The following is a 72,089-nucleotide window of genomic DNA, read 5'->3' on the forward strand; positions in this document are numbered from 1 at the left end:
ACAAGAAGTTTGAATACAAGAACCGTCTCGACAAGAAAGACTTGGTCAGTGTTGTGCCTAGATGATCCATCTCTTCGTTGGCACTCATAGCATGTTCAGTTGCACATGACACATCTATTAGTTAGCAAATACTTTATGGCAACCTGTTTTAACTTCACCATTTTTTACTATTTTCTTACCTACAACATGTATCTGTGTCTGAATCGGTCACGTGTGCAGGTCATGCTGTCAGTGCTTGAGTGCGCTGATATAAACGACCACAAAGGAGGCAGGCATTATTGGGCCTTCAATGTCAACTTGAGGGACGGACGCTTTGAAGTTCTGGATTCAAGCAGGAAGCTAGACAACATTACCCAAAGTCCAGCATCGAGCACTTCCAAATTATTAACATTGACGTACCAAACCAACACAACAAGTAAGACAAGAAGCATGACATTCTTCTCAATTTTTACCATCAATATATATTTTTTAAAATTTTCTAGATGTATGTTACGTCTTGAGCTTGCGCTGGTTTTCCCCGAAGAGGAAGGGATGATGCAGCAGAGTAGCGTAAGTATTTCCCTCAGTTTTTGAGAACCAAGGTATCAATCCAGTAGGAGCCCATGCTCAAGTCCCTCGTACCTGCACAAAGCAATTAGGGGTTGTCAAGCCCTTCACGGTCACTTACGAGAGTGAGATCTGATAGATATAATATTTTTGGTATTTTTGGTATAAAGATGCAAAGTAAAAAGTAAAGGCAAAGTAAAAAAGCAAAGCAAGATTAAAGTAATGGAGATTGATATGATGAGAATAGACCCGAGGGCCATAGGTTTCACTAGTGGCTTCTCTCAAGAGCATAAGTATTCTACGGTGGGTGAACAAATTACTATTGAGCATTGACAGAATTGAGCATAGTTATGAGAATATCTAGGCATGATCATATATATAGGCATCACGTCCGTGACAAGTACATCAAAACGATTCTGCATCTACTACTATTACTCCACTCATCGACCGCTATCCAGCATGCATCTAGAGTATTAAGTTAAAAACAGAGTAACGCCTTCAGCAAGATGACATGATGTAGAGAGATAAATTCATGCAATATGAAATAAACCCCATCTTGTTATCCTCGATGGCAATGATACAATACGTGCCTTGCTGCCCCTTCTGCCACTGGGTAAGGACACCGCAAGATCGAACACAAAGCTAAGCACTTCTCCCATGGCAAGAACTACCAATCTAGTTGGCCAAACCAAACGAATAATTCGAAGAGACTTGCAAAGATAACCAATCATACATAAAAGAATTCAGAGAATATTCAAATATTATTCATAGATAGACTTGATCATAAACCCACAATTCATCGGTCTCAACAAACACACCGCAAAAAGAAGATTACATCGAATAGATCTCCACAAGAGAGGGGGAGAACTTTGTATTGAGATTCAAAGAGAGAGAAGAAGCCATCTAGCTACTAACTATGGACCCGAAGGTATGAGGTAAACTACTCACACTTCATCGGAGAGGCTATGATGATGTAGAAGCCCTCCGTGGTTACGGCCCTCTTCCGGCGGAGCTCCGAAATAGGCCCTGAGATGGGATCTCATGGATACAGAAAGTTGCGGCGGTGGAATTAGGTTTTTGGCTCCTGTTATGATAGTTTGGGGGTACGTGGGTATATATAGGAGGAAGAAGTACGGCGGAGGAGCAACGAGGGGCCCACGAGGCAGGGGGCGCGCCCTGGGGGGGCGCCCCCCACCCTCGTGACCACCTCTTTTCTTCCTTGGATTGGGGTCCAAGTCTCCTGGATCACGTTCGGCGATAAAATCACGTTCCCGAAGATTTTATTCCCTTTGGACTCCGTTTGATATTCCGTTTATCTGAAACACTGAAATAGGCAAAAAACAGCAATTCTGGGCTGGGCCTCCGGTTAATAGGTTAGTCCCAAAAATAATATTAAAGTGGAAAATAAAGCCTAATATAGTCCAAAACAGTAGATAATATAGCATGGAGCAATCTAAAATTATAGATACGTTGGAGACGTATCAGGCATCCCCAAGCTTAATTCCTGCTCGTCCTCGAGTAGGTAAATGATAAAAAGAGAATTTTTGATGCGGAGTGCTACTTGGCATAATTTCAATGCAAATCTTCTTAATTGTGGTATGAATATTCAGATTAGAAAGATTCAAGACAAAAGTTTATATTGACATAAAAAATAATAATACTTCAAGCATACTAATAAAGCAATTATGTCTTCTCAAAATAACATGGCCAAAGAAAGTTATCCCTACAAAATCATATAGTCTGGCTATGATCCATCTTCACCACACAAAGCATTCAAATCATGCACAACCCCGATGACAAGCCAAGCAATTGTTTCATAATCTAACCTTTTCAAAACTTTTTCAATCTTCACACAATACATGAGCGTGAGCCATGGATATAGCACTATAGGTGGAATAGAATGGTGGTTGTGGAGAATACAAAAAGGAGAAGATGGTCTCACATCAACTAGGCATATCAACGGGCTATGGAGATGCCCGTCAATAGATATCAATGTGAGTGAGTAGGGATTGCCATGCAACGGATGCACTAGAGCTATAAATGTATGAAAGCTCAACAAAAGAAACTAGTGGGTGTGCATCCAACTTGCTTGCTCACGAAGACCTAGGGCAATTTTGAGGAAGCCCATCATTGGAATATACAAGCCAAGTTCTATAATGAAAAATTCCCACTAGTATATGAAAGTGACAACAAATGAGACTCTCTATATGAAGAACATGGTGCTACTTTGAAGCACAATATATGAGACTCGCTATATCATGGTGCTACTTTGAAGCACAAGTGTGGAAAAAGGATAGTAGCATTGCCCCTTTTTTTGGGCCTTCTTTTTTCTTTGGCCTTTCTCCCTTTTTTTATTGGGACAATGCTCTATTGAATGATGATCATCACACTTTTATTTATTTACAACTCAACGATTACAACTCGATTCTAAAACAAAGTATGACTCTATATGGATGCCTCCGGCGGTGTACCAGGATATGCAATGAATCAAGAGTGACAAGTATGAAGAAATTATGAATGGTGGCTTTACCACAAATACTATGTCAACTACATGATCATGCTAAGCAATATGACAATGATGAATGTGTCATGATGAACTAGATGGTGGAAAGTTGCATGGCAATATATCTCGGAATGGCTATGGAAATGCCATAATAGGTAGGTATGGTGGCTGTTTTGAGGAAGGTATATGGTAGGTGTATGATACCGGCGAAAGGTGCATGGTATTAGAGAGGCTAGCAAAGGTGGGAGGGTGAGAGTGCGTATAATCCATGGACTCAGCATTAGTCATAAAGAACTCATATACTTATTGCAAAAATCTAGAAGTTATCAAAGCAAAGTATTACGCGCATGCTCCTAGGGGGATAGATTGGTAGGAAAAGACCATCGCTCGTCCCCGACCGCCACTCATAAGGAAGACAATCAATAAATAAATCATGCTCCGACTTCGTTACATAACGGTTCACCATACGTGCACGCTACGGGAATCACAAACCTTAACACAAGTATTCTTTAAATTCACAACTACTCAACTAGCATGACTTTAATATTATCACCTCCATATCTCAAAACAATTATCATGCTTCAATATTTTATTAGTATTCAACACACTCAAAAGAAAGTTTCACAAATCTTGAATACCAAGCATATTATTATTAAGCAAATTACCATGCTACTAAGAGACTCTCAAAATAATTTAAGTGAAGCATGAGAGATAAATAGTTTCTTTAAAACGAATCCACCACCGTGATCTAAAAGATCTAAGTGAAGCACACAGAGCAAAATTATAACACTCAAAAGATATAAGTGAAGCACATAGAGCAAAATTATCTAGCTCAAAAGATATAAGTGAAGCACATAGAGCAAAACTACTACGCTCAAAAGATATAAGTGAAGCACATAGAGTATTCTATCAAATTTTAATTCATGTATGGCTCTCTAAAAAGGTGTGTACAGAAAGGATGATTGTGGCATACTAAGACACAAAGACACAAATAATACAAGACGCTCCAAGCAAAACACATATCATGTTGGTGAATAAAAATATAGCTCCAAGTAAATTACCGATGGAAGTGGATGAAAGAGGGGATGCCTTCCGGGGGCATCCCCAAGCTTTGACTTTTTGGTGTCCTTGGATTATCTTGGGGGTGCCATGGGAATCCCCAAGCTTAGGCTCTTGCCACTCCTTGTTCCATGATCCATCAAAATAATTCACCCAAAACTTGAAAACTTCACAACACAAAACTCAAAATAGAAAACTCGTGAGCTCCGTTAGCGAAAGAAAACAAAAGACCACTTCAAGGCACTGTAATGAACTCATTATTTATTTATATTGGTGTTAAACCTACTGTATTCCAACTTATGTATGGATTATAAACTATTTTACTAGCCATAGATTCATCAAAATAAGCAAACAACACACGAAAAACAGAATCTGTAAAAAACAGAACAGTCTGTAGTAATCTGTAGCTAGCGCAAGATCTGGAACCCCAAAAATTCTAAAATAAATTGACGGACGTGAGGAATTTATATATTAATCATATGAAAAAAGAATTAACTAAATATCACTCTTTAAATAAAAATAACAGCAGGTCTCGTGAGCGCTAAAGTTTCTGTTTTTTACAGCAAGTTCAACAAGACTTTCCCCAAGTCTTCCCAACGGTTCTACTTGGCACAAACACTAATTAAACACAAAAAAACACAACCAAAACAGAGGCTAAATAATTTATTAATTACCAAACAGGAGCAAAAGGCAAGGAATAAAAATAAAATTGGGTTGCCTCCCAACAAGCGCTACCGTTTAACGCCCCTAGCTACGCATAAAAGCGAAGATAGATCTAGGTATTGCCATCTTGATTCTTAATTATTTTAGTGATGTTATGCTCGAATCCGGGAGGTTCCTTACGTTTCCCTTCATATTCGGAGATCTTGAGATCTAAAGAATCCAACCGCTTATTGCAAAGAGTAATTAACATATTCATGCGGTGAAGATTTCCGCTAACGCTCTTAAGAGGTTCAAGAGATTATTGTAAAATCTTAGTTACTTCGCAAATTTTCTCAAAAACTTGCGTTTCCTATTGAGTATGATGGGGCCCCTTTTGTTGAGGTAAAGTTCCTACTATACCTTCCATAATTTCATGAGCGATACTGGGATCAATTTCAATAAAATTGCCTTTGGCAACACAATCCAAAAGTTGTCTATGAGATATATTAAGCCCAACAAAAAAATTGCGAAGCAAAATTCTGAAATTTACTTCTAGGGTGCATTTACGATAAGATTCCAACATTCTAAACCAAGCATCCTTTAAGTTTTCTCCTTGCTTTTGTTTGAAGTGAAGGACTTCAAACTCGGGAGACATAGGAGCAGAAAGAGGACTAGCCATGACGACAAGCAAACAAACTAGCACGCGAGCAAACAAGAGGAAAACAGAGAGGGAGGATAGGGAGAGAGAGGGCGAATAAAACGGCAAGGGTGAATTGGGGGGAGAGGAAAACGAGAGGCAAATGGCAAATAATGTAATGCGAGAGATAGGGATTGTGATGGGTACTTGGTATGTTGACTTTTTGCGTAGACTCCCCGGCGACGGCGCCAGAAATCCTTCTTGCTACGTCTTTAGCTTGCGTTGGTTTTCCCCGAAGAGGAAGGGATGATGCAGCAGAGTGGCGTAAGTATTTCCCTCGGTTTTTGAGAACCAAGGTATCAATCCAGTAGGAGCCCACACTCAAGTCCCTCGTACCTGCACAAAGCGATAGCTACTCGCAACCAATGCGATTAGGGGTTGTCAAGCCCTTCACGGTCACTTACGAGAGTGAGATCTGATAGATATAATATTTTTGGTATAAAGATGCAAAGTAAAAAGTAAAGGCAAAGTAAAAAGAAAAGCAAGATTAAAGTAATGGAGATTGATATGATGAGAATAGACCCGGGGGCCATAGGTTTCACTAGTAGCTTCTCTCAAGAGCATAAGTATTCTACGGTGGGTGAACAAATTACTGTTGAGCAATTGACAGAATTGAGCATAGTTATGAGAATATCTAGGCATGATCATGTATATAGGCATCACGTCCGTGACAAGTAGATCGAAACGATTCTGCATCTACTACTATTACTCCACTCATCGATCGCTATCCAGCATGCATCTAGAGTATTAAGTTAAAAACAGAGTAACGCCTTAAGCAAGATGACATGATGTAGAGAGATAAATTCATGCAATATGAAATAAACCCCATCTTGTTATCCTCGATGGCAATGATACAATACGTGCCTTGCTGCCCCTTCTGTCACTAGGGAAGGACAACGCAAGATCGAACCCAAAGCTAAGCACTTCTCCCATGGCAAGAACTACCAATCTAGTTGGCTAAACCAAACGGATAATTCGAAGAGACTTGCAAATATAACCAATCATACATAAAAGAATTCAGAGAATATTCAAATATTATTCATAGATAGACTTGATCATAAACCCACAATTCATCAGTCTCAACAAACAAACCGCAAAAAGAAGATTACATCGAATAGATCTCCACAAGAGAGGGGGAGAACTTTGTATTGAGATTCAAAGAGAGAGAAGAAGCCATCTAGCTACTAACTATGGAACCAAAGGTCTGAGGTAAACTACTCACACTTCATTGGAGAGGCTATGATGATTTAGAAGCCCTCCGTGATGACGGCCCTCTTCCAGCGGAGCTCCGGAACAGGCCCCGAGATGGGATCTCATGGATACAGAAAGTTGCGGCGGTGGAATTAGGTGTTTGGCTCCTGTTCTGATAGTTTGGGGGTACGTGGGTATATATAGGAGGAAGAAGTACGTCGGAGGAGCAACGAGGGGCCCACGAGGCAGGGGGGCGCACCCCCACCCTCGTGACCGCCTCTTTTGTTCCTTGGAGCAGGGTCCAAGTCTCCTGGATCACGTTCCGTGAGATAATCATGTTCCCTAAGATTTTATTCCGTTTGGACTCCGTTTGATATTCCGTTTATCTGAAACACTGAAATAGGCAAAAAAACAGCAATTCTGGGCTGGGCCTCCGGTTAATAGGTTAGTCCCAAAAATAATATAAAAGTGGAAAATAAGGCCCAATATAGTCCAAAATAGTAGATAATATAGCATGGAGCAATCAAAAATTATAGATATGTTGGAGACGTATCAATGTACTGTTTTTTCTCTGGTTTAAATGATTATTTGTTTTATAGATGTACAATCTATAGTTTTATAAGACACACAACTAGTTTGCAATCTCTGTTCATTTTTATGTTTTTCTCATGGATTATCTAGCCAGTTGCACAGTGGAACATCAGTAGTTGCATAGTGGCACATAATTAGTTGCACAGTGCCACAAAGTACATAATCTTATTGGTTTTAAATTTCTATGACAAATTTTCCTTTCCCCACCGCAGCAATGAGTGTGGGCTATTTGCAGTGCTTAACGCCACTGAGTGGAACGGTAGCCAACTGCCCTACTATGAGCCCAAGGAAGTACTTAACATCAGGAAGAAGCTGGCATATGATTGGGTCACCAGCGTGCACAACTCCGCCCCATGGAGGAAGTTGCTGAGATATGACAAGGACTAGGTCAGTACTCTTTTTATGCTCTACCCTTTTTAATGCCTTGCTGGTTTGCACAATTTTTTGATAGATTTTGTAGTTGCACACTAGTAGTAATTCCATTGCAACTCAATGTCATCACTTTTGTTGACACATTAGGAGCACTGGGCATACAACTGTTCAACAACAAAATATTATACCATTTGCCAACAAAGGCACAAATAGCAACCATTTACACAGTGCATGAACTAATTCAAGGAAAACAACTTAGAGAAGAGAAAGCATAGATGTTGAATGTGTCCAGTTGGTCCCAACATTAATAAAAAACAATCATTCTTTTACTTTCCCCCTTTTTCCATACAAATGATGCAAGAGAATCATAGCGGCCTGAGTGGACACACAACGATAGTGTGCTCTGTAGACTAGCAGTGGCTCCATTTGTTTTTCTTCTTTGGGTGTAGCTCTAGCGCCGATTTGTACCATCGACTCTTCGGCCTACCCTTTGTAGTAGACCTTGGCGGATCCCTGGGCACAAAATCATCAGAGGCTTGTGCAAGGGATGCAACCTCCGACAGGGCAGTAGGACCAGTGTGCGTGGGCGCTGGACCATCACCAGGTTGTGTTCGATCACCTGTGGAATAATCATATAAAAAGTTTAGTATTTTTTGCGCAACCAAGATTGATGTTCTCTGCAACCACACAACTCATGATGTGCAACTAACCGGTTGTTGTGCGCAAGTTAAGTTGAAAAGAAAACTTGTCGTAGTACGGCCCGTCATGGAACTTGGATGGTAATCACCTATAGATAGAATGGGAAAACCAAGTTAGTTCTTTATCTTCATGCTCAAACTAAAATAGCGCGCTCAACAGGGTTTCGGGGTGGTGCACGTAGGCCGAATGAGTTTGTGTGCATGCGCAACTAGGTAGGTTGTTCTATGCAACTGGGCACCATGATGTTTGCAACTGAAGTTACACACCTAGTTAGATGTGGAGTTGGGGCAGGTAATTAGTTGGATGATGAGCCCCTTGAGTACTTCCTATAGGGCCATTGGAGGAGCACGCGGGACACTACTTGTTGGGCCAGGTGGGGGAGGCGGTGGTGGAGCATGCCGTGTAGGGCCATGAGGTGGAGGAGGTCCTCGAGGGTTGCCATCACCTGATGGCCCCATAGCAGCTGCCGGTTTTTTCTATTTCTTGGACTTGTTCAGGTGGCCGATCTTGGTATGTGCTCCGCGCATATGCTTGTATACAATGGCCTGTGCTGCATCAGAGCCACTCGCAAACTTGGGTAGTTTCCTAAAATCGTATATGATGTTTCTTTCCCTTATCTGCTTCTTTGATTGAGGAGGCATTTCATCCGGTTGCTCATACCCGGTCCCTGGCGCACTAGGAACAACAGTAGGTGTCCACCGTAGCATGTACCTTTCCGGTATGACATCAACTCCAAGATGGGTGAACACCTTGAGGATGTGGCAACAAAGCATGTCGTCCTTGTTCATTTTGCAGCACTCACACAAATAGTAACCTGCCCCAACCCTTCCTGCACCAAGTAGTTTCAAGAACCATATTTGAAAACAAATTCCTGGTTTGGTCTGAGCTCAAAAATATCAGCACCAACTTGGAACGCATTGTAACGTCTAATCAGCTCAAACTCTTCTCAGAACTTGCGGTAAAGGTCCCTAGTGTAGGTTTCGTAAGCTTGCCTCTCTATTGGGAAGTTGGACCATAGCTCATTCTCAAGGTGTTATGTCCTGTAATCATAGAAGCCTTCCTTGGCAAGGATGTGGTTCTAATTTTTTTCATATTGCTTGACGAAGTTCAACATTGAGTTGTGTGGGTTCACATATCTTTTTAGGACGGTGTTGAACCCCTCACTACATTGTGTAGACTGCAGGAAGGGGAAGAACCTGTGTTTGAAGTAGCACGGCACCCAAGTTGACCTGTATTCGTACAACTTCTCAAAGTGTGTGTGTGTGGGTGTGTCATAGCCTCGTACTTCATCATTAACCCAGCCCAATCCTGCTCAAACTCGTCTGGAGTGAAGCTAAAGTCAACACAGTATTTGAAATCATCAGAGAGCCCTGGATTTCGGCACAAAAGCCAACCAACTTTTTCCTGAGCCTTTTTCATGATGTGCCATCGACAACAGCGATGCACGGTGGTGGGAAAGATGTTGTCTATTGACTGCTTCATCACACCATCCTAATTGGGTATGAAGTTATCAGGAGGTTTGCCATCCATAGCCACTAGGAATGCTCGGAAAACCCAATCAAAGCTCGATGCCAACTCCTGCCTCACAAACGCGCAACCCAGCATGAAAGATTGGCCATGTCGGTTTATTCCGATGAAGGGCGCGAACAACATATTGTACATGTTGGTCATGTAGTTGGTGTCAAATGATATGTAATCGTGGTACGCCTCCGCATAAGCTTTTCAAGCTAAGCCATACACCCAAAATATGTTGACAACTTTGTCCTCTTCATCATATTTTACCTTATAGAAGAAGTTTGGATCGGCTTTCTGTATATCGTTGAAGTGCGCAATTGTCTCAATCATGTCACCCTCCTTTGTGTCATCTCTACGGAAACTTGTACATAGATTTGTTATCGCCTTTGGTCCGAACGGCACCATCATCTCAGATCCATAAAGCTCTACTATTATATGCATCATACGTCCTGCATAATACAAAAAGAAACAATATATCTTTTTTTAGTCGCACAAATGCACACATCCAGCTACACAATAATATGACATGTGGTGGCACAGAGGATAGTTGCAAGAAATGGACAAGTAGCTGTGCCTTTAAAAACACTTGCATTTTGCACACAGGACATTGTGTAGTTGCACAATGAAGGTAATCTAGTTGCACAACAAGCACTAAAGTGATATAGAAACAGCATGGGAAGTTGGACACTAGTTGCACACTTAAGACATTTTAGTTGCACACTAGTACCATAACAGTTGCACACTGGACTGCCTAGAGGGAAACTTAATTACGTAAGGTATATAGAAACACACCTGTAGTCAAGTTGCAGTTATACAAGATGCATAAAAACACCTTTTTATTAGGAGAGATGCCTTGGTGTGATCTCAAGTATTTGGACAACAAAGGTTTGTTCACCAGCGGATGATCGTGGTCACGAACAAAGTGTGTCACCTCCCATCGCCCATCTAGCAACTTCACCAACATTGTTGCCTTGCATTGAGTCTACTTTATTGTCTCGTGTTTCCAATTCTTATTTTTCTTACTAGGACCAGCCTCCTCTTCAGCAAAGATTGGAGGTTCATCTTCCATTTCCTCATCACTATCAACAGGTTTTGGATCTGGTATGGGGTCCAGGATAGGAGGATCCTCAACTCCTCCATCATTAGCTTTGGTCTTCTTGTACTTGTTGCAACAAAATTGTTGTTTTACCAATACATTGGTGAGAGTTGTCCGCCTAGAGGTGTTCATCTTGACAGAGAAACCCATCCATAGGGCGTAGCTGTTGTAGTGATCCTTAGCTATTTGAAGGTTGTCAAACCTCATGCCAACATAGGGTTCCATGGGTTGAGAACCAGCCTCATCCTCTCCTTCTTCTCCTTGCACATCACCGTCAACAGCACCTGCTCCTAGCTTAGTCCTAGTTGGACCAGGAACATTTGCCGCACTGCCCGTGTCATCAAGAGTATGGCTCTCTGACTGCAAAGACACCACTACAGGGGCACCACAGGTTGATGACTGCCCTGCCACATTGTCATGGCCCATAGGGTTAGGCCCACGACTTGTCTGTGTGTAGTAAACAGAGTGCTCATTTTCTCTCCCATAATCAGCACTAGCTCCTAGTGGTACGCCGGGTTGCTGCTGATCCATATCATGAGGAATCTCATTGAGATCGGGAGGCAACTCAATGAGATCAATCATTTTCCTTTTTTTGCTACTGCCACACATCCCCTGCACATAAAAAAGATGGAAGTGATGTCATCAGTTTAATCATGTAAGAGTGTTTCAAACAACCTAAAAACATTTTTGTTTCTGTGTGCTACAACACAATCATAAGCACTTGCATACCATTATGACAATCTTAATTGCAAAAGCTACATGTCTATAGCAGAATCTTTTTTATAATAGGTATGCATGTTTTTGAGTGCATAGAATGGTTATGTTAGTTGCATAGTTTACAGTAAATAGGTGGCATAGATAAAGAACATGACTTTTTTACTTCAGTATTTTTCTGACTTTTTCCTCTGTTTGCTACAATGATCTGCAGGCTTTCTGTTGGCAAGGAGCTGATTTAGATTTTTCTGCACATAATTTGATGCTACAATTGAGATGGAAAATCCAGGTGAAAGAAGAAAGAATATTTGTATGACAGATTATAGATATATGTTTCATCGCAGTTTATGTTTTTAATTCTAGTATATTGAACATATTTCTACACTATAGCTTTCCAATATGTGTGGGACAAGAATATATGCATGACTATTTTACTATGGTTTGTGGTTTCATTAGCCTACTTTATTTTTCTGTTGCACAAATTGCTGGAGAAGTTGGTATGCATCATTGTCTGGTTTTCACAAAAGTTCTTTGTGTTTTTCTGCCATACTATAGTTTTTTGGTTTTGGCGAGGATGCATGTTTCAGTTGGCCAAGATACATGTTCAGTTGGCCAGGATACATGTTTTTCAGCTGGCCAACATGCATGTTCAGTTTGGTCAGGATACATGTTTCAGCTGGCTAGGATACATGTTTTTCCTTTGCACATTTATGGATTTTTGGTTGCACAGATTCTACAGTTTTTACTGTGTTCATTCGCAAACAACAAGTTCAAGTCAGTAGAATGCATGTTTAGTTTTGTCTACAATGCACGTTGAGTTTAGCTAGTATACAAGTTTCATTCTGGCTATGATGCTTGATATCTGCAACTCATCCCCTATGCTTGATATCCCAATCAAATAGTCATTGTTATTTATTTTTATTGCACATATACTTCAGGTTTTTTAAAGTATTCACTCACAAAACATCTAGTTCATGTGGGGTACAATGCATATTTTAGTTTGCCTAGCATGCATGTTGAGTTGCCAGAATACAGGTTCAGTTGTCTGGGATGTATGTTCAGTTGCACATATATGAATTTTAGTTGCACATATTCTTTGGACAGTCAATGTGTTCATTTGCAAACAATAACTATAACTTGGTAGAATGCATGTTTAGTTTTGGTAGAATGCATGAGTTGGCTAGACTCATGTTTTAGTTGGCCAGAAAATATGTCTTAGTCGACTTGCTGAACACATCTAGGGGGAAACTTGGCTGGCATGCATGTTACAAAACATGTTCAGTTTTGTTAAAGTTGATCTCAAACCATGTTTATTGTGCAACTAGAAAGCTGTTCAACTAAACCTAATGACTTGTGTTTAGTTGCACGTTAAACCAGGAAATTAACCAGGATGTAGTGCTTGTGCAACTAAACCTAATGACTTGTGTTTAGTTGCATGAACCAGAAAATGGTAGGCTTGTGTCCATGGTTGGTTTTCAGTTTGCAGACATGACACTCATGGGAGGGGGGAGGGGGGGTGTGATGTTGACAATGGGGTGATGTGCCAGATCCACACCTTTCTTGAAGCAGCTTCTCCATGGATTTGTGCTAGATCCATGGAGAAGGGGGTTTACATATGCAGTACAAGAGGGGGAACTGAAGAGGGGCAGAGGGGAATTACGTGCCTGATGTTGTTGCCTAGTATGATTTTGATCACCTTGCTCTTAGATCTCTTTTTTGAAGCAGTTTCTTCTACTTTGGGGTTGCCATGGCGGCTGTACAGAAGGAGGAAGAAGGGCCTAGGATCCCCTTCTTCTGGGAGAAGAAGAAGGTAGCATGCGAGTGTGGGGGTGAGTGGGCGTGGGAGGGGCTGGGACGCTGGGTAGGTACAGCTGGCCACGTGGGAGTGGACTTTTCTGTTCGAGATTGGCCGCTCGATCGATTCGGTTTGGTGGCCGCCTGTCCTTCCTTTTCTATACCATTGGGGTGGGGGAGGCATGGCCTTACCTTTTTAGGCCGGTCGCTCGATCGCACTAGTGGGCAGTCGGCCACCCATTAGACGCGTCCAAATTTGTAACCCTATCGAAAAACAGATACTTACTTTCCTTTGTTTCAAGTTCTAAAAAAATCCTTAAGCTAAATTCTTTATCTTTGTATTAAAGAGTCAAATTATGTAGCTCATGAGCTGGTTAGATGGTACGTGCTAATAATTCATCTCGTTGGATTGATGCCCGGATTTCATTATGAGTCTGCTGGCAGACGATATATCCGTCCTTTGATTAATAAAGCAAGCTTTTCCTTAAAAAATTCTTTGTTTTAGATTCTCGGAAAAAAACTTTCCTTTGTTTCAATAGAAAAAGATGCATACTTTCCTTCACTAGATTCCTCTAAAAAAGACTTTCCTTTACTAGAGGCGATAAATAAATAGGAAGTTCCAGAAGAGAGACATGCGCAAAAGAAAAGTTCCAGAAGAGAGAACAACCCTAGAAACCTCTTCGACGGCGTGGCGAGGCGAGGCGGGGGTTCGGCAGCGGCGTCTCGTGGACTCCTAGCCAGCCCCTTCATCTCTTCGGGCTTCGGCGGCGAGGCGAGTTTTCCGGCAGAGGCGAGGTAGGCATCCTGCTCCATCTAAACTTGCCTCTACATTGTTCCAACTTCCCCACATTGGAATTTGGAACACTGAACAATTGTGTTGGGTTCGATTTCTCGCAGCCATGGCCGCAGCGGAGGAAACAGCCGTGGGAACCGCTGCGGAGGGGAGCGACCTGCACTCCTTCTTCTCCAAAAGCAGCGTCGCCGCTGATCTTGCTATGGTGGACGACCAGACCCTCAAGGCGCTGGACGAGAAGTACATCATCGCCAGGGACCTCGACGCCGCCATGGTGCTCTCCAAGATCCGCCACTTGGTGGGGCACAGCGAAGCCAGCATCGTCCCCTACGAAGGGCTGTCCTACCAGATTCACTACTAGATTTTTCATTATAACCGAGGGTCAAATTACCGTCGGATATTTCAGTTCACCGTCGGATTTCCATATAACTGACGGTACACCGTCGGCAATCTCCCGTCGGCTGTGCTTCGTCGTCCATTACACTCATAGCTGACGGTACTGCTGGGTAATACCTTCTCCGAGGGTAATTAGCTGACGGTGAGCCGTCGGGCATGTTTTGGTTGCCAGCCGGCTCACATAAACTTGACGACGCTTATAGCTAACGGTTCCCCGTCGAATATCTATTTTTCTGACTGTTATTAGTTCCCATCGGCTTTCGCAATAGATGACGGTATATTTCACCCTTCGGGGTTTGTTATAACCAAGAGGAGAACAAAATCCTTCACGGATTGTTATAACCGAGAGGAGAATGAAACCGAAAAAGCCATTACGATAGCCGACTGTGTATACACCCCTTCGGGGGTTCCTATGGTTGAGAGTCCAACAAAGACCATCAATATAGAGATTCACCGACAGTGAAGTCTCCGTACTTGAGATGTTTGTTATATGGTAGGCCATTAGTCACCCCTCAAGGATTGCTTTCCACTTCAAATATACTCCCTCCGTCCCAAAATGTAAGACGTTTTTTTACACTATGATAGTGTCAAAAAACATCTTATATTTTGGGACGAAGAGGGAGTATATCTCATAATTGCACAATGATACATGACCAAGTAACATATATTATATTTAGTGCAACTTCCAAAATACCATAAGCCTAATGACGTGCATCCAAATTACACTGTTCATCATGATCTATCTAGGAAGTTTGAAATGCAAAACAAAATAGTAACTAATATATAATGGTCCAAGCATTATGCCTAAGCTAAAATTGACCAAAACTTCAGAAGTTCACTTTGTTGCATGTCCTGAAGAAAGATCATTAGACTCATCACCCTTCATGGATCATAATGCTCATCGCCATGTAGATCATGACAATCATCGCCATAGACATCATCACCCTTGCCATAGATCACGATTCCTCCAGTATTGTTTCACTAGACTAGTTGTAAGGGAGATGAAAATGATGTAATGTAGTTGAAATTTAATTGAGCATATAGTGACAAACTTTAGATCTTTTAACTGACTAGTTAGCTGCTATCTAGCAGTATGACTACACATTTACCTTTTGATCCTTCACATGCAATTTTCAGGGTAACATGAATCAGCAGGAACACATACTCAAAATAATAAAGAATGAGGACTACACGTTGCTCTGTATACTACAGAAATAATATACCAATAAACCACAGTGATTTCAATTTTATAATAAGTTTGCAACAGTTCAGAACACATCATGCTTTTTGAATTACTTGTAACATTCATATAATTCCAAGCACATGACAATTTTCTAATTAACTATATTCATCATATCTCCAGAAGCCCCATGTGCTATAGTTAGACCAAGATGGCCATGTGATATAGGAAAAAAAATTCCTATATGAGTTCAACAAAATTTTACCCCTCGCACCGTAATTAAGATAGATTTAGTGTAAAGAAAACAGCTAGTCCATAGATAGATATCTCAGTTATGAGCCACATCTAGGAAAATAGGGCACAAGCAGGTGCATACATTATATATATAGTACAGTAGTATCACCTAGGCAATGTGGTAAGCTAAGAAATCAGCTAAAAAAAGAAGGTCCCAAAGCAAGTTATCTGTATAGCATGGTCTTCAAAGGCATTGTACGCTGGCCAAGTGGTCAGTGTGCCTCAGACACAAGATCTCAAATAAAAAAAGGAAGGTCTCAAAACAAGGAAGTCGATTGACAGGGCAATGTTCTTATTAGAAGTTCAGAACTCAATGGTAGTGATGAAGATACATGTATTTTCGCATATATGTTTCTCCATGCGCATGTTGTCTAGAACTAAATTGGCGCATAACTAGATGGGATGTATGGCTAAGAGATGATGGACCAACCTTTTCAGTTTCGTGTTGACAAACATCATCTCGTCCGCTTTCAAATACGACTTCATGTACCTCAGCTCAAAAGCATTACATTATTGCTCTTCAGATAGTCCCAACTGCCACCTGCATGATAACATAGCGTGTATAAGAACAATAAGTAAGAACCCCTGCTCTACCCTGCTCTACATCATTGAGAAAGAACACACAAGACATGATGTTAACATGCCAGTGGATGCACATCTTTAGGAACAGGAGCTAAATATTACAGAAATAATCCCTCCGTCCTAAAATAAGTGTCTCAAGGTTAGTATAACTTTGTACTAATGTTAGTACAAAGTTGAGACATTATTTTGAGACAGAGAGAGTACAAAATACTGAAAAGAAAAGCAAAATCGAGATGAAAAAACTTACAAGTACATCTACAGACCAAAACTGAAGGAAAAAAGAACAAGGAATGTACGTACTACATGAATGGAGGACCTCTTCAATGTAAATTAGTTGTCTGGCAGGGAGAACTAGTTAAGTTATACAATAGTATGAAGTATACATCCCAATCCTAATTGCACATGCTGACACAGTGTCTCTTCTGTTATGTACTACTCCCTCCATTCCTAAATATTTGTCTTTTAGAGATTTCAAATGGACTACCACATACGTATTTATATAGACATATTTTAGAGTGTAGATTCACTCATTTTGCTTGGTATGTAGTCACTTGTTGAAATCTCTAGAAAGAAAAATATTTAGGAATGGAGGGAGTAGTACTAGTTCCAACTGCTGCAACTAGGTAGCCTTGATCAAACGTACATGCATCAACACAAGCTAGCTATCTCACCTCATTGGCGCCAAATGGCTACTTACTAGTTACTAGTCAACCAAACTATCTTTCAACACATAGACTTGACTTTATTTTCCAAACTAATAGGGTTGTCTTTGTTTTTCAGCAATCATACAAACAAAAACTATACCTAAACAGACATGCAAACAACGATGGCCATGGCCTCACTGTAGAACGTGAACCTCACCACCATAGTAGCCCGCCATGGAACCATCTCCTCAATCTCCCCGGTATTCAACTTGAAAGACACGAGAAAATCCTGCACCTCAACCACCAAAAAACAAGCCATCCATTACAATAGCACACATACGCCACACAGATGACCTTCTCGATGAATTGTGCAAAGGAAGTGGCGACCAAACCTGGTACTGGTGGGCGAAGGCGCGAGTGAGCGTGGTCCACTCGGCAACATCAGGTGGCCACTTGGATGAGGAGGAGCTTCAAGAAAGGGCAGATGGCCGATACATGGCGTAGGAAGTGGAGAGATATAGAGCTGATGAAGAAGACCGCTGCGTTCCTGAATCGTGAGGAGTGGCGTCGAGCACCTATTGGTTGGGGCGATGAGGCCAAGCCGACCAGATCCGGCAGCATCGTGGCCGAGGGCTGCTAGATCTGAGGGCCATGAAGATCGAGATGGGAGTTGAAGGGAGCAGGTGATGTTGCTGGACTAGAGAGGGCAACGAGGGTGGAAGTGCGCAGCGCCGCAGCCGGATCGACGGGTGACGGCGGGGTTGGCGCATGGCAGCGGGGAAGCGAGAAGAGAAGATGCAGCGTGGGAGGTTTCAGAGGGAAAAGGGGCGAGGGATGGGAGGACGTGGGCACGTGGCCGATAGAAGATGGGCCATAAAATTTGGTAAGTGGCAAGAGGGAAATAGTGGTAGGGGGTGAAATGGTTCCTTTTTTTCTTAGAAGTGAAATGGTTATTGATACTACTCCCTCGTTCCAAATTCCTCGTCGCTGAAATGGATGTATCTAGAACTAAAATACATCTAGATACATTCACACGTGTGACAAGTAATTCGGAACGGAGGGAGTACCTGATAAAAGAATTTATATAAAAAATATTGTACATGCAACACATATTCAGTCGGAAAAAAATCGAAAGTAATTATTTTCAGGTTTGTCATAAAATGTAATTGTGGCAACCACACAATGCAACTCCAAACTTGACAAAGAACTACGAAGGACAAACCAGGCACACCACATGGACCCGCCGTCGTAACTTCGACTTCACGGCGACGAACAAATCGAGGCAATCCCACATGCACGTTGGAGAAGTGCCGACTACCACAAACATTGTTGCGTCATTGACATTGCTCCCGCCATCATCGTTGCCACGGAAGCCTGGAAGCCACAACCTCGTCATACACGGTCCTGCTTGCTGATGTCGAACTTCTAAGATGAAGCGCCCGGGAGGAATACGACACCAAAGTGTTGCCATAGTCACACAAGATCAGGGGTTTCTCCCAGAGTGGTCGTGATGGCCCGATCCGCATGGGAGGGGTGTGAGAGGAAAAAATAGTTATGCATACATGAAGGTCAATGATGGTCACAGCCGTCGCCATCACTCGGCACAACACAAAGCTGAGACGGGGTCTTCACCCAAGCTCCCACACCACCTCAGCCGCACATCATGCCGCATAGGCTCCGGCAAGCCAACCAACCACCACCACCATCGAAGCTGCCACCAACAAAGAAGTCCCGAGATCTGCAGCAGCCATCAGCACCTCGCGGAGACCATCGGCGGCCAACCTCCATCACGAGGCCCGAGATCCACCAACGGTCATCTAGACGCAGAGCCGCCGAACGCAGCACGAGCCGCTATGCCCTATCGAGCACCATGACGTTAAGGAACAAAGGAGCACCGCCCCGAGGCCAAGAACCAACATGGTTCCGAGCCGCAAACATACATCAGACGCGCCGACCGTGCTCTATGGAGACCAGAACTGCTGCACCGTAGACATGGGTCTACGCACGTCAGCGTACCACATGGTCCATCGCGCCACCACATCTGCACTCTGCGGCCACTGCTCTAGCTTTTGGGAAGCACGCAAGAGCACATCTGAGTGACAGCTACTTAAGCACATGGCACCGGCCGACACCGTGTATGCAACATCCGCCATCGCAACCGTCAGATCTTGGTGCTAGGACCCAAATCCTCATTGAACTAGACCGCCCCATGGCCCGCTTCGCCGGAGTAGCAGTCCCTCACTGTGCCATCGCATGACCCCACGGCGGCAGATCCATGCTATTGAGCCCCTTGTGCACCTGCACCGCCACACGACACTCCATCGTAGCACCACAAGCCACGAAGAAACACCACGCCAGCCAGGACTAGAACCACGCGCGTTGCATCAGATCTGCACCCCATGCATAGCACTAGTACCAGCCATGACTACCGACCACCCGATAGGGACCATGCATCATCTCGGCTTCCTCGTACCCACGACGAGCCTCCTAGCTCTCCCCACTACACCTCCGTGCCTCCTACATAGCCCCACCCAAGCTGCAGGACCACCTCGCACCGTGATGCGACCCATGTGCGATGGGTTTGCACCGGCCGGGCCACCCTGGATGCCCGCAACTTAGCTCCTTGCGTCGGCCCTTGCGGCGCCACCTCACCACGTAAGTGCGAGCATATCACGCCTGGGCGCCCACTATAGTGGCCGCCCCGCGCCACCCAACCGCGAGCAGGATGAGGAAATGGCCACGCCGCCACCGTCGTGCGACCTTTGCTCGATCGCCTGCCGGTAGAGGCGACTGCAGCATGGGTGATGGGTGTGACCTAACTGATTCCAGACATGTTTCGACGCGGGGACCTAATTTTTGGAAATTTTCTTATACAGGAATTATCTGGAATATAACATCGGTCATTCCACATGTTTAACGACGTCGTCCGTTGAAACATATCACCGAGAGTAAAGGTTAACTGTCGGTTATTGCTATCCCCTGTCGGGTATTTTCTCAAATAACCGAGAGTCACATAAGTACCGTCGGCCATTTCAACTCATAGGTGAGAGTTTTGTTTTCAACTTCGGCAATTAAATTCCACCGTCGGGCATTACATGTATTCCCCGAGGGTGTAGCAAGAACCGCCGGGCATTACACTGAACCGTCGGACTTTAAATTGGATACTCGAGCATGGGATTTTCACTGTCGGGCAATCTAGTATACCGTCGGCTATTAGTACTAATACTTGTGAGTTGGCAATAACCGTCGGCGATTGAAACTACCGTCGGCTATTAGATTTCATCGTCGGAAATATGGGGATTTCTAGTAGTGATTCCGTGTCACGACCCGGGGCAGCACGAGTATGACCCCACACTCCGGCAGCTTTGCCTGCGCCGCGGCAAGGTCGAAACTTGCACGGTCGGCGACCCCAGGACCTCGCGCAAGGCCAAGATCGTCACGGCCAGTGGTGAATCTACGGAGTAAATGTAGGGTAGGCTCAACTGTAATTATGCCATTGACATGGGCTGGGAAACAATAGTTTTGCTACGCTGGGGTCTAATCTTTGGTACTAAAAAAGAAATTACTCTTGTTGGAGGGCAGGCTTAAGCCTGTTAAAGCATGCCTAGTAGATTCGCCCCTGATCACGGCCACGCTATCCTTGGTCAAGAAGACCGTCCTGAGTGGCCATCGCTTGTTTAGCGACGGTCTACGCTAGGGCGATGAAGTCTTCAAGTAGGACAAGAAGACCGTGGATGATGCCCTGCTGGACATCTGCTGCCTACTCGAGTGCCCAAGGGCATCTCTCAAAATGCTTGAACTTGGTCCGGGGACGGTCGTTGGGCCGCTGATATTCACAATGGAAGATGGCGCAGAGAACCATTGCAGGTCATTCGGTCCGAGTGGAGCCCGGGTAGATGACGGGATCTCTAATATTACTGTCGAACAAGGTGCAATGGTCAATTTCATCCTACTAGTCCAGAGGGATGATGTTTTTTGGGATTTTGCTCGGTCGCAACTCCGCCACGAATTGAATTGTGTGGTCATGACAGGCGGTGATGAGGAACCAAATGTCATGACACGGGCTTTCTTGCACAGACTCAAGGATTGTCTGTCTGTCCCTGTGTATGCGCTCACCGATTCAGATCCAGAGGGAATTTCGATCTTTTGTACCTACAAGTTTGGATCAACGGAGATGCCATTTGACAATGTGGGTCTTACCATTCCTGATATCAAGTTGATTGCGTATATAGGTGATGATGCCCTTCATTTGAGTCACCTTCAATCGCTGGCCAAGCACGACAGATCGATTCTTGAGGGATTGTGTGCCCAAAAGCATGTAATAGGTGATGAACAATTGAGGGAGAACATACATTTAATGATGAATAGGGGCTTGAAATGCAAAATCGAAGCTTTATATTATCTTCAATAGCCTCCTAATGACTACATCCGCAAAGCAGTAGGCAAGCTGGAGGACATCTAAGTAGCTCGTTGTGTTTAACTTTGGTAGAGAGACATCTATGTAGTTTGCTATATTGACTTTAGAGGATAATCTTCTAAGTTAGTTCATGTTGGGTGTGCAAACTATGGTTACTACTAGATTGTGCATGCACTTATGTTGTCACAATCTAGGTTATTAATGCTCCAGATTCTATATGACATTAAGCAGCTTGTTCCTGTTTTCGCTGTTTTGTTACAAGGAAGGCTTTATATTTTGGCTCAACTGAAATCAGATTTTGGTAGCTTTTTTCAAAGGTGAGTTATTCTCTCCAGGTTGCAAAATCTTCGATTAGAACCATCATTCCTGGAACCAACGGTGCTACGGATGTCCCCATACCATATTACTTTTTGTGTGGCAATAGCGCTGGTAGTAGTATTGATCAATTGTGAATACAAAAAAGTGTGCCTATGCGCTAGGCGGCAACAAAACGCCTACCGCTTAATCATGCCAGGTCTGCGCTTAAGTGTGCCTAGGCATGCACTTAGGTGAGGCAAGTGTTAGGCGGTGTCAAAATGTACAATTAACGCCTAGTGCTTTCTTTATCCTTTCAATTCAGACAATATTTCCTTCTAACCTCCATGTTTCTTCAGACCATATTTCTGTAAGGAAACTTTGAATTTGTGTAGCAAATCTAGTTGCAGTAAGAAATAAAGATAGTTGAGATTCTTCTGGGCAATGAAAGGCCTCAGTTTGAGTTTGGGCAACAATAGTCTTGGTAATCAGAATACCAGATATAGCTGCACCTGCAAGTAGCATGTATTGTTATTTATCTCCCACTGTTAAGGCATGATCTAGGGACCTTTAACAGTTGATCACTGAAGTAGTCAAGCATCTTTTTACTTTATATGATGTAGCAAGGTTGATGACTGCCCAACCTTTTTATCTTGCAATGGTTTTGGAAAATTATTTAATGTGTATAAAGTAAAAAGATGTACATTTTGCACTGCTCTACCTTGAGAACATTGAAGAGCACATCATTTTGCACTGCTTGTGGAATGGGAATCACATTTGGATGACATCATACTTAATTTGTAGTGTGGCAACTAGCAAGTAGCATATCTAGTTGGAAATCACAAGTAGATGCCGTTTTCAGGAAGAACTGTGGTAATACTTGGATCCTGGAAGTGCATCTTCCTTACTTATAACGAATAAGAGCAATATACATAAGGGATTGAATGATCAAAGATCTGGTCACCGAGTAGCCCCCAACCCAATGTCGGCTCGGGATATCTAAAGCAATGTCGGGACCCCGATCCTAAGTCACACCGATCTAGCATGTAACACATCATATCACTTTGCGGCCTCATGCACGGTATCCCCACGGGTGCCACCTTACCTGGCCCGGGACCGTTTGCGCCTATTGGCTTACATATATGATGGTGACGTTAGCATCCATATGACAGAGAACCCGGACCGACATGACTAGTCGTAAACCCAAGGTGGTACTAAGTTATGGAAACATGCATACATGACCCAGCAATGCCCATGTCGGTCAACATACGAGTGAATCCGGGCTGTAGCAATGCTAACAGGACTCCGGTAGTCATCACGAGACATTCCCTGAAGGGCAGACACATGAGCAAAGAAGGACACATGCCGGTCAATCCATGTGTTCCGGAGCAGTAGCAAGCTACCAAGGCTCAGTGGAAGCACTAGGAGGCATTTTCCCATAAAGTAGGCTACCAAGAATAAACAACTAGGTGTCGGATCCCACACATACCAAGCATTTCAATATCATACACACAATATGCTCGATATGTATAGATACAACATGGCATCACAACATAACTCTACAACTCATATAGAAAAAGCCCCAGAAGAGCCACATAGCATTCCATACAAACAGGGGTCTCATGACCTATCATTCAGAGCATACAAACAACGGAAGCATTACATGTCTGAGTACAGACAACTACAAAAGAAAGGGCTGAGAAGCCTGACTATCTACAAGACCCTCCCAAGGGTACAAGATCGTAGCGGGGATACAAGCTACTCGTCGAAGTCACTAGTGTAACCAACTGCAAAACATAAATAAGAAAACGTGAGTACGAAGGTACTCAGCAAGTCTTACATCGGAACTATCTACATATGCAACATTATCAACAAAGGGGGTGGTGGAGTTTTAACAACAGCAAGCCAGCTTTGACTCAGTGGCTAATCTATACTACGAGTATCAGAAACTTCTTTGAGGTGAGAAGACGCACACGAGTCCACATATTCACCCTATCAAAACTCCACTATGGATCTGTTCCCATCTCCCTACGAGAAGGCCATCCATAGCACTCGCGCTTATTTTGCGTATTTTAGTGTATCCACTTCAAGTTTTCTATGTACTACATAAGTCCTCCAAGTTTCCATATCCGAGGAAAACGGCTATTCGAATAGATAATGTTAACCCTGCAGGGGTGTACTTCTTCACACACGCTCTCGCCACTTATCGCCCTGTACATGTCATGTACCTCGGCAACCTTCAAGAGGAAGCCGGGCGAGGGTGTCAGCCACGACCTGACTAACCACACAAGTCTCTCGTCCAGGTTTATCGCCTATTCGAGTTCCATCTGCAAGGAGTTCCGGCCGAAGTCTCCAGTACGGCCCGAAACGATGTGTGCAGGGTTCCCAAGCCCACCATCCGGGTGCCACTAGGTACACTGTGCCACGGTGCCTAGTCTGTCCCAAGCCCGTCCCGTCGGGCACCACCTGGTAGACAGCTAGCACTACCTACAAATGCCAGAAACTAGTTGCAACTCCTGGACAAAGATCAAGTAGATTAATAAGCCGAGAGGGGCCAGATAACCGGAACCCAATGTGTGGTAGTAACTGGACTTGGATAACATACACAGAACTCAGTGCTTAGGGACGGTTCTAATGAGACAACCCACCATGTACTCCTACATGGCCTCTCATCGCTACCTTTACCAAAACGTGTTCACACACTTAGCCTTTATCGATAGGACATGTTCACCATTCCGATTCATTCCCGATGAATGAGACCTGACACAACTCTAAGCATAGCTGGCATAAAGAAAACAAGCATGGATGAGTAGGCATATCAAGGCTCAAGCAACTCCTACTCATTCTAGTGGGTTTCAACTATTTACTGTGGCAATGACAGGTCATGCAGAGCAATGGGTTCAACTACCGCAGCAGAAAAGTAGCAGTTGAATTGCTGTTGTCCAAATGCAGTATAAGGAGCAGAAGCGAGAGAGTGGGATTTTATCGAAATGCTCAAGGGGGATTGCTTGCCTGATAGATCAACGAAGGGGCACTACTCCTCTGATAGGTACTCGGGAACACCTTCCGGAGTGGAACCTATCGAGAAGAAATGGTGCCGGCAATCAATACACAAACAAATGCAACAATATGATGCATGAACATGACATGTTCAAATGCTAGTGTTTGGGCTAATGCAAGATGCTACCAAGTTGGTTGAAGCCCATTTGAATCAAAGATTCAAATGCAAATTCAAAATGAAGCATTTAAAATGCCCATATTATGTTTTCACTTATACAGCATGTATAAGTTGGTTTTTCATGCATGGAAATGGCATAAATGGATTCCTTGCATTTTTCTGATAATTTTTCATATATAAATTATTTCATTCTGAGCTATGGTTGAAATTCTATGAATTTTAGAAGTTTATATCATTTTCTGGATTTTCCTGATTTATTTTTAAACCAGAAAATGATTAATTGCATCAGCATGACAGAGGTATGACGTCAGTGAGTCAACCGCGGCTGACCAGATCAAACCTGACCAGTGGGTCCCACTGGTTAGCGACCCGGTCAACTAACTAAGTTAGTTAGCCCATACTAACTGGGTAGGACCCACTAGTCAGTGACTGTAGTAACTAACCTAACTAGTTAATTAGTGCTAACTAGAGTAATTAGTCGAGAGGGGCCCGCAAGTCAGTGAGAGAGAGGGGGAGGTCAAACCGGGTAGTGGGGTCAACCCACACCGGTCAACGGGTCAGCGGTCGCCGGCGTTTAGCTGCCGGCGAGTCCAGACACGGCGGTGCGCTGCGGGATTCTCCTACAGAGCGCCGTTTAGCGCGCGGAGCACATCTACGGGATGCGGACGCTCATCCACATCCAACCGTGGTGGTGGCACGACCGGAGTTGCGCCGGCGATGACGAGTGCGGCGGCCGGAGTTCGGCCATGGGGGGTTTTGATGTTGCGGGGCACGGGGGAGGCTGGGAGCGGGTCCGCTCGACTCGCTGGAGTGCACTGAGTGCAACGGCTAGCTCGGTTGTGAGCTGCGGCGGCTGTGGCCACGACGGCGAGGAGCTGCGGCGGCGATGGCTTCGGCCGTGGTGGAAACGATGGCTACGACGCGGGAACGAGGGGGAGAAGAGAGGGGAAACGGGGAGATGCTCACAGAGATCACGCGAAGCAGCACAGCGGGCTCGGGGGAGACCTGGTGACGGCAAATCTATGGTGGTGGACAACGGAGCCCGAGGTGGAAGACGATGGCGATGGCGGCGTTCCAGGGCGTCCGACGCTGTGCGTCTCGACGAGGAGGCGTAGCCCACAGCAGCGGAGTGCGTGGACACAACAGAGGGGCGGGGGGACGGCGGGGAGTGCGTCGGCGGTGAGCTGCTGCGATGGTAGCACTTCGGCTATCGCGGGAGAGGGTGACAGAGGAGAGGATGAGGGCGAGGGAGAGTGAGAGGTGCCTTGAGGTGCGTGGCGACGCTTCAGGGGTTCGCGGAGCAAGCAGGAAGGCAGGAGGTGGCCGGGCGCGTGGCCGCGTGCTCGGCGTCCTCCTAGCGCGGTGGAGACGACGACTGGCAGTGCCAGTCGGCTGGGCCGGCCTGTTGGACCGCTGGGCTGCACAGTGCCCGGCTGCACAGGTAAGTGGCCAAGGTAAGTTTTCCCATTTTTAGTTTTTTTTCTATTTCTCACATTTGTTTTTGACTTAAAATAAATACTAGCACAATTCTAAAAATGTTGAGATTCCTTGTGACCACTAGTTATAATATACGAGAGGCCCTCACCAATTTCCAACATTTTTGTAGCCTTTAAAATATTTATATTATTTAAACAGCTCCAATTCAAATACATATGGGTTCATTCAAAAATCCAAAATGTTTAGCAAAAATGTGCAGCACCTCTGGTTGTTGTTTCCAACATTTTCAAAAGACCATGAACATTTTTGAAGAGCATTTTGGGTTCATTGAAATTCCATTTTTAATTTGAATCTTTTTGAATTTGCTTTGGTGCTAGGGTTTGAAACATTCCCCATTTCAATTTCATTTGAAACTTAAACATGATGCACAAAGCAAGCCTAGATCATACCAGAACTAGGGATGTGACAACTTGTTGGAAATATGCCCTAGAGGCAATAATAAATTGGTTATTATTATATTTCCTTGTTCATGATAATCGTTTATTATCCATGCTAGAATTGTATTGATAGGAAACTCAGATACATGTGTGGATACATAGACAACACCATCTCCCTAGTAAGCCTCTAGTTGACTAGCTCGTTGATCAATAGATGGTTACGGTTTCCTGACCATGGACATTGGATGTCATTGATAACGGGATCACATCATTAGGAGAATGATGTGATGGAAAAGACCCAATCCTAAGCCTATCACAAAGATCGTGTAGTTCGTATGCTAAAGCTTTTCTAATGTCAAGTATCATTTCCTTAGACCATGAGATTGTGCAACTCCCAGATACCGTAGGAATGCTTTGGGTGTACCAAACGTCACAACGTAACTGGGTGGCTATAAAAGTTCACTACAAGTATCTCCAAAAGTGTCTGTTGGGTTGGCACGAATCGAGACTGGGATTTGTCACTCTGTGTAAACAGAGAGGTATATCTGGGCCCACTCGGTAGGACATCATCATAATGTGCACAATGTGACCAAGGAGTTGATCACGGGATGATGTGTTACGGAACGAGTAAAGAGACTTGCCAGTAACGAGATTGAACAAGGTATCGGGATATCGACGATCGAATCTCGGGCAAGTATCGTACTGATAGACAAAGGGAATTGTATACGGGATTAATTGAATCCTTGACATCGTGGTTCATCCAATGAGATCATCATGGAGCATGTGGTAGCCACCTTGGGTATCGAAATCCCGCTATTGGTTATTGACCGGAGAGTTGTCTCGGCCATGTCTGCATGACTCCCGAACCCGTAGGTCTACACACTTAAGGTTCGATGACGCTAGGGTTATAGGGAAAGTATGTACGCGGTTACTGAATGTTGCTCGGAGTCCCGGATGAGATCCCGGACGTCACAAGGAGTTCCGGAATGGTCCGGAGGTAAAGATTGATATATAGGAAGTATGGTTTTGGCCATCGGAAGTGTTCCGGGCATGACCGATAGTGTACCGGGACCACTAGAGGGGTCCGGGGGTCCACCAGGTGGGGCCAGCGGCCCCGGAGGCATACATGGGCCAAGTGTGAGAAGGGACCAGCTCCTAGGTGGGCTGGGGCGCCTCCCCACCAATTCCCATGCGCCTAGAGAGAAGAGGGGGCAAACCCTAAGGGCAGATGGGCCCTAAGGCCCATGCCTGGTGTGCCTCCCTCTCCCCCCACTTGGCCGCCACCCCAGATGGGGATTGGGGCTGCCGCCACCCCAGATGGGGATTGGGGCTGCCGCCACCCCTAGGGTGGAAACCCTGGGTGGGGGCGCAGCCCTCCCTCTCCCCCTATATATAGTGGAGGCAAAGGGGCAGCCCAACACACGAAGTTCTTCCCCTGTTGGCGCAGCCCTACCCCTCTCCCTCCTCGTCTCTCGTAGTGCTTGGCGAAGCCCTGCTGGAGTTCCGCGCTCCTCCACCACCACCACGCCGTCGTGCTGCTGCTGGACGGAGTCTTCCCCAACCTCTCCTTCTCCCATTGCCGGATCAAGGCGTAGGAGACGTCACCGGGCTGCACGTGTGTTGAACGCGGAGGCATCGTGATTCGGCGCTTAGATCGGAATCAACCATGATCTGAATCGCTTCGAGTACGACTCCTTCATCCGCGTTCTTGCAACGGTTCCGCTTAGCGATCTACAAGGGTATGTAGATGCACTCTCCTTCCCCTCGTTACTAGATTAGTCCATATATTGATCGTGGTGATGCGTAGAAAATTTTAAATTTCTGCTACGATCCCCAACAGTGGCATCATGAGCTAGGTCTATGCGTAATTTCTATGAACGAGTAGAACACAAAGCATTTGTGGGCGTGGATATTGTCAATTTGCTTGCCATTACTAGTCTTACCTTGATTCGGTGGCATCGTGGGATGAAGCGGCCCGACCGACCTTACACGTACGCTTACGTGAGACTGGTTCCACCGATTGACATGCACTAGTTGCGTAAGGTGGCTGGCGGGTGTCTGTCTCTCCCACTTTAGTCGGATCAGATTCGATGAAAAGGGTCCTTATGAAGGGTAAATAGAAATTGGCATATCACGTTGTGGTTTTGGCGTAGGTAAGAAATGTTCTTGCTAGAAACCTATAGCAGCCACGTAAAAACTTGCAACAACAATTAGAGGACGTCTAACTTGTTTTTGCAGCATGTGGCATGTGATGTGATATGGCCAAAAGGATGTGATAAATGATATATGTGATGTATGAGATTGATCATATTCTTGTAATAGGAATCACGACCTGCATGTCGATGAGTATGACAACCGACAGGAGCCATAGGAGTTGTCTTAATTTATTTATGACCTGCGTGTCAACATAAACATCATGTAATTACTTTACTTTATTGCTAAAGCGTTAGCCATAATAGTAGAAGTAATAGATGACGAGACAACTTCAAGAAGACACGATGATGGAGATCATGATGATGGAGATCATGGTGTCATGCCGGTGACAATGATGATCATGGAGCCCCGAAGATGGAGATCAAAAGGAGCAAAATGATATTGGCCATATCATGTCACTATTTGATTGCATGTAATGTTTATCATGTTTTACATCTTATTTCCTTAGAACGACGGTAGCTTCAATAAGATGATCCCTCACTAAAATTTCAAGAAAAGTGTTTCCCCTAACTGCGCACCGTTGCGAAGGCTCGTTGTTTCGAAGCACCACGTGATGATCGGGTGTGATAGATTCTAACGTTCGAATACAACGAGTGTTCACGAGCCTAGCATGTACAGACATGGCCTTGGGACACATGCGAAACACTTAGGTTGACTTGACGGGCCTAACATGTACAGACATGGCCTCGGAACACGGAAGACCGAAAGGTCGAACATGAGTCGTATAGAAGATACGATCAACATGAGATGTTCACCGTTGATGACTAGTCTGTCTCACGTGATGATCGGACACGGCCTAGTCGATTCAGATCATATTTCACTTAGATGACTAGAGGAATGTCTATCTGAGTGGGAGTTCATTAAATAATTTGATTAGATGAACTCAATTATCATGAACATAGTCTAAATTGTCTTTGCAAATATGTTGTAGATAAATAGCTCACGTTGTAGCTCCCTGTTTCAATACGTTCCTAGAGAAAGATTAAGTTGAAAGATATTGTAAGCAATGATGCAGACTAGGTCCGTAGTCCGAGGAGTGTCCTCACTGCTACACAGAAGGCTTACGTCTTTGATGCACCGCTTGATGTGCAAACCCCTACAACGTCGTCTGTGGATGTTGTGAACACCTGACAGACACATCCTGATGACTACTTGATAGTTTAGTGCACCATACTTTATGACTTAGAATCGGGATTCCAATGACGTTTTGAACACCATAGAACATATGAGATGTTCCAAGAGCTGAAATTGAGATTTCAGGCTCATGCCTGTGTTGAGAGGTGTGAGACCTCTGACAAGTTCTTTTGCCAACAAGATGGAGGAGAATAGCTCAGCTAGTGAGCATGTGCTCAGAATGTCTGGGTGCTACAATCACTTAAATCAAGTGGGAGTTAAACTTCCAGATAAGATAGTGATTGATAGAGTTCTCTAGCCACTATCACTAAGCTACTAGATCTTCATGATGAACTATGACATGCAAGGGATGGAGTTGATCCCGAAGCTATTCACGGTGCTTAAGACCGCAAAAGGTAGAAATCGAGAAGGAGCATCAAGTGTTGATGGTTTAACAAGACCACTGGTTTCAAGAAGGGCAAGGGCTAGAAGGGAAACTTCATGGATGGCAAACCAGTTGCCGCTCCAGTGAAGGAACCCAAGGTTGAACCCAAACCCGAGACTGAGTGCTTCTATTGTAAGGGGAACGGTCACTGGTAGCGGAATTACCCCAAATGCATGGTAGATAAGAAGGCTGGCAACTTCAAAGTATATACGTGTTATTAATGTGTACCTCACTAGTACTCCTGGTAGTACCTGGGTATTGGATACCGGTTCAGTTGCTATTATTGGTGACTTGAAGCAAAAGCTACGAACTAAACGGAGACTGTCTAAGGGCGAGGTGAGGATGTGTGTTGGAAGTGTTTCCAAAGTTGATGAGATCACCATCGCACGCTACGTCTGCCTTCGGGATTAGTATTGAACCTAGATAAATGTTACCAGGTGTCTACGTTGAGCATGAATATGATTAGATCATGTTCATTGCAATACGGTTATTCATTTAAGTTAGATAATAATGGTTATTCTGTTTACATGAATAATACCTTTCATGGTCATGCACCCTATGTGAATGGTTCATTGAATCTCGGTCGTGGTAATACACATGTTCACGCCAAACGATGTAGAGTTAATAATGATAGTACCACTTTGTTGTGGCACTGCCGCTTAGGTCATATTGGCGTAAGATGCATGAAGAAACTCCATATCGATGGATGTTTGGAGTCACTTGATTTTGAATTGCCTGACACATGCGAGCCATGCCTCATGGGCAGGATGACTAAGACCCCATTTTCAGGTACAATGAAACGGGCAAGTGACTTGTTGGAAATCATACATGCTGATGCGTGTGATCCAATGAGAATTGAAGCATGCGGTGGATATCGCTATTTTCTCATCTTCACTGATGATTTGAGTAGATATAGGTATATTTACTTAATGAAGCACAAGTCTCGTTTGAAAAATTCAAGCGATTTCAGAGTGAAGTTAAGAACCATCATAACAAGAAGATCAAATTCCTACGATCTGATCGATGAGAATTTCTGAGTTATGAGTTTGGCAATCACTTAAGACATTGTGGAATTGTTTCATAGTTGAAGCCACCTGGAACACAACTGGGTTATGGTGTGTCCGGACTTCGTAATCGAACCTTATGAGATATGGTGCGATCTATGATGTCTCTTACCGATCTACCGTTTTCATTTTGAGGTTATGCGTTAGAGACAGCTGCATTCACTTTAGATAGGACACCATTTAAGTCCGTTGAAACGACGTCGTGTGAACATTGGTTTGGCAAGAAACCAAAGTAGTCATTTCTTAATGTTTGGGGCTGCGATGCTCAAGGCTTCAGCCGGAGAAGCTCGAACCCAAAAGCGGAAAAAAACATCTTCATAGGATACCCAAAGGTGACAGTTGGGTATACCTTCTATCTTAGATCCGAGGGCAAATTGTTTGTCGCTCAGAATGGGTCCTTTCTCGAGAAGGAGTTTCTCTCGAAAGAATTGAGTGGGAGGAAGATAGAACTTGATGAGGTTGTCGAACCTTTGTTTCAACCAGAGAGTGATGCAACATAGAAAGATGTTTTCTCTGGAGCCTATGTCTGTTGAATAGGAAGTTAATGATAGTGATCATGAAGCTTCGGATCAAGTTGCTATCGAACCTCATAGGTCGACAAGGATATGTACTACTCCTAAGTGGTACGGTAATCCTGTCTCAGATATCATGTTGTTGGACAACAATGAACCTACGAGCTATGGAAAAGCGATGGTTGGCCCGTATTCCGACAAATGGTTAGAAGCCATGAAATCCGAGATAGGATCCATATATCAGAACAAAGTATGGACTTTGGTGGACTTGCCCGATGATCGGCAAGCCATTGAGATAATGGATCTTTAAGAAGAAGACGGACGTGGGCGGTAATGTTACCATCTATGAAGCTCGACTTGTGGGAAAGAGTCTTTTCACAAGTTCAAGGAGTTGACTACGATGAGAATTTCTCACCCATAGCGATGCTTAAGTCCGTCGGAATCATGTTAGCATTAGCTGTATTTTTCGATTATGAAATCTTACAGATGGATGTCAAAACAAGTTTTCTTACCAGTTTTCTTAAGAAAAGTTGTATGTGATACAATAAAAGGTTTTGTCGATCCTAAGGATGCTAAAAGGTATGCTAGCTCCAGCAATCCTTCTATGGACTAGAGCAAGCATCTCGGAATTGGAATATATGTTTTGATGGAGTGATCAAAGCTTTTAGGTTTATACAATGTTTGCTAGAAACTTGTATTTACAAGAAAGTGAGTGGGAGCACTACAACAGTTCTGATAAGTATATGTGGATGACATATTGTTGATTCGAAATGATGTAGAATTTCTGGAAAGCATAAACGGTTGTTTGAAGAGTGTTTTTCAAAGGAAGACCTGGATAAAGCTGCTTACATATTGGGCATCAAGATCTATAGAGATAGATCAAAACACCTGATGATACTTTCAAAGAACGCACACCTTAACATGTTTTTTGAAGGAGTTCAAAATAGATCAGTCAAAGAAGGGGTTCTTACCTGAGTTGTAAGGTGTGAAGTCGAGTAAGACTCAAAGCTTGACCACGGCAGAAGAAAGAAGAAGGATGAAGGTCGTCCCATATGCTCTTGTCATAGGCTCTATATGGTATGCCATGCTGAAGTACCGCACCTAATGTGTGCCTTGCCACATGTCTGGCAAGAGGGTACCAAGGTGATCTAGGACTGGATCACCAGATAGCGGTCAAAATTGTCCTTAGAGGAATAAGGAAATGTTTCTCGGCTATGGAGGTGATAAAGAGTTCGACGTAAAGAGTTACGTTGATGCAATCTTAACACCTATCCGGATAGCTCTGAGTAGAGATACCGGATACGTATAATGGAGCAACAATTTGGAATAGCTCCAAGTGGAACGTGGTAGCAGCATCTACAATATGACATAAAGTTTTGTGAAATACATAGGGATCTGAATATGGCAAGACCCGTTGACTACAACCTCTCTCACAAGCATAACATGATCAAACCCAGAATTCATTGAGTATTAATCACATAGTGATGTGAACTACATTAGTGAATCTAGTAAACTCTTTGGATGTTGGTCACATGGTGATCTGACCTGTGAGTGTTAATCACATGGCGATGTGAACTAGATTATTGAATCTAGTGCAAGTGGGAGACTGTTGGACTATATGCCCTAGAGGCAATAATAAATAGGTTATTATTATATTTCCATGTTCATGATAATCGTTTATTATCCATGCTAGAATTGTATTGATAGGAAACTCAGATACATGTGTGGATACATAGACAACACCATGTCCCTAGTAAGCCTCTAGTTGACTAGCTCGTTGATCAATAGATGGTTACGGTTTCCTGACCATGGACATTGGATGTCGTTGATAATGGGATCACAACATTAGGAGAATGATGTGATGGACAAGACCCAATCCTAAGCCTAGCACAAAGATCGTGTACTTCGTATGCTAAAGCTTTTCTAATGTCAAGTATCATTTCCTTAGACCATGAGATTGTGCAACTCCTGGATACCGTAGGAATGATTTGGGTGTACCAAACATCACAACGTAACTGGGTGGCTATAAAGGTTCACTACAGGTATCTCCGAAAGTGTCTGTTGGGTTGGCACGAATCGAGACTGGGATTTGTCACTCCGTGTAAACGGAGAGGTATCTCTGGGCCCACTCGGTAGGACATCATCATAATGTGCACAATGTGACCAAGGAGTTGATCACGGGATGATGCGTTACGGAACGAGTAAAGAGACTTGCCGGTAACGAGATTGAACAAGGTATCGGGATACCGACGATCGAATCTCGGGCAAGTATCGTACCGATAGACAAAGGGAATTGTATACGGGATTGATTGAATCCTTGACATCGTGGTTCATCCGATGAGATCATCGTGGAGCATGTGGGAGCCAACATGGGTATCCAGATCCCGCTGTTGGTTATTGACCGAAGAGTTGTCTCGGCCATGTCTGCATGACTCCCGAACCCATAGGGTCTACACACTTAAGGTTCGATGACGCTAGGGTTATAGGGAAAGTATGTACGCGGTTACCCAATGTTGTTCAGAGTCCTGGATGAGATCCCGGACGTCATGAGGAGTTCCGGAATGGTCCGGAGGTAAAGATTGATATATAGGAAGTATGGTTTTGGCCACCGGAAGTGTTCCGGGCATCATCGGTAGTGTACCGGGACCACCAGAGGGGTCTGGGGGTCCACCAGGTGGGGCCAGCGGCCCCGGAGGCATACATGGGCCAAGTGTGAGAAGGGACCAGCCCCTAGGTGGGCTGGGGCGCCTCCCCACCAAGGCCCATGCGCCTAGAGAGAAAGAGGGGGCAAACCCTAAGGGCAGATGGGACCTAAGGCCCATGCCTGGTGCGCCTCCCTCTCCCCCCACTTGGCCGCCACCCCAGCTGGGGATTGGGGCTGCCACCACCCCTAGGGTGGAAACCCTAGGTGGGGGCGCAGCCCTCCCTCTCTCCCTATATATAGTGGAGGCAAAGGGGCAGCCCAACACACGATGTTCTTCCCCTGTTGGCGCAGCCCTACCCCTCTCCCTCCTCGTCTCTCGTAGTGCTTGGCAAAGCCCTGCTGGAGTTCTGCGCTCCTCCACCACCACCACGCCGTCGTGCTGCTGCTGGACGGAGTCTTCCCCAACCTCTCCTTCTCCCCTTGCTAGATCAAGGCGTAGGAGACATCACCGGGCTGCACGTGTGTTGAACGCGGAGGCGCCGTGATTCGGCGCTTAGATCAGAATCAACCGCGATCTGAATCGCTTCGAGTATGAATCCTTCATCTGCGTTCTTGCAACGCTCCCGCTTAGCGATCTACAAGGGTATGTAGATGCACTCTCCTTCCCCTCATTGCTAGATTACTCCATAGATTGATCTTGGTGATGCGTAGAAAATTTTAAATTTTTGCTACGATCCCCAACACAACTCGCCCCCACTCGAAAGAATCTTGTCCCGAGATTCAGGAGTCGGTGGAAAGAAAGCGGGGTACTCAAGTCGAAGACGATCTTCTCTCTCCCAAGTAGCTTCTCTCTCGGAATGTTGAGACCACTGAACCTTGAGAAACTTGATATTATGACATCGAGTGACACGCTCTGCTTGATCAAGAATGCGAACATGGTACTCTCGATATGTGAGGTTATCTTGGAGATCAAGCGTTTCATGGTCCACTCCGTGGATGGGATCTGAGAAGAAACACCTGAGTTGAGAGACGTGGAAGACATCATGTACTTGAGAAAGATGTGGGGGTAGTTCCAACTGGTAGGCAACCTCTCCTCATTTAGCGAGAATGCGAAAAGGACCACTGTAACGAGGAGCCAACTTGCCCTTGATACCGAAACAATGGGTACCCTTCAAAGGAGTAACCCGAAGGTAAGCCTTGTCGCCAACTTCATAAGCCACTTCCTTATGATGACGGTCATACTGGCTCTTTTGACGAGATTGGGATGTTTTGAAATTCTCACGAATGATGCGAACTTGCTCTTCTACCTCCTGGATCATATCCGGTCCAAAGAATTGTCTTTCACCGGTTTCTGACCAGTTCAAAGGTGTTCGACATCTTCGTCCATAGAGAATCTCAAAAGGAGCTTTCTTAAGACTGGATTGATAGCTATTGTTATAAGCAAACTCGGCGAAAGGAAGACACTTCTCCCAATCCATACCGAATGAGATAACACAAGCTCTAAGCATGTCTTCGAGAATTTGGTTGACCCTTTCCACCTGACCACTTGACTGAGGGTGGAAAGCGGTACTGAAAGAAAGATGGGTTCCCATGGCATTTTGGAAACTTTCCCAGAAATGAGAGGTGAAAAGACTGCCACGGTCTGAATTGATCTCTAGTGGAACACCATGGAGTGACACTATTTGGGAGATATATAAGTCAGCGAGATGACTAGCAGTGATACTCTCTCGAACAGGTAGGAAGTGAGCCACTTAGGAAAGACGATCAATGATTACGAAGATAGCATTACTTCCATTCTTGGTCCTGGGAAAGCCGGTGATGAAGTCCATACCAACTTTGTCCCATTTCCTCTCGGGAATAGCTAAAGGTTGAAGGGTGCCAGCAGGTCTTTGATGCTTTTCCTTAACGCAACGACAAACATGTCGGTGGGAATGACACCTATGGGATCACAAGAATTCCTACTACGGTTGCGGGGCGCGGGGTCGTGAGACGAGCGGATCAAACAGATAGCACACGGTTCATTTATCCAGGTTCGGGCCACGGGGATGCGTAAAACCCTACTCCTGCTTTTATGGATTGTATATCTGTGTTCTTGAGCTAGCTGTGGGGCGTGAGGAGCTCCAAAAAGCCGAATCCTCCTCCTGGTCGCCTCGGGCCTCCTTTTATAGGAAAGGGGTTGCCACAGTGGCACACAGGAGGTGGAAAGGGTACAGTGATGTGAGGTTATCCCTTGCAGTACATGACAAGGCGCATTTAATGCGTCTTGCCCAGGTGTCCTTGCTTTATCGGGGACGGGGGAGAGCCCTGTCTCATCCGTCGCCGCTCCCTCTCGTGTCGACACACGCCCTGGCCAGTGGCGCCCGCGGTGCCATGTAGGCAGGCTGGCAGCTGAGGTGGCGCAGTGGTGGGTCTCCATGAAGATCCGCATGCCGCCATGCAGGTGCTTGCCCAGCTGGTTGGGTCGGCAGCTGCATGCGAACGGCGGTGGAGGTTTGACTGGCGTGGGCGTGATGGTGGCCCTACGGGTGTTCTTGGCAAGGGCCTTGCCGGGGCCCCGGCAAGGGTCTTCCCGTGGCGCCTGCTGTCATCCCCGGCAAGGCTCTTGCCGGGGGCCTTGTGGTCCTCCTTGGCTAGGATCCCACCAAGGATCATCATCTTCTAAAGGGTGTATCTGATCTTGAATGTCTTCACAAAGATCTGCATGCCACCACGGGGATGTCTCCCGAATCCTTGCCGCATGGGGGCAGTGGACTCAAGGGTGACTCACTCCATAGGTGTGGGGCGAGCTGCCATGGCAAGGGTCTTGCCAGGTTTACTAAAACCCCCTCCCGGCAAGGACCTTGCCGGGGGGGTCCGCTTCGTCCCCTTCTCTCTTTGTGGTCTTGGCCTTGGCGTCGTTCTGCTTCTCCTGAGCTTTGGCCTTACCTTGGCTCACCTCCCTTGCCTTGCTCAGTGTGGTGGTGCCCGTGGCTCAGACTGACCGTGCACAGTTATAGGGGTACAAAAAGCATACCCCTCTTTTTGTACACCGACAGGAGCCCCCGGGCCTGGGCCACATGTAAGCGCAATCGTGTCATTGGGATAGGCCCAAAAACGGTGCGCGGACAGGCGGGGAGGTTTTTACCGCGGTAAGTTTCTTCGTGCGCTGCACTTCCCATGCTTCCCGCGCGCGGCGCGGCGTGGGGAGGCGTGTGTGACGTGGGCGGCATGCGTGGGGTTGCTTCCCGCGGGCATGCGTCACATCACAGTTAATGTGAAAGGAGGCGGCCCGCGTTTTTCTCCCATAAGAAGTAATAAACATGGGCGCACTACTCACTTTCTCCTCTTCCCTTGTGCCTTTTCCAATCTCAGAGCTGCCGTTCCCTCTCTTCCTTCCTAAGCTTTCGCTGTCGCCCGCCGCCGCTGCTTTGCCATCCCCCTTCCTCAGCCCTCTGAACTTCTTGGTCGCCATGGCTCCCAAATTCGCCAAGGGCAAGGGGGTGGCTAAGGGCGCCGGGACGGTGGAGTCGCCGGAGAGTGCGCTGTCGGGGGACCGGACGACGTCCGCCTTCTTCTTCCCCTCGACGGTTGATGTTCAAGAGCTCCGGTCCTCCATCAAGCCCCTATGGGGAGTGAAGACGGGGGGAGAGGATTCGGGACACCCGGCGACGCGCGTCATTCCTGCCGCTTGCGCTGATCCTGCCCCAAAACGGTACCCCTTCTTCGTTGATTACTTTTCTTGCGGGTTATGCCCCCCTTTCTCCGATTTCTTCTGCGACGTTATGCGCACCTTCGGCTTTCGCCTCTTGGATTTTACTCCGAATGCGGTGGCGTGCATGGCTTTCTTCGCGCATCTTTGCGAAGGCTTTGCCGGGGTGCAGCCCAACACGGTGCTCTTCTGCCATTACTTCTTCCCTCGTATCCAGCCGGGAGGAGCCGTCTCCGGTTGCATCACCTGGATCCCAAGATCCAAGGGGGCGTACCTGGACGGTGCCGTGAAGGAGAGGTGGGAGGAATGGCGTGGCCGGTGGTGCTGGATTGAAGATGAAAACCCGCCAAAATTCTGCAAGGTCCGCCGAGTGCCGCCGGTCCGCGGCAGCGATTGGAGCGATGTCGACGCCGCCGATGGGAGGCTCACCGTCGCCACCACCAGGATTCTCCGGCTCACCCAGGCCGGACTCACCCTTGAGATGATCGGGGCGGACTTCATTCGCCACCGGATCGCCCCGTTGCACAGCAAGGGGAGGCCAGCTTGGCTCTTTATGAACCCGGCTGACATTATGCGACTCCGCCCCGGCCTCGATCACAACTTCACAGTGCTGGCGCATGCCCACTTTCGCCAGCGGCTTTTCCAGCTTGATGTGTGTCGCGATGGCGAGGTCGAGCGGTCCGGCAAGGCCGCGAGGGCTGCCGCAAAGGTTGGCAAGGCCCTCAAGGGGCCATTTTTCAAGCTGCCAGCGGGGGTGGTCCCGTTGTGCAACAATTCGCGTCGGTCCGAGATCATCGCCATGATGCCGGACTATAATGCGCACGGCCCTGTCCCGAGCTGGGAGGAGCCGAAGGACGAGGATGTGCAGCAATTCTTCGACACCCTGATCGAGGTGTTCATCAATGCCGACGCCGAGCGGTGGCTTATCATGGACACCACCCAGTCAGAGCTAGACTACATCGCCACTAGGGCGAGGGAGGCACAGCTTGCCATGGAGGCCGGCAGCGCCGGGGCCGTGGAGGACAAGGCCGCAACGGCGACGGAGGAAGAGGAGCTCACCCGGTGGGCGGCGGCCTCCGGGGAGGTCAGCAGTGCCGACACTAGATCTCTGCTCGTCGAAGATGCGGCCGACGAGTCGTCGGGGGAGGAGGAGGACGTGGCGGCGGGCTCGACGCCAACTAGGGGAAGAGGGCGAGTCCCGCGGCGGGCTGGCTCTGGTGAGCCGGTCCGGCCCGGTAGGGCTGCGCGGCCTCAATTGACCCTGGAGGGGTCTGGGCGCCACACGAGGGCCACAGTAGCCAAGAGGCTGATGAAGGCCGCTGAGAAGAAGGCGACAACAGCCCCTTCCTCATCCAGGCGTGCACAAACCCCGCCGCCTCCTTCGCCTCCTCCGGCAGGCGTCGACTCGGATGATGATGTGGAGCTCCCTTTTGATCTCGGGCCTCTCAGCCCGGAGAGGAAAAGGAAACTGGTGGAAGAGGAGGAGACGGATGTCGAGTAAGTTCTCCGTTCCTTACTGTCATTTCCATTTCCTCGAATTGGGTCGCTTGTCTTGATCCATTTTTGCTTCCGTAGGGAGACAGAGACGTTGGCCCTGAGGGTGAAGAGGGCGAGCAGCCAGCCCCCGGCTGGGGCTTCAAAGACACCACTGGTGGTGCTGAGCAGCCCGGACAGCAGCCCCCGGCGCAGCCCCCAGCGTAAGTTCATCACCCTCTTCTTACTCGGCATGTGGTAGGTGCTCGATGCTATGATGCTGACCTTGTCGGGTTTGCAGGAGGGGAGCGGCAGTAGGAGGAGCCACAGAGGGCTACTCCTGACACACCACCCCCAACGACTACGCCGCCGCGGGGGGCGTTCCCGGCAAGGGCATCAGGCACGGAGCCCACACCCATGGAGGAAGAGGGGAACTTGGGCGCTGGTGGCTCTGCCACGACGCAAATGCTGGCGGAGAGGGGACTTCTGCATCACAGCCTGGCACTGGTGAGTCGCCTGTCCTTCGTCTCTGTTTTTCCCTTATTCTTTTCTTGGCTTCATTGCTCCCGTTGCTAGCCAGGCCCTCCTTCAACAGGTATGGAGGACGTGGATACCGTTGCTGGGAACATTGCTGAGGAGGCCGCCAAGGCGACCGGCGAGGCTTCTGCCGAGGGCGCCAGCGGTGGAGCTGCCGGTGAGGCTGGCAAGGCCTCCGCCGAGGAAGAGGTGGTGGGTGACCAGCCTCCCTCCTCCTCAACCTCGGGCCCCGGCAGATATCTGAAGGTGGGCGACGATCTCTTCGTCCACCTCCCAGGGGCGTCAAGCCGGGCGCCCGCCGAAGGGGAAGTTTTCAACAGCGAGGTGCTTGCCGCCACTGGGCTCGAGGTGGTTGATGAGCCGGGTGTTGGTGGTGACGGTTCTCTAGTAGAGCAGATTTTTCGTGCCATGGGGGCCAATTTCCGGAAGCTCCAAGTGCTCTACCGTGCTCGCCTGGACAAGGTCAAGTCCAGGATGGCAACGGTGGACAACGTGGAGGTGGACTTCAAGGCGCGCGTTGCCGAGACGCAGACCTGGTTCCACCAGGCTCGCAAGGAGCAGAGGGCCTTTCAGGAGAAATTGGCCGAACGCGATGTGGAGCTCACCATGAGGATGGCCGACATCGAGAAGGCCCAGGAAAACGCGGCGAACTTGGCTGCCGCAGCCGAGGCCGCCCGGAACCAGCATCAAGCCACCTTGGATTCCCAGGAAGAGGACCTCACCACGCGTGAGGCGAAGCTTGCCGTAGCGCTCCGTGGCAAGGATGAGGAGCTTGAGGCCCTTGTCGCGCAGCGGACTCGCGAGCTGGAGCAGAGGCACAAGGAGGCACTCGATGCCTAGGCTCTGGCCCATGCCGGCAAGGTAAGGGAGTTGGAGGTGGCGCAGGACGAGCTGAAGGAGCAGGCCCTCAAGCTGTCCAACGAGAAGAGCACGCTCAACAGCGCCTTGGTGGAGGCGCAAGGAGCGGTCATCAGCAGGGCTGGGGAGCTCTCCGAAGCGCAAAACTCCGTCAGAGACCTCAATCTGAAGCTGGAGGATCTCGAGAAGATGCTGTCGGAGAGTAGGGCTTGGGAGGAGACCTTGACCAGGAGCCTGGAGGAGGAGAAGTAGCTGCGGGCGAACGAGGCTGCCTCCCACCAGGATTATGTGGCGGGCAAGAACAAATGGATCAGCCGTCTGGAGGAGGTCGCCAACAGGGTCACGTCGCAGTTGGCCACCATGGGGATGCCACACGTGAGGTACGCCCCTGAGCGCAGCGGGACCGTCAACACCAAGTTGACCCTGTTCTTCAAGGGCGTCCTCAGAGCCTTGGCTTATCTTCACTCCAACAGGACGGCCACGCTGGCCGAGGAGGCCCGGCGACTTTGCCGGAGGGTCGTGACCAAGGTCCTCACCAAGACGCCGTACTGGAATCCCGATCTTGACTTCGCGGCGGCGACGAAGAGCTTGCCGGATGGTGCTGACCTCACGGTGCTCAAGGAGCGCATCAAGCCCATCACCGACTGCATCGACGAAATCAAGAGGGTGGAAGGCCAGCGCCGGGATTAGGCATCCCGTTCTTCTTCGCCGCTGCGGGTTCCCGACCAAGACAAATTTTATCTTTAGTTAGAACCGCAGCTATGATGTGATGTAATATAACTTTGAAGTACTCTTAATTTTCATGCATGTTATTTCCCCGTTTGATTCCTCTTTGTATGCGTGCCCTACATCGATCGGGAAGGCTTGCCGGCACGGAAGCCCCTAGCGGCATTTTGGGGACGGATCCCCATGGCCAGCCGGGTACGCGTGCTGCCGGACGAGCCACCTTTCCGTTCTGAACGCGGCCGCTCGAACCGTCGAGCTTGACTCGAGTCAGAATCGTGGGCGTTGCTGATCGCGGAAGGCTACTCTGCTATTCTCGACGCAGCCGCTTGAGCTGTTGAGCGGACTCGAAACAGGGAAAGGGCATTGCCGATCGTGGTAGAGCCCCCTGGCGTGCAGGTTTCTCATACAAAGCAAATATCTCCGGGGGGGGGGATAGCCTCAAATAAGAAGGGTAGCACAAATAAGGGTTCAGTGCAACTTAGCTTCTGTTTACGATCGCTCGAGTGTCGATCTTCTGGCTTCCTTTCTTCTTCAAGGGTCACGAAGATGAAGGAGTGTCGGGCTAACTGCTAGAGCCGATTCTCACAACTGCGCCCCCTACCTGGCGCGCCAAAGATGTCGGTGGGAACGACACCTATGGGATCACAAGAATCCCTACTACGGTTGCGGGGCGCGGGGTCGTGAGAAGAGTGGATCAAACAGATAGCACACGGTTCGTTTATCAAGGTTCGGGCCACGAGGATGCGTAAAACCCTACTCCTGCTTTGGTGGATTGTATGTCTATGTTCTTGAGCTAGCTATGGGGCGTGAGGAGCTCCAAAAAGCCGAATCCTCCTCCTGGTCGCCTCGGACCTCCTTTTATAGGAAAGGGGTTGCCACAGTGGCACACAGAAGGTGGAAAGGGTATAGTGATGTGAGGTTATCCCTCGCAGTACATGACAAGGCGCATTTAATGCGTCTTGCCCAGGTGTCCTTGCTTTATCGGGGATGGGGGAGAGCCCTGTCTCATCCGTCGCCACTCCCTCTCATGTCGACACGCGCCCTGGCCAGCGGCGCCCGTGGTGCCATGTAGGCAGGCAGGCAGCTGAGGTGGCGCAGTAGTGGGTCTCCACGAAGATCCGCATGCCGCGACGCAGGTGCCTGTCCAGCTGGTTGGGTCGGCAGCTGCATGCGAACGGCGGTGGAGGTTTGACTGGCGTGGGCCTAATGGTGGCCCTACGGGTGTTCTTGGCAAGGGCCTTGCCGGGGCCCCGGCAAGGGTCTTTCTGTGGCCCCTGCTGTCATCCCCGACAAGGCTCTTGCCGGGGGCCTTGTGGTCCTCCTTGGCTAGGATCCCTCCAAGGATCATCACCTTCTAAAGGGTGTATCTGATCTTGAATGTCTTCACAAAGATCTGCATGCCACCACGGGGATGTCTCCCGAATCCTTGCCCCATGGGGGCAGTGGACTCAAGGGTGACTCACTCCGTAGGTGTGGGGCGAGCTGCCACGGCAAGGGTCTTGCCGGGTTTGCTAAAACCGCCTCCCGGCAAGGATCTTGCCGGGGGGGTCCGCTTCGTCCCCTTCGCTCTTTGTGGTCTTGGCCTTGGCGTCGTTCTGCTTCTCCTGAGCTTCGGCCTTACCTTGGCTCACCTCCCTTGCCTTGCTCAGTGTGGTGGTGCCCGTGGCTCAGACTGCCCGTGCACAGTTATAGGGGTACAAAAAGCGTACCCCTCTTTTTGTACACCGACAAACGTCATAGTTGGCAATATACTGAGCGATTTCTCTCTTCATCCTAGTCCACCAGAACCTCTGGCGTAGATCCTGATACATCTTGGTACTACCGGGATGAATCGTGAGAGGAGATTCATGGGCCTCCTTAAGGATCAGTTGCTGCATCTGTTGACATTTGGGAACAACCAAACGGTTTCCAAAGTAAACAACACCTCGTTCATCCATAGAGAAACAGCCAGCAACTCCCTTGGAAATATTTTTCTTGATCCGGGAGATTCCCGTATCATGCTTCTGAGCCTCTATGATCTGATCCGTAAGGGTAGTTTTCACCACCAAGGTAGAAAGGGAACCATGAGGAGCTATGTGAAGGTTAAGCTTACAGAATTCCTCATGGAGGGGTGGTTGACATTGTTGCAACATGAGGTTGTTGTAATAGGATTTACGACTTAAAGCATCAGCCATGACATTGGCTTTGCCTCGGGTGTAGGTGATTCCTAAGTCTTAATCCGTGATCAACTCCCATTCAGATCCGGTTGGGTGAAGATATACTTGAGACTCTGATGGTCAGTGTAGATTTTGCAACGGTTAGCAAGAAGGTAATGTCACCAAGTCTTAAGTGCATAGACTACGGCAGCAAGCTCTAGATCATGTGTAGGATAATTTTCCTCATGTGGATGCAACTATCGAGATGCATAGGCAATCACATGACGATCCTGCATAAGAATGCAACCTAGTCCTTGACGCGAAGCGTCGCAATAGATAACAAAGTCTTTAGTGAAATCCGGTGGCACGAGTATGGGCGCAGAAGTCAGGCGTCTTTTCAGTTCCTGAAAACTGTGCTCACACTATGGGGTCCACTCAAACCTTTTATCTTTCTTGGGAAGTTCCGTGAGGGGTTTGGCCACTTTGGAGAAGTTTTCAACAAAGGGGAGACAATAACTGGCTAGATCAAGGAAACTCCTAACTTGTTTGACCGTTTCAGGTGGAGTCCAATCGAGAACGGCTTTGACTCTCTCGGGATTGATGGCAATGCCCTTACCAGAGATCACGTGGCCTAGATAGGTCACTTCTGGGAACCAAAATTCACACTTGGAGAACTTGGCATAAAGGCGATGCACTCTGAGTTTTTCTAACACAAGCCTAAGATGTTCGGCATGCGCTTCCTCATTCTTCGAGTAAATAAGAATATCATCGAGATAAACCACGACGAACTTATCTAAGTACTCCACAAAGATTGAGTTCATCAAGCGGGAGAAAGTAGCTGGAGCATTGGTTAGGCCGAAAGACATCACGGTGTACTCGTATTGACCATAACGAGTGACAAAGGCCGTTTTGGGGATGTCCCCATTTCTGATTTTGATTTGGTGGTAGCCTAACCTCAAATCCATCTTGGAAAAGACTGAGGATCCAGTGAGCTGATCATACAGGTCGTTGATCATGGGGAGCAGATACTTGTTCTTTATCGTGACCAAATTAACAAGACGATAATCTACAACCATTCGATCTGTACCATCCTTCTTCTTGATGAAGAGGACATGACAAGCCCAAGGAGAAGAACTGGGATGGATGGAACCCTTTTGCAAGGACTCGTCAAGCTATTTCTAAAGCTCGGCTAACTCCAAAGGTGCCATCTTGTATGGTCTCCTAGAGATTGGAACAGTTCCTGGGATAAGTTCTATGACAAACTCTACATCTCTGTCAGGTGGGACACCTGGCAGTTATTCTGGGAAGACATCCGGGAAGTCACGGACTACCGGAATATCTTCAAGGTCTGGAAGAGGGTTGGCATTAAGAGAATAGAGTTGACGCTTTGCAACTCTAGTGGAGATAATGACTATTTTGCTAGATGGATGTGTAAGTTGAACAGATCTAGTGTAACAATCGATCTTGGCATGATGAGCTGTCATCCAGTCCATGCCCGAGATGATGTTAATATCTAAAGACTTGAGAGATATCATAGAAGCAAGGAATACTAGTCTGTCAACAAGGGTTTCATTACCATGGCTTACCTTGGAGGTTTGCCATTTGGAACCAGGGGTCTGGATTATTAGTGGAGTTGGCATATCACAAAATGACATGTCGTGTAACCGAGCATAAATCATATATGAAGGAGTGAGATGCTCTAGTATCAAACATAACTGAAGCTGGGTGACAATTGACAAGAAGCGTACCTAGTACGACATCAGGATCATCTTGAGCTTCTGTAGCTGAGATGTGGTGCACACATGCTCGGTCAGTGGTGGTTGGCTTGGTACTGATCATCTTGCCTGATGGATTTTCATGGCCAACAGACTTCTCAGACTGGGGTGGAGTATAACTGGACTGAGGGAAGTCACGTGCATAGTGTCTTGGTTCTCCGCAGGTGAAGAAAGTTCCTGAGGTAGGACGTGGACCCACATTGGCAAGTGGTCCACTAATAGGCCTGGGTGGAGCAAGTTGCTGAGCTGAGTGAGGCGCCACATCGGATGGCCTCGGTGCATATCTAGGTGGAAGAGCTGAGTTCGGAATCCAAATCCACCGCTTCTGAGAGCCAGAGCGGGAGGAAGAACCCAGATCACGGTTGTGCTTATGGGACTCCTCGTAAGTGAGCTGAGCCATCTCTGCATTGATGGCCTTGTTCACAAGAGCCTGGAATGTATCACAATGGTGCAGGTGGAGATCACGACACAGCTTGGGGTTGAGATCCTTCCGGAATCTAGCCTGCTTCTTGGCGTCCGTGGACACTTCTTCTGTAGCATAGCGGGCAAGGTTTCCAAACTCTCTACTGTAAGCATCAGCAGTCAGCTTACCCTGCGTAAAACTACAGAAATCTTCCCTCTTGTGGTCAATGAGAGCCTGAGGAATGTGGTGCTCACGAAAAGCCTTGATGAAATCCTTCCAGGTAGGAATCTAGCCAGCTGGAAGCATAGCCTCATAGCTCGGCCACCAAATACTAGCAGGACCTTCCAGGTGATAGGTAGCATAGGTGACCTTGTCACCTTCAACCACGTTCACAGAACGCAGCTTAAGAGTGATGCTACGGAGCCAGTCATCTGCATCGAGTGGCTCAATGGAATGATGGAAGGTGGGTGGTTTCAGGCCAATGAAGTCGGTGATGGAAACCAACTTCTTACGCTGATGTGCGGTGTTCTGCTCAATCTGTGCCAACAAGCGCTTAGTCTCACGCTTGTTCCTTTCGGATGCTAACAAGAACTCTGCCATCAAAGGCTGGTCAGGAGGATCCTCATCCCTACCATCTCCGTGGTTCTTGCAATGAGCAACTGAACCTCGGTTAGCAGACGACATCCTGGCACAAAAACCAAGGAAACAAGGATGGAATTAGCATCAACATAAGGATGCGGAATGTAATGCAAAAGCATTGGAAACTCTTGAAATCCTAGGACAATTTTGGCAGCATAACGGCTGTAAATGCTCAAAAAGGATTTTGAGACATTCATCAAAAGAATAGCATAATCACTCAGCATCATAATATCAAGGTTCTGGGTCAAACTGATGGCACACGGAAGTAGTAGAACTGTACGGAGACACAAACTCAGCAATCCTAAGACATTACGGTTTAGTAACACATCATCCTGAGAGATAGAGGAGAAGCCTAGTCCTTAACCCTTGTAGAAAAGAAGAGGCTGACTTAGAAAGAATGACATGAGCTAAAGGAGTAAAAAGAGTTCCCTTCCACAATCAATTCCCTTATATAATGAAAGCATTTCTAGACTCAACTTCGACCAGTTTGGCTTGGTAATCCTACAATTAGTCAAGCTCTGATACCAACGCTGTTGGGACCCCAATCCTAAGTCACACCGATCTAGCATGTAACACATCATATCACTTTGCGGCCTCACGCACGGTATCCCCACGGGTGCCACCTTACCTGGCTCGGGACCATTTGCGCCTTTTGGCTCACGTATCATATAGTGTCGCTAGCATCCATATGATAGAGAACCCGAGCCGACATGACTAGTCGTAAACCCAAGGTGGCACTAAGTTATGGAAACAGGCATACATGACCCAGCAATGCCCATGTCGGTCAACATACGAGTGAATCCGGGCTGTAGCAATGCTAACAGGACTCCGGTAGTCATCGCGAGACATTCCCTGAAGGGCAGACACAGGAGCAAAGAAGGACACATGTCGGTCAATCCATGTGTTCCGGAGCAGTAGCAAGATACCAAGGCTCAGTGGAAGCACTAGGAGGCATTTTCCCATAAAGTTGGCTACCAAGAATAAACAACTAGGTGTCAGATTCCACACATACCAAGCATTTCAATATCATACACACAATATGCTCGATATGTATAGATACAACATGGCATCACAACATAACTCTACAACTCATATAGATAAAGGCCCAGAAGAGCCACATAGCATTCAATACAAACAGGGGTCTCATGACCCATCATTCAGAGCATACAAACAACGGAAGCATTACATGTCTGAGTACAGACAAATACAAAAGAAAAAGGCTAAGAAGCCTGACTATCTACAAGACCCTCCCAAGGGTACAAGATCGTAGCTGGGATACAAGCTACTCATCAAAGTCACTAGTGTAACCAACTGCAAAACATAAATAATAAAACGTGAGTACGAAGGTACTCCGCAAGTCTTACATCAGAACTATCTACATATGCAACTTATCAACAAGGGGGTGGTGGAGTTTTAATAGCAGCAAGCCAGCTTTGACTCAGTGGCTAACCTATACTACGAGTATCAGAAACTTCTTTAAGGTGAGAAGACGCACACGAGTCCACATATTCACCATATCAAAACTCCACTATGGATCCGTTCCCGTCTCCCTACGAGAAGGCCATCCATAGCACTCACGCTTATTTTGCGTATTTTAGAGTATCCACTTCAAGTTGTCCATGTACTACATAAGTCCTCCAAGTTTCCATATCCGAGGAAAACGGCTATTCAAATAGATAATGTTAACCCTGCAGGGGTGTACTTCTTCACACACGCTGTCGCCACTTATCGCCCTGTACACGTCATGTACCTCGGCAACCTTCAAGCGGAAGCCGGGCGAGGGTGTCAGCCACGACCAGACTAACCACACAAGTCTCTCGTCCAGGTTTATCGCCTATTCGAGTTCCATCCGCAAGGAGTTCCGGCCGAAGTCTCCAGTACGGCCCCAAACGATGTGTGTAGGGTTCCCAAGCCCACCATCCAGGTGCCACTTGGTACACCATTCCACGGTGCCTAGTCTGTCCCAAGCCCATCCCGTCGGACACCACCTGGTAGACAATTAGCACTACCTACAAACGCCAAAAACTAGTTGTAACTCCTGGACAGAGATCAAGTAGATTAATAAGCTGAGAGGGGCCGGATAACCGGAACCCAATGTGTGGTAGTAACTGGACTTGGATAACATACACATAACTCAATGCTTAGGGACAGTTCCAATGAGACAACCCACCATGTACTCCTACATGGCCTCTCATCGCTACCTTTACCAAAACGTGTTCACACACTTAGCCTTTATCGATAGGACATGTTCACCACTCCGATTCATTCCCGATGAATCAGACCTGACACAACTCTAAGCATAGCTGGCATAAAGAAAACAAGCATGGATGAGTAGGCACATCAAGGCTCGCAACTCCTACTCATGCTAGTGGGTTTCAACTATTTACTGTGGCAATGACAGGCCATGCAGAGCAATGGGTTCAACTATCGCAGTAGAAAAGTAGCAGTTGAATCGTTGTTGTCCAAATGCAGTATAAGGAGCAGAAGCGAGAGAGTGGGATTTTAACGAAATGATCAATGGGGATTGCTTGCCTGATAGATCAACGAAGGGGCACTGCTCCTCTGACAGGTACTCGGGAACACCTTCCGGAGTGGAACCTATCGAGAAGAAATGGTGCCGGCAATCAGTACACAAACAAATGCAAAAATATGATGCATGAACATGACATGTGCAAATGCTAGTGTTTGGGCTAATGCAAGATGCTACCAAGTTGTTTGAAGCCCATTTGAATCAAAGATTCGAATGCAAATTCAAAATGAAGCATTTAAAATGCCCATATTATGTTTTCACTTATACAACATGTATAAGTTTGTTTTTCATGCATGGAACCGGCATAAATGGACTCCTTGCATTTTTCTTATTATTTTTCATATATAAATCATTACTTTCTGAGCTACGGTTGAAACTCTATGAATTTTAGAAGTTAATATCATTTTCTGGATTTTCCTGATTTATTTCTAAACCAGAAAATGATTAATTGCGTCAGCATGACAGAGGTATGACATCAGCGAGTCAACCGCGGCTGACCAGATCAAACCTGACCAGTGGGTCCCACTGGTCAGCGACCCAGTCAACTAACTTAGTTAGTTAGCCCATACTAACTAGGCAGGACCCACTAGTGAGTGACTGTAGTAACTAACCTAACTAGTTAATTAGTGCTAACTAGAGTAATTAGTAGGGAGGGGCCCGCAAGTCAGTGAGAGAGAGGGGGAGGTCAAACCGGGTAGTGGGGTCAACCCACGCCGATCAACGGGTCAGTGGTCGCCGACGTTTAGCTGCCGGCGAGACCAGACACGTCGGTGCGCTGCGGGATTTGCCTACAGAGCGCCGTTTGGCGCGCGGAGCACATCTACGGGATGCGAACAACGATAAGTGCGGCGACCGGAGTTAGGCCATCGGGGGTTTTGATGTTGCGGGGCACGAGGGAGGCTGCGAGCGGGTCCGCTTGACTCGCCGGAGTGCACTAAGTGCAACGGCGAGCTCGACTGTGAGCTGTGGTGGCTGTGGCCACGACGGCGAGAAGCTGCGGTGGCGATGGCTTCGGCCGTGGTGGAAACGATGGCTACGACGCGGGAACAAGGGGGAGAAGAGAGGGGAAACGGGGAGATGCTCATGGAGATCACGCGAAGCAGCACAGCGGGCTCGGGGGAGACCTGGTGACGGCGAATCGATGGTGGTGGACGGCGGAGCCCGAGGTGGAAGACAATGGCGATGGCGGCGTTCCAGGGCGTCCGGCGCCATGCGTCTTGACGAGGAGGCGTAGCCCACAGCGGCGGAGCGCGTGGCCACGACGGAGGGGCGAGGGGACGGCGGGGAGCGCGTCAGCGGTGAGCTACGGCGACGGTAGCGCTTCGCTGTCGCGGGAGAGGGTGACAGAGGAGAGGATGAGGGCGAGGGATAGTGAGAGGGGCCTGGGGGGTGCGTGGCAACGCTTCAGGGGGTCGCGGAGCAAGCAGGGAGGCAGGAGCTGGCCGGGCACGTGGCCGCGTGCGGCGAGTGCGTGCTTGGTGTCCTCCTGGCGCGGTGGAGACAACGACTACCAGTGCCAGTCGGCTGGGCCGACCTGTTGGACCGCTGGGCTGCATAGTGCCCGGCTGCACAGGTAAGTGGCCCAGGTAAGTTTTCCCATTTTTTGTTTTCTTTTCTATTTCTGACATTTGTTTTTGACTTAAAATAAATACTAGCAGAATTCTAAAAATGTTGAGATTCCTTGTGAACACTAGTTATAATACACCAGAGGCCCTCACCAATTTCCAACATTTTTGGAGCCTTTAAAATATTTATATTATTTAAACAGCTCCAATTTAAATACATATGGGTTCATTCAAAAATCCAAAATGTTTAGCAAAAATGTGCAGCACCTCTGGTTGTTGTTTCCAATATTTTCCAAAGACCATGAACATTTTTGAAGAGCATTTTGGGTTCATTGAAATTCCATTTTTAATTTGAATCTTTTTGAATTTGCTTTGGTGCTAGGGTTTGAAACATTCCCCATTTCAATTTCATTTGAAACTTAAACATGATGCAAAAATCAAGCCTACATCGTAATAGAACTAGGGATGTGACAAGCAAGCATGTAAAAACAGAGTTGGGGTAACGCAACAAAACATTGTCCCTTGGTGCTTCAGTTCCACTCTGAGCTCCTTGTGATGTGACCACTTTTAGAGAAGTGGGATTCACTTCTTTCTTTTCAGATATCTTACTGGCGTTAAATTTTCAGTGAAAAATACTGGACGTATTTTTGTTCACCTACTTGGTTAGTAGCATTAGATCAAATCTGGTGATCGAGAAAATGTCGATTTGTGATCGTATTTCTTCAGTTTTACTACATCGTCATTATCGATGCCGCTGTTGACGCCTTTCTGTTGCCATTGGTCCTATGCTTTGTTAAGTTGTTCGTCCTTACAAGACCTGGGTGCACGTCTCCACAAGGATTTGTTTGCTTTCATTCACTCGGGATGGTTGCTGAATATTAGTCGGATAACAACTACTTCCGCCGTCTCATAATATAAGGCGTTTTTGCAAACTAATATAGCTTGCAAAAACGTCTTATATTGTGGGATGAATGGGGTATATTTGGATGATTTTGCTCTATCGACAGTAGCTGGGAAATGATCTCCAGCACATGATAGAGTTACTGAAAGTAGGTCAAATAGAGTTGGAGGTAATCCAAATATAGTTGCTATCGGACATCACATTCTTTTACAACCATCCTCAAGACAGCCACCTTTGCGGTCGGCTATGGCTAGAAGGACACTAGCAGCAAACTTCATGACGGTAGCTGGTGCTCGGCCCAGGGCTTGGGAAGCGACTTTTTTTCGTGAATACGCAAATTTTGCGTATCTTTTCATTGATAGAAGAAAGAGAATGAATACAAATGAGGTACAACTCATGCACGAATGCAAGATACTATGAACACGGTGCCTAGACGAGGGAAAGAACAAAGACAAAGCGTGCTTGGCCTGAACAAGCAAATGACGTAGCTAAACCAACTAACTAGGGAGGTAGTCCAAATCAACGCGGAGTCTGACAACCACAAGTCCAGCACCGGGGACGTTGCAAACACACAAAGCGACACCTTCTGGAAGGAAAATGATGTCGTGGCGCCATCATCATCCGATCCGAAGAATCAGACATAGGGTTTCCCCTGGTGCCAAGCAAATGACGTAGCTAAACCAACTAACTAGGGAGGTAGTCCAAATCAACGTGGAGTCTGACAACCACAAGTCTAACACCGGGGATGCTGCAAACACACAAAGTGACACCTTCTGGAAGGAAAACGACGTCGTGGTGCCATCATCATCCGATCTGAAGAATTAGACCTAGGGTTTCCCCTGGTGCTCAAAGATGGGCGCGGAGAGAGGCCATGACAACGCCTCCAAGGAGGGGACGACACTCGGTAGTGCCACCGTTGCCAGCCGGCAAGCCAAGCAAGGTTTTCTCCTTGGCCTGTGTCTAAGTAATCGCAAAGCCACTAGACTAGGAACCGAGAGTCGGACCCACACAAAGATAGAAAAACCGGCACCACCAGAAGGGGAGCCACGCCGAACACACGAACCATGAACATGATGAGGGGCGAGGCAGCAAGGTGGGTGGGGTTGGGAAGATGGCAGGATGAATGGGGCCGATGCAGGGGACACGACAGTGACCGGACGCCGACGAGCCAGGAACTAGAGGAGACGCAGATTCGGTTCGCTGAGGCCGACGTCGTCAGGACACCAGCAAGCCATAAAGGCTGGAGGAGACACAACCTCCAGAGCATTGGGGCCGGCGTCACACTAGAAGAGGCATCGACGACCCAAGGACACTAGAAAATGCAGGTCGAGGGCCATCACGTCCAGAGGTACACCGGCAAAAGGTCCATCGCAAAGACACATGTGCCTGCAGAACCCGAGCAGGCACGCCGCAGGGGATAGCCACCGCTGGGGGGCACCACTGGAAGCACACCAAAAATCCGTCATCTTGGAGTCATGGCTGCAGATCGGGGAAGAGAGCGCCATCACGGCACCACAAGGGCGCCCCGAGGCCAGCTGAGGAGCACACTGAAGGAAATATGCCCTAGAGGCAATAATAAAGTAGTTATTTATATTTCCTTATATCATGATAAATGTTTATTATTCTTGCTAGAATTGTATTAACCGGAAACTTAGTACATGTGTGAATACATAGACAAACAAAGTGTCTCTAGTATGCCTCTATTTGACTAGCTCATTAATTAAAAATGGTTATGTTTCCTAGCCATAGACATGTTTTGTCATTTGATGAAAGGGATCACATCATTAGAAAATGATATGATGTACAAGACCCATCCGTTAGCTTAGCATAATGATCGTTTAGTTTTATTGCTATTGCTTTCTTCATGACTTATACATGTTCCTATGACTATGAGATTATGCAACTCCGGAATACCGGAGGAACACCTTGTGTGTTATCAAATGTCACAATGTAACTGGGTGATTATAAAGATGCTCTACAGGTGTCTCCAATGGTGTTTGTTGAGTTGGCATAGATCGAGATTAGGATTTGTCACTCCGTGTATCGGAGAGGTATCTCTGGGCCCTCTCGGTAATGCACATAACTATGAGCCTTGCAAGCAATGTGTCTAATGAGTTAGCCACGGGATGATGCATTACAGAACGAGTAAAAAGTCTTGCCAGTAATGAGATTGAACTAGGTATGATGATACCGACGATCGTATCTCGGGCAAGTAACATACCGATGACAAAGGGAATAACATATGTTGTTATGCGGTTTGACCGATAAAGATCTTCGTAGAATATGTAGGAGACAATATGAGAATCTAGGTTCCGCTATTGGTTATTGACCGGAGATGTGTCTCAATCATGTCTACATAGTTCTCGAACCCGTAGGGTCCGCATGCTTAACGTTCGATGACGATTTGTATTATGAGTTATGTGTTTTGATGAACCGAAGTTTGTTCGGAGTCCCGGATGAGATCACGGACATGACGAGGAGTCTCGAAATGGCCAAGACATAAATATTGATATATTGGAAGGTTATGTTTGGACACTGGAATGGTTTGAGAAAGGTTTGGGCATTTTCCGGAGTACCGGGGGTTATCGGAACTCCCTCCCCCCGGGGAGTTAATGGGCCTTCATGAGCCCTAGTGGAGAGAGGAGGCGGCGACCAGGTGGTGGTTCCCCTCCCCCCAAGCCCAATCCGAATTGGACTAGGGTTGGGGGGCCGGCCCCCCTTTCCTTCTCTTCTCCTCCTCCTTCCCTCCTTCTCCTAGTGGGAATAGGAAAGGGGGGGGGGGCGAATCCTATTTGGGCCGGGAGTCCAAGTAGGACCCCCCCATGGCGCGCCCCACCTTAGGTCGGCCACCTCTTCTCCCCCCTTTATATACGTGGGAGGGGGCACCCCAAAGGCACACCATGTATTCTCTTAGCCGTGTGCGGTGCCCCCCTCCACAGCTACACACCTCGGTCATATCGTCATAGTGCTTAGGCGAAGCCCTGTGCCGGTAACTTCATCATCATCGTCGCCACGCCATCGTGCTGATGGAACTCTCCCTCGTGCTCAACTGGATCAAGAGATTGAGGGACGTCATCAAGCTGAACGTGTGCTGAACGCGGAGGTGCCGTACGTTCGGTACTTGGATCGGTTGGATTGCGAAGACGTTCGACTACATCAACCGCATTACTAAACGCTTCCGCTTTCGGTCTATGAGGGTACGTGGACGCACTCTTCCCTCTCATTGCTATACTTCTCCTAGATAGATCTTGCGTGATCATAGGAAAATTTTGAAATACTACATTCCCCAACTGTGGCATCCGAGCTAGGTCTATGCGTAGATGTTATATGCATGAGTAGAACACAAAGAATTGTAGGAGATAATAGTCATACTGCTTACTAGCAACGTCTTACTCTGATTAGGTGGTATTGTTGGATGAAGCGGCCGGGACCAACATTACATGACCACGTTCATGATACTGGTTCTACCGACATGCTTCGCACATAGGTGGCTAGCGGGTGTCTGTTTCTCCAGCTTTAGTTGAATCGAGTTTGACTATGCCCAATCCTTGTTGAAGGATAAAACAACACACTTGACGAAAAATCGTTGTGGTTTTGATGCGTAGGTAAGAACGGTTCTTGCTAGAAGACTGTAGCAGCCACGTAAAACTTGCAACAACAAAGTAGAGGACGTCTAACTTGTTTTTGCAGGGCATGTTGTGATGTGATATGGTCAAGACGTGATGATATATAAATTTTTGTATGAGATGATCATGTTTTGTAACAGTTATCGGCAACTGGCAGGAGCCATATGGTTGTCGCTTTATTGTGTGAAATGCAATCACCATGTAATTGCTTTACTTTATCACTAAGCGGCAGCGATAGTCGTAGAAGCACTAGTTGGCGTGACGACAACGATGCTACGATGGAGATCAAGGTGTCAAGCCGGTGACGATGGTGATCATGACGGTGCTTTGGAGATGGAGATCAAAGGCACAAGCTGATGCTGGCCATATCATATCACTTATTTTGATTGCATGTGATGTTTATCCTTTATGCATCTTATTTTTCTTAGTACGGTGGTAGCATTATAAGATGATCTCTCACTAAATTTCAAGGTATAAGTGTTCTCCCTGAGTATGCACCATTGCTACAGTTCGTCATGCCGAGACACCACGTGATGATCAGGTGTGATAAGCTCTACGTTCACATACAACGAGTGCAAGCCAGTTTTGCACAAGAAGAATACTCATGTTAAAATTAACGAGCCTAGCATATGCAGATATGGCCTCGGAACACTGAGACCAAAAGGTCGAGCGTGAATCATATAGTAGATATGATCAACATAGTGATGTTCACCATTGAAAACTTCTCCATCTCACGTGATGATCGGATATGGTTTAGTTGATATGGATCACATGATCATGTAGATGACTAGAGGGATGTCTATCTAAGTGGGAGTTCTTAAGTAATGTGATTAATTGAACTTTAATTTATCATGAACTTAGTACCTGATAGTATTTTGCATGTCTATGTTGTTGTAGATCAATGACCCATGCTACCATTCCTTTGAATTTTAATGTTGCACAGAAGAATTACGTCCTGGAAGAATTACGTCCTGGAAGCTAAGTTGAAAGATGATGGTAGCAATTACACGGACTGGGTCCGTAACTTGAGGATTATCTTCATTGTTGCACAGAAGAATTACATCCTGGAAGCACCGCTAGGTGCAAGACCTGCTACAGGAGCAACTCCGGACGTTATGAACGTCTGTCAGAGCAAAGCTGAAGACTACTCTATAGTTCAGTGTGCCATTCTTTACGGCTTAGAATCGGGACTTCAATGACATTTTGAATGTCATGGAGCATATGAGATGTTCCAGGAGTTGAATTTAACGTTTCAAGCAAATACCCGGATTGAGAGATATGAATTCTCCGATAAGTTCTACAGCTGCAAGATGGAGGAGAATAGTTCTGTCAGTGAACATATACTCAGAATGTCTGGGTATCACAACCACTTGACTCAACTGGGATTTAATCTTCCTGATGATAGTGTCATTGACAGAGTTCTTCAATCACTACCACCAAGCTACAAAAAGCTTCGTGATGAACTATAATATGCAAGGGATGGATAAGACAATTGCCAAGCTCTTCGCAATGCTAAAGGCTGCGGAGGTAGAAATCAAGAAGGAGCATCAAGTGTTGATGATTAACAAGAAAACTAGTTTCAAGAAGAAGGGCAAAGGGAAGAAGGGGAACTTCAAGAAGAACGGCAAACAAGTTGCTACTCAAGTGAAGAAGCCCAAGTCTGGACCTAAGCTTGAGACTGAATGCTTCTAGCGCAAAGGGACTGGTCACTGGAAGCGGAACTGCCCCAAGTATTTGGCGGATAAGAAGGATGGCAAAGTGAAAGGTATATTTGACATACATGTTATTGATGTGTACCTTACTAATACTCGTAGTAGTGCCTGGGTATTTGATACTGGTTCTGTTTCTCATATTTGCAACTCAAAACAGGGGCTATGGATTAAACAAAGATTGGCTAAGGACGAGGTGACGATGCGCGTGGGAAATGGCTCCAAAGTCGATGTGATTACCATCGGCATGCTACCTCTACATCTACCTTCGGGATTAGTTTTAGACCTGAATAATTGTTATTTGGTGCCAGCGTTAAGCATGAACATTATATCTGGATCTTGTTTGATGCGAGACGGTTATTCATTTAAATCAGAGAATAATGTGTGTTCTATTTATATGAGTAATATCTTTTATGGTCATGCACCCTTGATGAGTGGTCTATTTTTGTTGAATCTCGATAGTAGTGATACACATATTCATAGTATTGAATCCAAAAGATACAAGTTTAATAATGATAGTGCAACTTATTTGTGGCACTGCCGTTTAGGTCATATTGGTGTAAAGCGCATGAAGAAACTCCATGCCGATATACTTTTGGAATTACTTGATTATGAATCACTTGGTGCTTGAGAACCATGCCTCATGGGCAAGATGACTAACACTCCACTCTCCGGAACAATGGAGCGAGCAACAGACTTATTGGAAATAATACATACTGATATATGCGGTCTGATGAGAGTTGAGGCTCACGGCGGGTATCATTATTGTCTGACCTTCACACATGATTTGAGCAGATATGGGTATATCTACTTAATGAAACATAAGTCTGAAACATTTGAAAAGTTCAAAGAATTTCAGAGTGAAGTGGAAAATCATCGTAACAAGAAAATAAAATTTCTACGGTCTGATTGTGGAGGTGAATATTTGAATTATGAGTTTGGTCTTCATTTGAAACAATGCGGAATAGTTTGGCAACTCACGCCACCTCGAACACCACAACATAATGTTGTGTCTGAATGTCATAACCACCCTTTATTAGATATGGTGCGATCTATGATGTCTCTTACTGATTTAGCACAATCATTTTGGGGTTATGCTTTACAGACGACTGCATTCACGTTAAATAGGGCACCATCTAAATCCGCTGAGACGACACCATATGAACTGTGGTTTGGCAAGAAACCCAAGTTGTTGTTTCTTAAAGTTTGGGGCTGCGATGCTTAAGTGAAAAAGCTTCAACCTGATAAGCCCGAACCCAAATAGGAGAAATGTGTCTTCATAGGAAAACCAAAGGAGACTGTTGGGTACAGCTTCTATCACAGATCCGAAGGCAAGATATTCGTTGCTAAGAATGGATCCTTTCTAGAGAAGGAGTTTCTCTCGAAACAAGTGAGTGGGAGGAAAGTAGAACTTGATGAGGTAATTGTACCTTCTCCCGAATTGGAAAGTAGTTCATCACAGAAATCAGTTCCAGTGATTCCTACACCAATTAGTGAGGAAGCTAATGATGATGATCATGCAACTTCTGATGAAGTTACTACCGAACCTCGTAGGTCAACCAGAGTAAGATCCGCACCAAAGTGGTACGGTAATCCTGTTCTGGAGATCATGTTACTTGACCATGACGAACCTACGAACTATGAGGAAGCGATGATGAGCCCAGATTCTGCTAAATGGCTTGAGGCCATGAAATCTGAGATGGGATCAATGTATGAGAACAAAGTGTGAACTTTGGTTGACTTGCCCGATGATCGGCAAGCAATAGATAATAAATGGATCTTCAAGAAGAAGACTGACGCTGACAGTAATGTTACTGTCTACAAAGCTCGACTTGTTGCGGAAGGTTTTCGACAAGTTCAAGGAGTTGACTATGATGAGACCTTCTCACTTGTAGTGATGCTTAAGTCTGTCCGAATCATGTTAGCAATTGCCGCATTTTATGATTATGAAATTTGGCAAATGGATGTCAAAACTACATTCCTTAATGGATATCTTAAAGAAGAGTTGTATATGATGCAACCAGAAGGTTTTGTAGATGCAAAAGGTGCTAACAAAGTGTGCAAGCTCCAGCGGTCCATTTATGGACTGGTGCAAGCCTCTCGGAGTTGGAATATACGCTTTGATAGTGTGATTAAAGCATATGGTTTTATACAAACTTATGGAGAAGCATGTATTTACAAGAAAGTGAGTGGGAGCTCTGTAGCATTTCTGATATTATATGTGGATGACATATTCTTGATTGGAAATGATACTGAATTTCTGAATAGCATAAAAGGATACTTGAATAAGAAATTTTCAATGAAGGACCTTGGTGAAGCTGCTTATATATTGGGCATCAAGATCTATAGAGATATATCAAGACGCTTAAATCGACTTTCACAAAGCACATACCTTGATAAAGTATTGAAGAAGTTCAAATGGACCAGTCAAAGAAAGGGTTCTTGCTTATGTTACAAGGTGTGAAGTTGAGTCAGACTCAATGCCCGACCACTGCAGAAGATAGAGAGAAGATGAAAGTCATTCCCTATGCCTCAGCCATAGGTTCTATCATGTATGCAATGCTGTGTACCAGACCTGATGTGTGCCTTGCTATTAGTGTAGTAGGGAGGTACCAAAGTAATCCAGGAGTCACTGGTACAGTGACATACTATACAAACAGTTTTTAACCCCTTTCCGCGACGGCATTTGGAACCGTCGCCAAGTGCGTGTGGGCGATAGGGGGGTCCTTCCCACACGACCCAGAAATCGTCGGGGATAGGCCCTCCCGGGACACAGGCTAGGACCGTGTGCGATCGGGCGAGGCATCAAAACCCAATCATTTCCGTAGGTATGTACATCCCACACGGTAATCCAAGAAAAACATTTCCGTAGGTATGTACATCCCACATGGTGTAACAGCCTGGATTTTGGCACTTTTCTTTCTCTTTTTGATTTATTGGTTTTTGCTATGTTTTTCGTTTTGGAGTGGTTCTGTGGCCCTGTCACCTGGGAAATCATCTTCATTTCCCCTCCCAAGTGGCTTATCATCCTCAAAACCTTGCTAAAATCATGCCACTCCACTGCTTGACCAAACCCTAATTTCTTTTCTAGGGAAAATTCCTTTTTCTATTAGAGGAATAACCCTAATGGCCCTAGGTTGTGAAGCAACCTATATTTCTGTCCATCCAAAAATCCCCAAATAATTATTATAAATTTTTTGGGTCATATATTCGACAAATATGGCAAAAATATTTCATTGGCCATATTTATCATCATGCTCAATAAATTCATTTCCTATTCTGTGCTAAATGGAACATTGTGAAGCAAGTGCTATTTATCTTTGCCCATTTGCCCCAAAACTTTTTGGGCATGATATATCATCCAAATAATTGACCTGTGCCAAAATTCAACTTTATTTGCTAAGAAAAACTTCCTCAGTGATTTTTCAAAGTTCCTATCTGAAGGAAGCCTTTGTGAAGGAAGTGCTATCTAGGGTTATCCAAATGAGTTGAAATTTTGCACACTCATGTGCTCATAATATCTCACTCCTACAAATTTCAGCCCCATCCCTTGATCTATGTGAGCACAACATCAAATCTTTGGTTCTGTCAATATTTTCAGGTTGTGAAGCAAGTATATTTTATATTGCTTCATTTTGCCTGAAAATTTAGCAGAGCATTCTCTTACACAAATAACTTCTATCCACCAAATTTGGCACCATTTCACCTAGGCAATATTTCTCTAAAATTCTTGCAAGATTCTGGTCAGCAAGGATGTTTGTGAAGCAAGTACCATTTTGGTGAATCCAATTGGTATGAAATTTTTACAGCACCTTTATCTGGCCAAATCACTAAGCCCTACCATGTTTTACCTCAAGTGGTTACTCCATGTGAGTGCATCATCCAAATCTTGATTCTGGACCCATAATGTGAGTTACAAAGCAACTATATTAGTTTGTGCTCCATTATGCCTCAAAACCTCCAGGATCACAGTCCTTCCATACATAATCACCCCAGACAAACTCTTTGGCGCCAGTAAAATCCCTGTTGCTCAGCAGTTCTCACCCAAGTTTGCTGTAGTAAACTTCAAAGGGTGATTACCTTTTAACCATATCACTTCTCACTGATCTACCACCTTAGTTGCAACCTACCATGGATGAACTATCCACTAGACAACATGGTAAAGCCCCTCTGCCTCGCTACCTGCCAGTGCACATGGTGACCGCGTTAATGGCACCACAGTGCACGCGCTCTGTGTGTAGTGGCCGCGTCCAGTGGTCGTTTGTGCGTCGGCAGCTCCTCCTCTCGTCGGCTTCACGCGCGTGAGCATGTCCAAGAGTTTTACCGCATCGTCGCCGTCCTCCTGGACCTCTCTCCCTCTTAGTAAAAACCCCTCACCGATGCTCGCTACCGAACGCCCACGAGAGCATAGTGGCCTTTTGGCTCGGTTCATCGCCGTCTTCTTCCTCCCTGCGCTCCCTTGGCCTTATCCTCCCCGTGAGCTCTCCACTATGTCTCCCTCATCGCCTGCCTCCGAGTTCATGCGAGTGGGCACGCGTCTGCGGCGACACCAGCTCGGCCTCCTCGCCCCGCGGCTATATAAGGCCACCCCAAGACCCTATAAGCTCATCACCAGCCTTGCCTCGCTCTACAACCCCTCCCCAGCCTCTCACTCGAGCTCGAGAGCTCCTCTTCGCCTCTGTTGGCCGCCATGGCCGTCACTCCCCTCCTCCACCTCTAGCCACCACCATCGCCTTGCCCGCACTCCGGTGACCCTCCTCGTGCCCTTGCCCTCTCGTTGGAGCCTCTCTAGGGCCGTGCCCAGAAGACCACTGCCGCCTCTGCTCCGTTCTGTCGCGTCGCCGCGCACCCATGTCGCTTTTCCTCTGGCTCCGTTTCCTTCCTGGATGGATGCGCCATGCCCCCGCGAGCCCGCCGGTGGTCTCCACTTGGCCGGAGATCGCCGGAGTCGGCCGCTCCATCGCCGGCGGCGCCCCTGCCCTATGTTTTGTCGAGAAGAGGAGAAACAGGCGCAGGGGAAGAAGAAGGAGGTGTGGGAGGAGAGAGAAGATGCGGCAGGCCACACGCGTCATCGACCCAGCACCCAGCCCCACCACCGCCACGCTGGATAAGTGGAGACGTACTCCAGGGAGTACGCCTTCACTTATCGAAAGCGCATTGTGCTTCTTCTTCAAGCCAAAATACGCTTTCCTTTCTGGAAAACGTATTTCCTGAGAAGGCGCGTTCTGTTTTTCCTGCTGAGGACTTGTTTGTGATGACTTCATTACAGATAGGTCCCTGGCAGAAAACTATCATATCTTTTTGCTCGCAACCCCGATTGAGGTGAATCCAGAGCCCACTTCTTCATTTCGTCGAGCCCGTTCCGATGGAATAATTTTCACCATGTTTTGGCATTTTGAAAATGACCATTTTGCCCCTGCCCTTATTCAGCCCCTCCGAGCGAGAATGTTTTCCGGTGATTCGTTCCGCGAGCTTCTCGCACTTCTTCCCGGTGATTTCTGTTGGGGAACATAGTAATTTCAAAAAAATTCCTAAGCACACGCAAGATCATTGTGATGCATAGCAACGAGAGGGGAGAGTGTTGTCTACGTACCCTCGTAGACCATAAGCGGAAGCGTTTATCAACGCGGTTGATGTAGTCGTACACCTTTACGATCTGTCCCGATCAAGTACCGAACGTACGGCACCTTCACGTTCAGCACACGTTCAGCTCAATGGTGTCCTCGCCTTCTCGATCCAGCAAGAGGGGCGAAGTAGTAGATGAGTTTCGGCAGCACGACGGCGTGGTGACAGTGTTGGTGAAGAACAATCTCCGCAGGGCTTCACCTAAGCACTACAAAAACTATGATGGAGGATAAACTAGAGGGGACAGGGTAGCCGACACACAGCTTGGTGTTTCTTGATGTGTCTTGGGTGCTAGCCCTACCCCTCTATTTATATGTTGAGCCTTGGGGTCAAAACTTGGAGTAAAAGCCTCCAAAAAGTCGGTTTCACCCGACAGGCAAGATTCCTTCTCGGACTCTAGGGCCAGACACCAGGGTTCCCGGCGTCTGCACCCAAACACCAGGGACCCTGGCGTCTGGCCCCTGGACTCCGCAAAACTTCCTTTGCGCTTTCCAAAAACCTTGTGGGCTTTCCCCTTTGGCCCAAATAAAGTGTTCTCATACCCAAACATTTCGAGAAACATCCGGAACCCTTCCAGAGTCCAAACACTATTATCCCATATATCAATCTTTATCTCTGGACTATTCCGGAGTTCCTCGTCATGTCCGTGATCTTATCCGGAACTCCGAACAACATTCGGTCACTAACATACATAACTCATAATACTATATTGTCAATGAACGTTAAGCGTGCGGACCCTATGGGTTCGAGAACTATGTAGACATGACCGAGACACCTCTCTAGTCAATAACCAATAGCGGAACCTAGATGCCCATATTGGCTCCTACATATTCTATGAAGATCTTTATCGGTCGGACCGCATAACAACATATGTTGTTCCCTTTGTCATCGGTATGTTACTTGCCCGAGATTCGATCGTGGTATCTCAATACCTAGTTCAATATCGTTACCGGCAAGTGTCTTTACTTGATCCGTAACACATCATCCCACAACCAACTCATTAGTTGCAATGCTTGCAAGGCTTAAGTGATGTGTATTACCGAGTGGGCCCAGAGATACCTCTCCAACTATCAAAGTGACAAATCCTAATCTTGAAATACGCCAACCCAACAAGTACCTTCGGAGACACCTTTAGAGCACCTTTATAATCACCTAGTTACATTGTGACGTTTGGTAGCACAAAAAGTGTTCCTCCGGTAAACGGGAGTTGCATAATCTCATAGTCATAGGAACATGTATAAGTCATGAAGAAACCAATAACAACAAACTAAACGATCAAGTGCTAAGCTAACAAAATGGGTGAAGTCAATCACATCATTCTCCTAATGATGTGACCTCGTTAATCAAATGACAACTCATGTCTATGGTTAGGAAACTTAACCATCTTTGATCAATGAGCTAGTCAAGTAGAGGCATACTAGTGACACTCTATTTGTCTATGTATTCACACATGTATTATGTTTCCGGTTAATACAATTCTAGCATGAATAATAAACATTTATCATGAAATAAGGAAATAAATAATAACTTTATTATTGCCTCTAGGTCATATTTCCTTCAGTCTCCCACTTGCACTAGAGTCAACAATCTAGATCACATGGCCATGTGATTTAACACTAATAGGTCACATTACCATGTGATTAACACCCATAGTTCACATCGCCATGTGACCAACACTCAAAGGGTTTACTAGAGTCAGTAATCTAGTTCACATCGCCATGTGATTAACACCCAAAGAGTACTAAGGTGTGATCATGTTTTGCTTGTCAGAGAAGTTTAGTCAACGGGTCTGCCACATTCAGATCCGTATGTATTTTGCAGATTTCAATGTCAACAATGCTCTGCATGGAGCTACTCTAGCTAATTGCTCCCACTTTCAATATGTATCCAGATTGAGACTTAGAGTCATCAGTATCAGTGTCAAAATTTGCATCGACGTAACCCTTTACGGCGAACCTTTTTGTCACTTCCATAATCGAGAAACATATCCTTATTTCACTAAGGATAATTTTGACCGCTGTCTAGTGATCTACTCCTAGATCACTATTGTGCTCCCTTGCCAAAACTCAGTGTAGGGTATACAATAGATCTGGTACACAACATGGCATACTTTATAGAAACTATGGCTGAGGCATAGGGAATGACTTTCATTCTCTTTCTATCTTCTGCCGTGGTCGGGCTTTGAGTCTTACTCAATTTGACACCTTGTAACACAGGTAAGAACTCTTTCTTTGACTGTTCCATTTTTAACTACTTCAAAATCTTGTCAAGGTATGTACTCATTCAAAAAACTTATCAAGCGTCTTAATCTATTCTCTATAGATCTTGATGCTCAATATGTAAGCAGTTTTACCGAGGTCTTTCTTTGAAAAACTCCTTTCAAACATTCCTTTATGCTTTGCAGAATAATTCTACATTATCTTCGATCAACAATATGTCATTCACATGTACTTATCAGAAATGCCGTAGTGCTCCCACTCACTTTCTTGTAAATACAGGCTTCACCGCAAGTCTGTATAAAACTATATGCTTTGATCAACTTATCAAAGTGTATATTCCAACTCCGAGATGCTTGCACCAGTCCATAGATGGATTGCTGGAGCTTGCATATTTTGTTAGCACCAAGCTACAAAAAGCTTTGTGATGAACTATAATATGCAAGGGATGGATAAGACAATTGCCGAGCTCTTCGCAATGCTAAAGGCTGCAGAGGTAGAAATCAAGAAGGAGCCTAAAGTGTTGATGATTAACAAGACCACTAGTTTCAATAAGAAGGGCAAAGGGAATAAGGGGAACTTCAAGAAGAACAACAAAAAAGTTACTGCTCAAGTGAAGAAGCCCAAGTCTGGACCTAAACTTGAGACTGAATTCTTCTAGTGCAAAGGGACTGGCCACTGTAAGCGGAACTGCCCCAAGTATTTGGCGGATAAGAAGGATGGCAAAGTGAAAGGTATATTTGATATACATGTTATTGATGTGTACCTTACTAATGCTTGTAGTAGCGCCTGGGTATTTGATACTGGTTATGTTGCTCATATTTGCAACTCAAAACAGGGGCTACGGATTAAAGAAGATTGGCTAAGGACAAGGTGACGATGCGCGTGGGAAATGGCTCCAAAGTTGATATGATTGCCATCGGCACACTACCTCTACATCTACCTTCGGGATTAGTTTTAGACCTGAATAATTGTTATTTGGTGCGAGCGTTAAGCATGAACATTATATCTGGATCTTGTTTGATGCGAGACGGTTATTCATTTAAATCAGAGAATAATGTGTGTTCTATTTATATGAGTAATATCTTTTTATGGTCATGCACCCTTGATGAGTGGTCTATTTTTGTTGAATCTCGATAGTAGTGATACACATATTCATAGTATTGAATCCAAAAGATACAAGTTTAATAATGATAGTGCAACTTATTTGTGTGACTGCCATTTAGGTCATATTGGTGTAAAGCGCGTGAAGAAACTCCATGCCGATGGACTTTTGGAACTACTTGATTATGAATCACTTGGTACTTGCGAACCATGCCTCATGGGCAAGATGACTAAGACTCTGTTCTCCGGAACAATGGACCAAGCAACAGACTTATTGGAAATAATACATACTGATGTATGCGGTCTGATGAGTGTTGAGGCTCACGGCGGGTATCGTTATTTTCCGACCTTCACAGATGATTTGAGAAGATATGGGTATATCTACTTAATGAAACATAAGTCTGAAACATTTGAAAAGTTCAAAGAATTTCAGAGTGAAGTGGAAAATCATCGTAACAAGAAAATAAAATTTCTACGATCTGATCATGGAGGTGAATATTTGAATTATGAGTTTGGTATTCATTTGAAACAATGCGGAATAGTTTCGCAACTCACGTCACCTCGAACACCGCAGCATAATGTTGTGTCCGAATGTCGTAACCGCACTTTATTAGATATGGTGCAATCTATGATGTCCTTTACTGATTACCGCTATCGTTTTGGGTTTATGCTTTAGAGACGGCTGCACTCATGTTAAATAGGGCACCATCTAAATCCGTTGAGACGACACCATATGAACTGTGGTTTGGCAAGAAACCCAAGTTGTCATTTCTTAAAGTTTGGGGCTGCGATCCTTAAGTGAAAAAGCTTCAACCTGATAAGCTCGAACCCAAATAGGAGAAATGTGTCTTCATAGGAAACCCAAAGGAGGCTGTTGGGTACACCTTCTATAGCAGATCCGAAGGCAAGATATTGTGAGTGGGAGGAAAGTAGAACTTCATGAGGTAATTGTACCTTCTCCTGAATTGGAAAGTAGTTCATCACAGAAATCAGTTCCAGTGATTCCTACACCAATTAGTGAGGAATCTAATGATGATGATCATGAAACTTCTGATGAAGTTACTACCGAACCTCGTAGGTCAACCAGAGTAAGACCCGCACCAGAGTGGTACGGTAATCCTGTTCTGGATGTCATGTTACTTGACCATGACGATTCTACGAACTATGAGGAAGCGATGACCAGCCCAGATTCCGCTAAATGGCTTGAGGCCATGAAATCTGAGATGGGATCAATGTATGAGAACAAAGTGTGGACTTTGGTTGACTTGCCCGATGATCGGCAAGCAATAGAGAATAAATGGATCTTTAAGAAGAAGACTGACGCTGACGGTAATGTTACTGTCTACAAAGCTCGACTTGTTGCGGAAGGTCTTCGACAAGTTCAAGGAGTTGACTATGATGAGACTATCTCACTCGTAGCGATGCTTAAGTCTGTCCGAATCATGTTAGCAATTGCCACATTTTATGATTATGAAATTTGGCAAATGGATGTCAAAACTGCATTCCTTAATGGATATCTTAAAGAAGAGTTGTATATGATGCAACAAGAAGGTTTTGTAGATTCAAAAGGAGCTATCAAAGTGTGCAAGCTCCAGCAGTCCATTTATGGACTGGTGCAAGCCTCTCGGAGTTGGAATATACACTTTGATAGTGTAATCAAAGCATATGGTTTTATACAAACTTATGGAGAAGCCTATATTTACAAGAAAGTGAGTGGGAGCTCTGTAGCATACTGATATTATATGTGGATGACATATTCTTGATTGGAAATGATACTGAATTTCTGAATAACATAAAAGGATACTTGAATAAGAATTTTTCAATGAAAGACCTCGGTGAAGCTGCCTATATATTGGGCATCAAGATCTATAGAGATAGATCAAGACACTTAATTCCACTTTCACAAAGCACATACCTTGATAAAGTTTTGAAGAAGTTCAAAATGGATCAGTCAAAGAAAGGGTTCTTGCCTGTGTTACAAGGTGTGAAGTTGAGTCAGACTGAATGCCCGACCACTACAGAAGATAGAGAGAAGATGAAAGTCATTCTTATGCCTCGGCCATAGGTTCTATCATGTATGCAATGCTGTGCACCAGACCTGATGTGTGCCTTGCTGTTAGTTTAGTAGGGAGGTACCAAAGTAATCCAGGAGTCACTGGTACAACGATGTGCTATACAAACGGTTTTTAACCCCTTTCTGCGATGGCATTTGGAACCGTCGCCAAGTGAGTGTGGGCGATAGGGGGGTCCTTCCCACACGACCCAGAAATCGTCGGGGATAGGCCCTCCCGTGACACAGGCTAGGGCCGTGTGCGATCGGGCGAGGCATCGAAACCCAATCATGTCCGTAGGTATGTACATCCCACACGGTAATCCGAGAAAAATATTTTCGTAGGTATGTAGATCCCACACAGTGAATCCCAGAAAATCATTTCCGTAGGTATGTACATCCCACACGGTGAATCCTAGAAAATCATTTCCGTAGGTATGTACATCCCAACGGTGAATCCTAGAAAAACATTTCCGTAGGTATGTATATCACACACAGTTCTTTGTGTGGAAACGTTTGTGCAAGGTGGCCTAACGCAAACAGTTTGCTGCCGGAAGCCATGTGTGATTGTTACTTGATCGAACACGCCTACTTTATAGAAACCGTGCGGGTTGTTTGAGTTCATCGCCCATGGTGCAGTCTGAGTAACAGTCTGCAATAGAAAACCCCAGTAAGCAGGGTAATTTGCCTATTATTGATAATCCATGTACTAATCAAACTGAAATTTCTTATAAAACACGCAAGATATTTCATATCTGTATAAAAGCAACCAGGATTTTCATAATCGAATTACATCAGATAGCTTCGGCACTCAGTTACGCCATTACACAACAACACCAAGTTTCACATGCAGCATCAAAAACCTTTGGAAAGTAGCATCATAAACGATAAATAGATAGATGAATCTCATCTGGGAAACTGCAGAAGCGGAAGGCAAATATTGAGCCTCCAGTGATGTTGAATGTCCTTGCAACTTTAGGCCAGTGGCTATGGATAATTGCCTGCCCAACCTTCATCCTCTTCAGCAAGACTTCGATATTGTATCGTGGGTGTTGAATGAATACCTTCCTCACCTCTTGACCTTGCAGGTGGTTTGAGAGGTAATCATCGATGAACTGCTTTGAAAAGTACTGAAAACAAAGCTATGCATAAATTGATGTTGTAAATTTTGAAATGGTGCAAGGGGTAAAAACAAGGTAAAAGAGTTGGTACCATCCTATAGTTGACAGATTTCTTCTTCATTGTGCAAACAAAGTTCTTGCTGTTATTTGTCGCAAGTTTCTTCATCCTAACAATCTTTCTGAGTTTCTTGACTTGACTGATATTCATGGACATCTCATTTCCCCATATGCAAAATGGGTCGAATAGTGGGTCTAAGCCTTTGACAGCAGGACCTACATGTGCAAGACCAAATTGTAAGAAACCTAAATATTAGAATGATCCCCGCAACTGCACAATAATGTGCTATTAGCCAAAGGACCATGCTTGAACAAACCTCGATGGTAAACTGCAGTGTCTCCCATTGTTTCCCTGCAACACACATAAGGAAGATCTTGATCAGGTTAACTGAGAGTTGCCATACTATCAATAGAATATGTATTGAGTACAACCAAATTCGATTGGTGTCACATGCATAACAATACAAAATTGTACCCACAACAAATGAAAATCAAATTGCAGAACTGAATCAAACAGTTAAATGGACAACACCAAATGAACCAAAATAGTTAACTGAGCACGACATTGCAGAATAGAAACATGTACTAGAAGATAAGACAGTTAACAAAACAAAGAATGCTTGAGAACAGTACTACGAAATGTAGCAATTGTTGGACCAAAGTGTTAACTGAACATTACATTTCAGAGGACCAAACTATTAACTGAACATCAGATTGCATATTATCATTACAGAGGACAAATCACTAGAAGGCACTGGCGGTGGCCTTGAGAAATCAGCACGAACTGTATTTTAAAGTAGACAACCGCGTGGCGGTGTCGACGGTGGCCTCGAAGATGAGGTGCTCCTCCAAGACCTGGCGGTCGACACGCATGGTAGCCATAACGACCTCGTGCGTGCATGCGGCCGCATGCTACTGAGCTCCATGTTATACTGCGTGCAAAATGGTAGTGGGCGGCGCTTAATTGGAGGAGGGGAGCAGTGATTTCGGTGGAAGGTGCCGCGTCATAGGTCGGGGCATGTGGGATGGGAAAGGACAAGGATGGTTGGGTGGGGTGTGGATTACCTGACCATATCAACAAGGTCGCGCATCAAGAAGAAGGGTCGGCGGCGAGGAGGCTGCGCAACAAGAAGAAGGGTCGCCGGTGAGGAGGTAGCGCTGCAAGAAGAAGGGTCGCCGGCGAGGAGGCGGCGCTACAATAAGAAGGGTAGCCGGCAAGGAGGCGGTGCTGCAAGAAGAAGGGTCACCGACGAGGAGGCTGTGCTACCAGTAAGCAGCAGTGAAGGTTTGAACTTGGAAAGCAAGGAGGAAGAGTGGAAATGTGGCTTTTGGTAGGAGGGAGGGGCGGGGAGATAGATATTTCCGTGGTGGCAAATTTTTTTTGCTTGGTGCCGCGAGAAACTGGCGCGCAAGTGTGGTTTAAGTGGGGGCGGTGGACTGTAGACGATGAAGGTTCTTGCATAAGCCAGACAAGAGATGCGCCAAGATATTTTATATCACATCCCACACGATTCTTTCTAGTAAATTGTTTCTGGTATACCCGACTTTTTTATTATGTTTTGAAAGACAAAACGGTGTTACGGAGGGAAAGAATGGTGTTTGAATTGCTAGAACATTTAAATGCAATGAGCATGCTACTAGTACATGAGTGTCGTGTTTAAATTTGGAATTATTCTGGGTTCGTTTGCCATTTTTATGCATTAATTGAGTTTCTGGGCATTTAATGTGCATAATTCAAATTTAAACTACAAGCAAATCCTCCAATGCACCAAAGTTTGTTGAAAAATCACATGTGTGTCTTTGGGTGAATTTATAGGTCCCATGCAAGAAATGGGAATGAAATTCAAATATCTGGGCGTTGTGGCTCGGCCGGAAAGATTGAGAAACTTGGTTTTTTAATTCCTGTAAATCCAAAACACGCCTGAAAATCATGAAACTTCGCATGGTGTCATGACATGGCACCAACATCCTGTGGTAATTTTTTGGCTGAATTGGGACAAGCTTTGGTGTAAAGTTCTTGCAAACTGGAGCTTCCCTCAAGAAGTCTCCTGGTTCCAAGAGGGAACATATCACCTCCGTGTGCGAAATGAAATACGTACCACTACCTTGTCACGCCTTAATTTTTTTACACAAACAGATTAGACCAAATAGAAGTACCGTGCTAAATTTTGGAATTATTTTGGGTTCGTTTGCCCTTTTTTATACGTTAATTGAGTTTCTGCGCATTCAATGGGCATCATTCAAATTTGAACTACAAGCACATGCTCCAATGCACCAAAGTTGGTCGA

General features: G+C 46.1%; 1 long non-coding RNA gene and 1 pseudogene across 2 annotated transcripts; one reads left to right on the forward strand and one right to left on the reverse strand.

The window, feature by feature from the left end:
• The first annotated feature begins 14,318 nt into the window (after positions 1-14,318).
• LOC119267758 lies at positions 14,319-21,770 on the forward strand (annotated as a pseudogene).
• Positions 15,268-18,153, reverse strand: LOC119267759. Of its 2 annotated transcripts, none has more exons than XR_005132585.1 (3): positions 17,701-18,153; positions 17,526-17,597; positions 15,268-16,623 (listed from the first exon to the last, which is right to left on the reverse strand). It is a non-coding gene; the product is annotated as an uncharacterized LOC119267759 (long non-coding RNA). The 2 variants fall into 2 exon arrangements; XR_005132584.1 differs by having other exon boundaries at positions 17,469-17,597.
• Positions 21,771-72,089: the final 50,319 nt, after the last annotated feature.

Source organism: Triticum dicoccoides, chromosome 3A, assembly GCF_002162155.2.
Source record: "Triticum dicoccoides isolate Atlit2015 ecotype Zavitan chromosome 3A, WEW_v2.0, whole genome shotgun sequence".
In the NCBI taxonomy this organism is placed as follows: domain Eukaryota; kingdom Viridiplantae; phylum Streptophyta; class Magnoliopsida; order Poales; family Poaceae; genus Triticum; species Triticum dicoccoides.